The sequence below is a fragment of the Triticum aestivum genome, chromosome 6A (assembly GCF_018294505.1).
Source record: "Triticum aestivum cultivar Chinese Spring chromosome 6A, IWGSC CS RefSeq v2.1, whole genome shotgun sequence".
Lineage (NCBI taxonomy): Eukaryota > Viridiplantae > Streptophyta > Magnoliopsida > Poales > Poaceae > Triticum > Triticum aestivum.
This window is the reverse complement of record NC_057809.1, coordinates 605923163-605993937: the sequence shown is the minus strand read 5'-3', so window position 1 is coordinate 605993937 and position 70775 is coordinate 605923163. Positions and strand designations below refer to the sequence as shown.

The window sequence follows — 70775 nt, the reverse complement described above, 5'->3', positions numbered from 1 at the left end:
AAGAGTTGATAATGATAGTGCAACTTATTTGTGGCACTGCGGTTTAGGTCATATCGGTGTAAAGCGCATGAAGAAACTCCATACTGATGGACTTTTGGAACCACTTGATTATGAATCACTTGGTACTTGCGAACCGTGCCTCATGGGCAAGATGACTAAAACACCATTCTCCGGTACTATGGAGAGAGCAACAGATTTGTTAGAAATCATACATACAGATGTATGTGGTCCGATGAATGTTGAGGCTCGCGGCGGATATCGTTATTTTCTCACCTTCACAGATGGTTTAAGCAGATGTGGATACATCTACTTAATGAAACATAAGTCTGAAACATTTGAAAAGTTCAAAGAATTTCAGAGTGAAGCTGAAAATCATCGTAACAAGAAAATAAAGTTTCTACGATCAGATCGTGGAGGAGAATATTTGAGTTACGAGTTTGGTCTACATTTGAAACAATGCGGAATAGTTTCGCAACTCACGCCACCCGGAACACCACAGCGTAATGGTGTGTTCGAACGTCGTAATCGTACTTTACTAGATATAGTGCGATCTATGATGTCTCTTACTGATTTACCGCTATCATTTTGGGGTTATGCTTTAGAGACAGCTGCATTCACGTTAAATAGGGCACCATCGAAATCCGTTGAGACGACGCCTTAGGAACTGTGGTTTGGCAAGAAACCAAAGTTGTCGTTTCTTAAAGTTTGGGGCTGCAATGCTTATGTGAAAAAGTTTCAGCCTGATAAGCTCGAATCCAAATTGGAGAAATGTGTCTTCATAGGATACGCAAAGGAGACTATTGGGTACACCTTCTATCACAGATCCGAAGGCAAGACATTCATTGCTAAGAATGGATCCTTTCTAGAGAAGGAGTTTCTCTCGAAAGAAGTGAGTGGGAGGAAAGTAGAACTTGATGAGATAACTGTACCTGCTCCCTTATTGGAAAGTAGTTCATCACAGAAACCGGTTCCTGTGACACCTACACCAATTAGTGAGGAAGTTAATGATGATGATCATGAAACTTCATATCAAGTTGTTACTGAACCTCGTAGGTCAACCAGAGTAAGATCCGCACCAGAGTGGTACGATAATCCTGTTCTAGAGGTTATGTTACTAGACCATGACGAACCTACGAACTATGAAGAAGCGATGGTGAGCCCAGATTTCGCAAAATGGCTTGAGGCCATGAAATCTGAGATGGGATCCATGTATGAGAACAAAGTGTGGACTTTGGTTGACTGGCCCGTTAATCGGCAAGCCATTGAGAATAAATGGATCTTCAAGAAGAAGACTGACGCTGACGGTAATATTACTGTCTATAAAGCTCGACTTGTTGCAAAAGGTTTTCGACAAGTTCAAGGGATTGACTACGATGAGACTTTCTCACCCGTAGCGATGCTTAAATCTGTCTGAATCATGTTGGAAATTGCCGCATTTTATGATTATGAAATTTGGCAAATGGATGTCAAAACTGCACTCCTGAATGGATTTCTGGAAGAAGAGTTGTATATGATGCAACCGGAAGGTTTTGTCGATCCAAAGGGAGCTAACAAAGTGTGCAAGCTCCAGCGATCCATTTGTGGACTGGTGCAAGCCTCTCGGAGTTGGAATAAACACTTTGATAGTGTGATCAAAGCATTTGGTTTTGTACAGACTTTTGGAGAAGCCTGTATTTACAAGAAAGTGAGTGGGAGCTCTGTAGCATTTCTGATATTATATGTGGATGACATATTGTTGATTGGAAATGATATAGAATTTCTGGATAGCATAAAGGGATACTTGAATAAGAGTTTTTCAATGAAAGACCTCGGTGAAGCTGCTTATATATTGGGCATCAAGATTTATAGAGATAGATCAAGACGCTTAATTGGACTTTCACAAAGCACATACCTTGACAAAGTTTTGAAGAAGTTCAAAATGGATCAAGCAAAGAAAGGGTTCTTGCCTGTGTTACAAGGTGTGAAGTTGAGTAAGACTCAAAGCCCGACCACTGCAGAAGATAGAGAGAAGATGAAAGATGTTCCCTATGCTTCAGCAATAGGCTCTATCATGTATGCAATGTTGTACCAGACCTGATGTGTACCTTGCTATAAGTTTAGCAGGGAGGTACCAAAGTAATCCAGGAGTGGATCACTAGACAACGGTCAAGAACATCCTGAAATACCTGAAAAGGACTAAGGATATGTTTCTCGTTTATGGAGGTGACAAAGAGCTAGTCGTAAATGGTTACGTCAATGCAAGCTTTGACACTGATCCGGACGATTCTAAATTGCAAACCGGATACGTGTTTACATTGAATGGTGGAGCTGTCAGTTGGTGCAGTTCTAAACAAAGCGTCATGGCGGGATTTACGTGTGAAGCGGAGTACATAGCTGCTTCAGAAGCAGCAAATGAAGGAGTCTGGATGAAGGAGTTCATATCTGATCTAGGTGTCATACCTAGTGCATCGGGTCCAATGAAAATCTTTTGTGTCAATACTGGTGCAATTGCCTTGGCGAAGGAATCCAAATTTCACAAGAGAACCAAGCACATCAAGAGACGCTTCAATTCCATCCAGGACCTAGTCCAGGTGGGAGACATACAAATTTGCAAGATACATACAGATCTGAATGCTGGAGACCCGTTGACTAAGCCTCTTCCACGAGCAAAACATGATCAGCACCAAGGCTCCATGGGTGTTAGAATCATTACTGTGTAATCTAGATTATTGACTCTAGTGCAAGTGGGAGACTGAAGGAAATATGCCCTAGAGGCAATAATAAAGTTATTATTTATTTCCTTATATCATGATAAATGTTTATTATTCATGCTAGAATTGTATTAACCGGAAACATAATACTTGTGTGAATACATAGACAAACAGAGTGTCACTAGTATGCCTCTACTTGACTAGCTCGTTGATCAAAGATGGTTATGTTTCCTAGCCATTGACATGAGTTGTCATTTGATTAACGGGATCACATCATTAGGAGAATGATGTGATTGACTTGACTCATTCCGTTAGCTTAGCACTCGATCATTTAGTATGTTGCTATTGCTTTCTTCATGACTTATACATGTTCCTATGACTATGAGATTATGCAACTCCCGTTTACCGGAGGAACACTTTGTGTGCTACCAAATGTCACAACGTAACTGCGTGATTATAAAGATACGCTACAGGTGTCCCCGAAGGTACTTGTTGGGTTGGCGTATTTCGAGATTAGGATTTGTCACTCCGATTGTCGGAGAGGTATCTCTGGGCCCATTCGGTAATGCACATCACTTAAGCCTTGCAAGCATTGCAACTAATGAGTTAGTTGCAGGATGATGTATTACGGAACGAGTAAAGAGACTTGCTGGTAACGAGATTGAACTAGGTGTTGAGATACCGACGATCGAATCTCGGGCAAGTAACATACGGATGACAAAGGGAACAACATATGTTTTCATGCGGTTTGACCGATAAAGATCTTCGTAGAATATGTGGGAGCCAATATGAGCATCCAGGTTCCGCTATTGGTTATTGACCGGAGACGTGTCTCGGTCATGTCTACATAGTTCTCGAACCCGTAGGGTCCGCACGCTTAACGTTTTGATGACATTTATATTATGAGTTTATATGTTTTGATGTACCAAAGGTTTTTTGGAGTCCCGGATGTGATCACGGACATGACGAGGAGTCTTGAAATGATCGAGACATGAAGATTGATATATTGGAAGCCTATGTTTGGATATCGGAAGTGTTCCGGGTGAAATCGGGATTTTACCAGAGTACCGAGGGGTTACTGGAACCCCCCGGGGGGATAATGGGCCATAGTGGGCCTTAGTGGAGAAGAGGAGAGGCGGCCAGGGCAAGGGTCGCGCGCCCCTCCCCCCTAGTCCGAATAGGATAAGGAGAGGGGGGCGGCGCCCCCCCCCCCCCCCCGCCCCCTTTCCTTCTTCTCCTCCACCTCTTTCCCCTCTTCTCCTAATCCAACAAGGAAAAGGGAGGGAGTCCTACTCCCGGTGGGAGTAGGACTCCTCCTGGCCGGCCGCACCTCCCCCCTTGCTCCTTTATATACGGGGGCAGGGGGCACCCTAGAGACAACAATTGATCGTTTGATCTTTTAGCCGTGTGCGGTGCCCCCCTCCACCATAGTCCACCTCGATAATACTGTAGCGGTGCTTAGGCAAAGCCCTGTGTCGGTAGAACATCATCATCATCACCACGCCATCGTGTTGACGAAACTCTCCCTCAACACTCGGCTGGATCGGAGTTCGAGGGACGTCATCGGGCTGAACGTGTGCTGAACTCGGAGGTGCCGTGTGTTCGTTACTTGATCGGTCGGATCGCGAAGACGTACGACTACATCAACTGCGTTGTGCTAACGCTTCCGCTTTCGGTCTATGAGGGTACGTGGACAATACTCTCCCCTCTCGTTGCTATGCATCACCATGATCTTGCGTGTGCGTAGGATTTTTTTTGAAATTACTACGTTCCCCAACAATTTTGTGACATGATATACAAATATCATGTCCATGTAGTAAATTATTTTCATATGGTTTGATAAAGATTTATGTTTTCAATCTCGTTCATGATGTTTGAAAGGACCGTAGTTCAAGCTTTTTCAGAAGTACGGTACAAATAGATGCTCGCATACATGTATGTTCACTTATTCTTATGTTCTTGGCAGCACACCCTATCCCTATGAGCACATTCGAAAAATTGAGCCGGTCAATCTTTAGACAGCTTGTAGTTGTGGCGACCATACAACCAAACAATATGGCTGAAAAGCCTCGAATAAATTCAGGATATTCGAGCACTAGTCCAAGTCGATGACTTAAATGCCAGCTGACTGAACTTGGAAAATATATTTAGCCATGGAAGACCAAGTAAACAAGAAGGGCAACAATTGAAAGACAAACCACCCATGGATATTTTTCATATTCTATATTTATTTAGCAAATCGATATTTATGTTCTTCTTAAGCTTGCACACACAGAATAGACAAGCATGCATTCTAGCACCACACTCAACTTCTTAGTTCTCTGTTTTGATATTTAGGGAAACTATAATAGACATGAATGCCCACATATATTTGCAATTTTATCAAAGCAACCTAATATTCTATGAGTATTTATGCTTTCTTTTTTCATTTTTCTCTTATCCATAAGTATTTGGTTAGGTCACAAAAATAATAAGATTTCATGCCCCAAAATGGAACAACTATGTCACAAGTATATAATATACTTAAAATTTAGTGAAATTGTAAATTTCGCAGGCGATGTTAAAATTGTATAGTAACAACATTTCATCTTAATATTTAGTTGTTTCATTATGTACTTGACAATTATAACAAAAACATGTTGAAGGATAATTTCCATCTGTAATGAAATATAAAAGTTTAGTCTAAATAAATAATATATACCCTCTCCGTTCCTAAATATAGGTCACTCGGATTCTTGTTCCGACTAAGTGAAAACCTGCCAAATGACCAGGTTACCCTCGCTAATTTTGAATTCCTCGTCAGATCTGGTCTTCTTCCACCTACGCCCCTAGGTCCGGCCTCCACCTCTGCCCCCAGGTCTGCCCTCCACCTCCGCCCCTCCTCCTCCCACCTAGTCCGCCTCTCCCCTCAAGCCCGCAGTAGGCAGCAGCTCGACCCAGAGCCAGGAGCAGGTTGTCTCGCCCTCCAGTTCCGGTCTCCAATGCCCTCAATCTCCACGCTCCTCCTCCACCCTCCATCTCTAGGCAGCAGCTCGACCCAAGGCAGCAACAGCTCGACCCCAGCAGCAGCACCATCCCAGGCATGGCACGACACCCTACAAGAGGAAGACAAATCATAGTCAAGATGGAATTTGACCTGAATTGTACTCCACCCGAATATGATGATATCGGTCAAGATGATATCAACATGGAAGACATATTTGGGGGCATCGATCCCGGTCGAGATGATACCGATTAGCACGATCTTCCCTATCAAGATGGCACTGTGAATTCAAATACTCTATGTGATCATTTGTACTCCTGTGTATGAACAATTAGCATGATCACGTCTGGTGCTATAATCTTTTGGTCAACTGCTATCAAACTTTGACACTTGTATATATCCAAGATTTGCATAATAGATATCCAAGATTGATACTATAATAGTATGGAACAATAAAAAACTATAAATACATTGGAGACGTATCAGACCTACATTTCAATACAGAGAGAGTTTTTTTAGCATCAGTGTCTACTAATTTAGTAGAGTGGCGTTGCATCGATTAGTGTCACCCTCACTTTTAAGATGCCATGAGGCTAGAGCAACCGCAGCTGTTAGAGCTGCATTGATACCATCAACCGTTATGAGGTTCATGTCAATACGCAACTTTTATGTGACGTCAGTCTATGCGGCGGCATACATGAGATTTAAACGGCGGTGGTGCAAGTCATGTACAAAGATGACAGTGACCTACAACAAGTGGAGCAGGGACGATTGCGAGTTGATTACGTACCCGCCGTCCGCCGACGTCTGGCAGAACTGGGATGAAATATAATCAATGTATACATGATTAAAAATCATTTATAAACTACTCATGCCGTAAAATTCAAGATTCATAGTTGACCAATTGGAGAAACAAAAAGTCCAATAATTGTATGAATCCCCTCAGCCTCTAAGGGCATATCTAACGGCAACCAGCAAAAAACCTCCCACATCCGTCCGCAGATAGGGGGGCCGGTTCACGGACACAGATGCGAGAGGCAGCCATCCAACGCTAGCCGCATATATTTCAAACCGCATTTTAACTAACAGACGAAATTCATTCAAACTGGCCGATATTCATCAAAGTTCGGATAGAAAATAGCACAAATCATCCACACATAGCATGCAAATTAACTCTAGCACAACAAGGTCTCAAATTCGACTAGATCCCGAATGTCCAACAAGTTTTTCAGGAACGGATCATGTCCTCCCACACATACTTCCCCTTCATCTTCATCCAGAAGTGTGTGCATGTAAATGACCATCCCGCTGACCTGTGGTACAACATGGCGGTGCGTGCGGGCTACATATAATGTGTAGACCAACATTGAGTGAATGAATCAATCAACGGGTTTAGAAAGAGGAACTAAAACTTACCATCTCCTCCATGCCCGCGTGCAATTGCCACCTTGACTCGAGCTGACTGACCAAGTTGCAGTACTTGATGACGTCGACCTTGATAGTGTGCCAGCGATACGACAGCGACCTCACGTTGTGTGGTTTCATTCATACTATAAAAATGACATATCATTTGAAAATAAGCTCAATGACACCATGGAGGTCGTGGTATCCGCCATGGAGTTCGTCGACAGGGGGCGGAGTGTACCTGGGTACAAACGGCTTCGGGGCTGAAAGCTCCTTTGGAACGGCGAGCGGGCGCATCGGTGCTGGTTGCGGAGGTCCGGCAATGCCTCTGTGGCGGCCAGAGATGAACAACAATGGCGGCGGAGGTGGAGGGTGCAGATGCAAAGCAAGGAGGAGAAGGGGCGGAGTGGAAGGAAATGGGACCGTGAGGGAGGATTGGGTGGGCTGGGGTGTTAGAGCCCTACATTTCGGGTGTCCGGACTCCCGCAAACCTCCCACACTTTGTCTCCAATTTGCGGGAGAAATTGAATCCGAGCCGCCCCGCGGACCGATACAGGTCGGCGTTGGATGGCTTTCACGGTCTAGACATCGCAATCCGGACGGTTGCGGGAGGTTTACGGGTCCGCCTTGGAGATGCCCTAAGCACCCTATTTTCTAGGGAGCTGAGTGCTCTAGTGTTTTTCCTGGTGTGTCATGTCGGTCCGCCGGTGAGAAGCACTGCTTTGACATGGGTTGTTTGGTTGGGCTTTCGCTAGGTTTGTGTCATTGTGCGGCTGCACAAAGGCAAAAGGAGATCTAGGGAGAGACATTGACATATGGTGGCCATTTCGTGTGGGGTGTCGAGCATGATTTTTTGCAGCTTCCCCATGTCTGAAGGAGGTTCTGCAGAGGTGTTTTTTTGTGGTTGGCCTTCACCTGACCAACTCTGGCTCGGTGTGCCTCTTTTCGTCTTCTCTGTTTGGATGTTGTCACGGTCCTTCTTGGCGTTTGGGTCAACCAATTGAAGCGACAGGCTGGTGAGGGTTTCAGCCTTTGGTCTTCTTCATATCCATGCGTTGCTCTTGTTCCTTGAGATTCGTACTTCAAACTCAATGAGATGCGAGTCTGAGTGATGTTGATTTGGTTGTTGCTCCTAATTGGTTATAATGCCAAAGCTCTGGCCTCCAGGGCCGGTCAAGAAACATGGTAAGCTGACAAGTGTGGAGATTTGATTGTCGAAGTGCCCTATGATTTGATAGATGATTTTTTTCACAATGCCACGGAAGAGCTTATTGAACTTGCCAGGGTAAACCCATAATCATTTTTTTCACTTCTATATTACTATACTAATAAATTGGGAAGCGTCTAAAAAGTCATTGGGATGTCACCTAATTGAGATGTCAAACAAGTTTGGAAGACTGCAACGTTCAGAATTCTTCGTAAAGAAAAGTAAGTTTTTTGTGGGTTCATTTGATTCCTCGAGATGGGTGAAAGAAACTATGATTGAGCTATGCATAATATGCATGGACACGCCCCGCGTAAAATTGATGATTGCTGGAAATTAGATACGTACTCCCTTGTTCCCAAATATAATTATACTAGTTAGGTGCCCGTGCGTTGCCACGAAACCCCCCAAAAAGTCTAGAGGTAGCACTATTCTCGAGAGATGAAGCACAAGTGGTTATGAATATGGTATTTATGTTTGAAGTCGTGTTCTTTGATGGTTCCAGTTATTTGAGTGTTCAGTGACCAACTATGTAATCACATGGTGCTAATTCTTGTGTTGTACATTGACAATGTATGCAATATGTATGTTAGAAGTGTAGCAAATTTCAGTTTATATTGTCCTATTCAAAATACTTCATTGTAGCAAATTATGTACTTGTGAAATGCAAAAAAAAGGCATGTCCTTCGCCGAAATATTGTTAGGATGACATGAATTGGAATATAGCATAATAAGGAAATGGATGCTCATTGATAAATTGAAATCATCAAGACCATGCATAAAACTGCATCTCACAGGGTTAAAGTTAACTTGTATAATGATTGACGCCCTCAAAAATTCTGTGTAGAGTTAAAACTGCATCTCACTGGGTTACTAAAACTCATGGCCTAATCCTTGATTTCAAGTCATTGCCATCACTCAAAGGATTATCAAATGTAACCTAACCCCATAATATATAGAGCATGACTCTGGTTTGATTCAACACTAACTAAATAAATTCTTCTTAATGGAAAATGATTCTCGAATTACAACCTGACAAAGTATTTTAAATTGGCATCTAAAAAGTCACATGACTTCAGAAGAACATGAGGCGACGGTGCAGCTTGAGGTCTGCAAGGCTGGTACCTCGGGATATCTACACACAACATCATCAGTTTACCAATCAGCAAATAGAACACCGTTGCCTAATTTTCAATGAAAAACCTTGCATGCAAAAATTGGGAAAATGAATAACTAAGGACCTAGATCGGTGACAGTACGGAGGGGAAACCTTGACGGTGTGGCTGGGGATCTTCTCATAGATCTGGGGGTGGTCGTGGATGAACTTCTTGGTCAGTATCCATGTACTCAATGATGTAGAGTATGGTCTGGCCCTCTCCTGGGCCTGGCCCTGCTTGAGATCGGGAAAACGCATGAAATGAAGGCCCTACAACAGCATCGGCAACAGAGAGACCTCTCTGAGCTCTATGGGAGGGGGCACACTCCCATCGTCATCCGGAGGAAAATATCACGAACACTAAAGCAAGTATCAAAGTTGTACAACCCTGTACATTGTAATACTAAGGTGCAACAAATTTTTACAAATTTTTGTGCTGTGATCCAAGCTACCTGCTTCCTACTTCCTACCCCAGCAAAAGAAACATCACCCATTTAGTTCTACCTCGATACTCCCAACATAAGTGTGGAACTCAATATTTGACCGACTTATGTTCTAGCTTTTCAGAAGAAGTTTTATTTTCACTTGTGTAGAAAGTAGAAACATTACATGTTACTCAAAATGCCTTGCAACAATACAGAATAATTTTCGGTACAACTATGCTAATACTACCTCATAGTCGAAAAAAGGAACATTTTTTTCCTGAAAAGTAGGCTAATCCCCGGCCTCTGCACCATTGTGATTCATACAACAAAAAAATAGTTGATGCCATGAACCCTGGTTTGACTATTTATGTACCACCTAACAAGTAGGGAATCAAATGGTGTATTGTTGGATTAAGATTACACCAGGAATAAATAATGTTGTAATTTTCATTGCCATGTGATGCCAACATATTTCAGAGACAACTCTAGGTCATATGCAATAGAGGTCCTAGATAACATACAACTATGCAATTTGGCACTGTTTGGCACCACCCAAATAGACAAGAATTCTGTACAAAAACAGTAGTGGCAAAATGACATAATTTTTCGCTAAATTTCAGAAACGATCAGTTTAGTCAGATCATTGAAAATTGGCACAACGCTTACAAATATACTGCCACTTCTAGACCAGCCTTCAGTGTAGACCGTTCCATTACTAAATTCTCTGCAAATTGACATATTTTGAGAGAAATTAGTGTCAGTTCTCTAAAAAAAAACTACATAAAAATAGACATATTATCCACCTTTCTCGTCATGACCCTGCTGCGAAGTGCCCTTCTATCTGAAATCCACAAGAATAATCAAAATCAGAATCAGAGACAAGGGCGGGATTATATCGTGAAATACGCAGCTAATCGAACATGAAGAAAACTGAAAAAATAATCTAGCGCACAAACACTGCTCGTCATGTATTGGTAGTTCGGCATCGGCACCTCCAGAAACGAGTAGCTCTCCTCCGGCCGAAAACCTCTGCGCTTGAAACGCAAGCATACTCATGGCGTTCCTGCTACTGGATAGAAAGCAAACTATTATAATTTTATAAAAAAATACCCATATTTCTCTTCACATTTATAGATAAGGACTTTTCTCGTTTATCTTTATCCCCCACAACCTGAATGTTGAGCAATTAAAAAAGGAAACCTCTGGAACAATCTGGCATGATGACCGCTGCCAGCATCGTCCATTCTCATGCCTCCACTCAATCCGACCATTAATCACCACCACGCCCCACTCCTCACCTTATCTCTTATCTTTCTCGAGATATCATTAGTTTGAACACATGAGATTACTCCCGCATGGGCCAATTACAACAGGTGATATCATTAGTTTTTACACATGAAATTACTCCCGCATAGATCAATCACAACAGATGTTTTGTAAAAAAATGCATCTTGGTGCACGGGCATCTTGCTAGTGTCTTTGCAGAAGTGTGAGTGGCTTGAGGACAATCCATCTTAGCCTTACGTTACAAATATGCAGATGACGTGAAGGTAGACATACCATTGTCACCAACTCACATTTTTATAGGAGAATTGGACGGTCAGATGACGTGAAGGTAGGCACACCATCGTCACCAACTCACATTTTTATAGGAGTAGAAATTTTGGAATGGAGGGAGTACAACCCAAGCGAGGCGGTATAGCGACCTATTTTGACTGTTGAGTCTGTTGACTTTTTTCAAGGCATGATTCATATTTGGGTTTGATATTTTCCGAGATGTAATACAAATGTGTACGTCATAAATAATTTATTTTCCAATATTTTGGATCTCTGCACCAAAATAAAGTGTGAGCCAAGTTAAAAAGAACAGTTTAGCTCTTCAAACAAAGAATGCTAAAAATCTAACATTGTACTCCCTCAGTCACAATTTTTTCGTCTTAGTTAAGACACTGCACTCTAACATAGCAACAAAATACATGACAGTGATCTACTCAAGATACTTAACAAAAGATGAACACTGAGCTACGGCTAAATCACACAATAGCAGGTTCAAAGAAGCATGGCAAAATAATTTTTTTGTCTTAGTTAAGACAAGAATTTTACAACGGAGGGAGTACGAGTTTTGAGTTAGAAAACAAAGCTGGGAAACTCAAAATGACCTTCCATACAATCTCTCTGTTCTGTGTACAAGACAATGTTGGAACTCAAAATGCGAAGAGAGAAATGAACCATTGAGCTATTCACATTGGAAGTTGCATTTTTATGTTCTTGCTGGACCTGCACAGCGTAAATATGAACAGACAAACACTATGTGAGTGACCATGTCATGGTCTATTACATGCATAAAAACTTGACCAAAGATCTCATATTGAAACAACAAAAAACAGACTCGTCACAAATAGCACATTGAACAATAGATGCAGCATCTAACACAGGACATCGACACAATTCAACATTCAAAACTGAAGGATTAACGTCCACGACAATTGTGCAAATAACATAACCAGGCATCATATAGTCTGCCTCTCAACATAGAAACATAAGAGTTCCAGTAGAAAACAACAAAAAAGCTAAGTTTGATGATCAGGGCTTCGCTTAGGGCAACAAATGGAGACTGTCACGCCTAGTTGCCGCTGGAAGAGGCTCCCTTGCTCCTTGGTGCGGCCTCAGTTCCTGCAGAACACATTCACAGGATTGCAGTTTAGCAAAACAGAGCTCACAATGGGTGGATATGCTGGCACATTTTATTAACAAGACTAAAGAGAGAAGAGAAGTATACCCTCTCTGAAGTTGCTCTTGAACCTCCTGGGCACATGGCGCATGTACCTCATCCTCCCGGTGCCGGTGGTCTTCCTCCTGATGGCCTTCACACTCCAGTTGTCTGTTTTTCAAGACAGAATCTTATCAGATGCAGAAGAAACATAACACTTACTAAATGAGAGATGTGCTTTAACTTATAAGAAGACAGTGAGAGCAATATGACAATCAATCTTAACTGCCCTGCACTAACTAAAACTTCATCACTAAAGGCTGGCTACAAATGTGTACTGCTTAGAACAGGATGAACATCTTAAATTTTAAGATCGATGATACATGTGAACAAACAGCCAAGTCATCCACCTTATTAATAGCTCTAGTTGCTGAACATCTATCAGAGGTGTAACAGAGCTAGGTAAGATACTTATATGACAATTCATAACTAGAGTTGGGTCTTGCAGGAATTCCTTTTTACAGTCATTCCCAGCATCTTCAAACTATCATGCTTATGATCAAAGGCTAACACATCGTATCAAACAAGAACTACTCATCACAAATTAGAACCAGATAAAAACTACGGCACATCAAGCCACAGGCGTACCACGTCGAGCCACAGAGCTAGCATGCATGCGATTCTAGGCAACAGCGACGGGGCTACCCCAACAGCACCGAAAACCTAAGCAATCACGGCCTCGCGCAGGCAGCACATACGAGAACCAAGCAACACATCTACCTAAACCAGCTAGGTCGACGGACCGGAATCGCGTGCTAAGATAGGGGAAGGGGATCTGGCCGCGGGACTTACACTTGCGGATGCGGGCGGCGGGGTAGCCGCACGAGGAGCAGGTGCTCTTCTGCAGGTGGAAGCTGCGGCGGCCGCAGCGGATGCACAGCGTGTGGGTCTTGTTCCGGCGCTTGCCGAAGCTGCCCGTTCCCTTCGTCTGCGCAAGAACAACAGCAAAGGAACAGTCAGAACTCGAGATCCATCTATCTAGACGAGAAGGAGCGCCGCGGAGGGAGGAGGCCTCCGCCGGAGCCGCGGCGATCCGCTCACCATTTCGCCTTCGCCTGTCGCCTCCGCGCCGCCTGCGCCGCCGCCGAGGGAGGAGGAGAGGAGGAAGAAGAGAGCACCAAAACCTAGCGGCTCGAGGAGGCGGCTTTATAGAGCCGCGCGGGGCTGCCCAAGGCCACATGGGCCCGGCCCGTTTGATAGGCTGCATCTCTCCGTGGACCTGTTTGTTATTATTCTAGCGGGGCCCCTGGGCATGACCACGGCGGCCCAACAAGGCCCATATCGCGATGCCCACCCACACGGGCACGCAGAGTCCAGCATTCTAAAAAAAAGCCTCCTACTTGGGAATCTTGCTCCAGCGCACGCCGGCCGGATTGCCGGCCTCCCGCCGACGGCGCACCGCAGGAAGAGAGAACCGCAGCGAGAGATCAGCTCGGCTCGGCTGAGGATTTGCAGAGGGCGGCCATGGAGGAGGCGGAAGCTCCTCTCCCCTTCCCCACGGAGAAGCTCTCCATGGATCCAAATCGGTAAGCAGAAAGAAGAGAATCTGCTCTCGGATTTTCTTGGGTTGCTTGATGCGTATAGCTGGACTGATCCCCCGTTCGTTTCTTGATGACGGCAGGGATGGGGGAAGCCGAGGCGGCGTTGTGCTGGTGGCCACCGGCAGCTTCAATCCCCCCACCTACATGCACCTGCGCATGTTCGGTAAGCCTCAATCAACACTTGCTAATCTGCTGCACCTATCAGTGATTCAGTGTGGTACTGTGTTTAGTACTAGTAAGTCTCAAGAACAGCCTAAGAATGGGATCAGCAAAGTGAGAAGAGTACCTCTTACCCCATCTTTTGATGTGTTTCGTTCATATAGAGTTGGCGAAGGATGAGTTGCAGCAGCGAGGGTACTGTGTTTTGGGTGGGTACATGTCCCCGGTGAACGATGCGTATAAGAAGAAGGTACTATGAACTGGAAATGTGTATCGATTTGTGTTCACGGTTGACGCCGTTCTCGTGACTGAATTCGCAATTTGGGGCTGGTTAGGACCTCTTGCCCGCTGCTCACCGGGTTCGCCTCTGCGAATTGGCGTGTGGAAGCTCATCTTTTGTGATGGTTGATCCGTGGGAGGTAACCTCATTTTTCATTTTGCGCTGTCACATAATGTATTTTCAGTTTGGATGATGTGGGTATTTGATGCACACATTCTTGTGTCTTGATACAGGCAATGCAGAAAGGTTATCAGCGCACCTTGACCGTTCTCTCGAGGGTTGCGAATTCTCTGTGCAAGGACAGCTTAGCTGATCAAGGTATATGGCAAGATTTTTTGTTGCAATACAGTAATACCTTCTCTCACACTGTTCAGTGATCATTCAAATGTGTCGGTGCATTTGCCCTGTATATAAATCCGTCCTTTACAACATGCATTTTCTCTCAGGTGATGTCAGGGTAATGCTGTTATGTGGTTCTGACCTTCTGGAGTCATTCAGCACGCCAGGGGTTTGGATTCCAGATCAGGTATAAAACTTGAACATTTTTTGGTATCCACAATTCGACATACAAAATTTGTGCACCCCTTATTTATAAATCACAGTGTCCTATTTAATTGTTGTTTGAATTGCCCTTATCGAAGAAGTAACTTTGATGCACAACCTTTTCTGTTTCCAGGTCAGGGCCATATGTAAAGACTTTGGTGTTGTTTGTATACGTAGGGAAGGAAAAGATGTTCAAAAGCTAATATCCAGCAGCGAGACACTGCAAGAATGCAGGGTGAGAAACTTCTAGCTTGAGGAGCTTACTTACCCGACTGACTGATGATTTTTACTCACATGTGTGTTTCCCCATGTATGTTTTTCAGGATAACATCATTTCGGTTGATGAGATTGTGCCAAATCAGATCAGTTCATCTAGAGTAAGGTGACATTTTTATCTATGTTGCTTCCTGTATAATTAGATGCTATTACTACCTTCAGTTTTTCATTTATTTGATGTATCATTGTTGATTCCTGTATTCATTTATCAAATTGCAGAGAATGTATAAGAAAACATCTCTCAATAAAGTATCTTACTTGCGATGAAGTAATCGAGTACATTAGAGAGCACAAACTTTACATGGAAACAGAAGAGGGTGATACCAAATCATGACAATGGTAATATTTACCTCTACCCAGCAGTCTTTCCGTACTTTCTATTTTCCAGATGCATGTTTTTATATACAATGTCCTCAGTGAGAATCCTTGGTTCTAAAACTTACATTTTATCGCTTCGCAGTTGCAAGCCTTTTGAAACGACCATGTAGCAAGGACTGACACCTTGGGCATCGATGTTATGATACAATCTGAACTATCAGCGACGAGCTACGATTATCTGAAGTAAAAGGGCCTGACTGCCTTATTATTATTAGCATCATGACTGGATGTAAATGTATGGAGACCAGTATGCCATACACAATATTTACTAGTAGAAGGTTCTTGAATCTTCCTCACATTGTTGTCAATGTATCAGTCTTTCGACCAACAGAATATATTGCTAATAAAGCATTTATATGACATGAAACTCTCGGTCACAGTAATAGTCTGCCATTTTGTTTCATCCTCTATATGTACCAAGGTATTATTCAGTAAGTAATTTGATGTGCTACACAATTCAGCTACACTCTGTAATCCTAGCCAACAACACTAGCAGCCGCTCCTAGCTGCCTACCATCAGCAGCAGCAGCAGCAACAGAAGGCATTGCCTCTCTGCCATGAGGCTTCATGAGGGCCTCCCGGCTGCAGCTCGCCGGCACGACGGGCAGGATCCCGCCGGGGTTGAGCGGGAAGAGCGTCCCAAAGTACCCGTCGGCGATGGCGGCCATGTCGCAGGTCTCGGCGGCGCCGGGCAACTGGTAGATCTCCCGCATGTAGGCGTGGAGGCTGGGGTACTCAACCAGCTTCCTCCGGCTGCACCGGAACAGTGGGTTGTACACCAGGTCGAACCTTATGAGCGTGGTGAAGAGGCACACGTCGGCCAGCGTCACGCCGGCGCCGGCGCACAGGTACCGGGACCCGGAGAGGTGGTCCTCGAGCATGTCCAGCGCGTCGAACAGCTCGCCCGCCGCCGCGTCGTAGGCCGCCTGGCTCTGCGCGAACCCGCACCGGTACACGCCGTTGTTGACGCTCGGGTAGATGACGCCGTACCAGCGGTCGATCTCCTCGCGGTGCTCCGGCGGCCAGAGGTCGAGGCCTCCGGCGCCGTCGTCCACGAGCGTGCAGAGGAACTTGGCGATCTCGATGCTCTCGTTGCAGACCACCTCGCGGCGGTCGGCGTCCCAGAGCATGGGCACGGACGCCCGGCCCTCGTACCCGCCGCGCCGGGCGGCGTACACGTCCCGGAGCCTGCGGGAGCCGTAGAGCGCGTCGGGGCTCTCCGGCGTGAAGGACCACGCGCCGTCGTCGCCCGGGACGGCCACGGAGACGGGGAGGCGGGGCCCCAGGCCGAGGAGGGCCCGGACGAGGAGCGCGCGGTGGGCCCAGGGGCAGGGAAGGCCGACGTAGAGGTGGAGGCGCGCGCCGGGGACGGGCGCGGGCTGCGCGACGGCCGGGAAGCGGGACGGGGTGCGGGTGAAGGCGCCCGTGGCCGGGTCGGAGGGCGCGAGCTGGCGCATGAGGAGCCGCCACGCCGAGGTCCAGCCGTGGCGCACGGCGAGCACGAGCTGCGACGGCGGCAGCGCGCGGCCCCACAGCACGCGGGTCAGCGCGGTCAGCGGGTCCTCCTGCGATGCGGCGATGCGGCTGAGGCGGCGCGAGGAGTGAAGGGGCGTCCCCGCCGGTCGCCGGAGCTGGAGGCGGGGCGGCGGAGGCTGCGGGGACCACATGGCCGGAGAGGCTCGGTGCGCCGCGATAGGCGACATCGAGGAGAGAGTGTGGACGAGGACGGAGGGAGAGAGGTGGGTGGGACCGTGGGAGTGGGACGAGGGATAAGGAAGGCCCAACCATCTCACGTTGGGCTTACGCACACACATTCAGCCCGTTTTGCTTGTTGGGTCCCATCTTACCCGAGCAAACAGCCCAAGAACTAGGGTTTCTAATTTCTAAATTTCAAATTTCAAAACAGTTTCTAAACAACATATATTAACTGGTCACGATTCGTCCACAGTTTTTCTTCATGTAAGCTGCGCCAAAAATGCAAAAAGAAAAGCCTGTGGCAAATTAAGCATGTCACACTGAAAGCACCGAAGGTTCTCGAGATTATTATTTTTTGTTTCATGGCATTTTTCGTCTTTGCTCGTCGTTTTCTCATGACGAAAAATGAGCTGCAGGTCAGCCTCTCCGCAACGGGTAGAAACCTTTGCATATGGTAGGTGATTATGAGCCAGATAGTGGAAAGCCAAAAAAGGGTAATATTAAATGTGGCATTCAACATATACTATACCTGTACCCCTGCGAAATCTTATAATAAATTGCACATGTCATGGTTTATAGTATGCGTTGCACTGTCACTATAAATAAAATGGTGTTTATTGTATGCATTAGTGTATTTCCTTTTTCAAATTTATTGAATGTAATTAATATCATCCTTCGATAGCCCCTGGTCGATGGCTATATATACTGCCTAGCACATGTCCTACCTTAGAAACACAGAGCAAGTCCACAACACTATACTCTCAAAGATCAAGTCGATGTCGAAAATGGCGCCATCTGGAGATGCCACATCAAGAAGCCCGCCTGCAGCTAATGCAGACGGACAAGGCCAGCCCGGGGCTCCTGGATTTGATAACCAGGAGATCGGGCCTAAAGAAAATGTCGAGGTGGTTAACTCCCCGGCTCCATCAACTCAAGAGCTCCAAGCACCGCCGCCGCTGCCGCCAGTCGTTGTCCCGACCTTACGCCATGGGCCACTAGTCAATACAGTCATTGGAGATGACATGCCCTTGCAATTGTCTGGCCCCAACACATCGGGCAATGTGGTCCTGACCCAGCAGCCTCCTGGCGAGATGTCAATCAATGGTTCAGAAGTCGCGCCCGTATTGGGGCGTTGGGAAGTCCAGAAATCGAGGGTCAACCATTACCTGAATGAGGCCCAGCGAGATGCGATGAAGTACCTGAATGACAAGGCCCACGAGATGCAGCTCGGCGTTATACGGATGACGGGCGCCTTTGGTCCTGGGATGGAGGTAATTTTACTTATGCATCTGATTTCTACATAGATGTATAGCCAGTAGCTCTCAAGGTGCGGCCCAGAACTAAATCCGGTCTGCACCATGAGTCATGTATCTCAACTTAGCACTTTCGTGCACGCTAGCCCCCGAGCTGGAGTCCGGTTTAACACAAATTGGGTTGTAGTTCGTCTTAATTTTGACTAAGATAAAACAATTGTGCATTAGCCCCCGAGACACAAGCGAGGCAGAATGTCCACCTTGGGAATCAAAATCAAAATCTCCTCGGGAATAGATTTTTTTAGTCAAAATCAGTGATCCAATAGCCCCCAAGACTCAGATCGGGCTGGAGGGCTGGTTTGAGGGTCGATACTCTCCTCGTAAAACTCAAACTTAGATTAAACCGATGTGCAGTAACCCTCAAGACTTAGGTTGCTTTAGCAAACCGACCTTAGGATTGAATCTTCTTAGAGTAACACGTACTAGCTACCTTTGAATTAACGCAAATCCAGTAGCCCTCAAGACTCGTGTCGGGCTGCAAAGGTCGGCCTGGGGATCAATTTCTCTTAGTAGGAGGCCTTATCCATGTTAACCTTCCTGTAACTTGGAATTTTTTTATACAGGCTGCAGCTCGGGACAACAAGCGTTTGGAGAACGAGATAGCCCGGCTCAAGACACTACTCGCCGAAGCCGAGCATAAGAATGAAAATCTCTCCAAAACTCTTAGTGATTCCATGGGTAAGCTCGACTATTCCTACGGCAACTCCTTCCATATATAACTTGCATATTTGCAAAATTTGTGCTGACCACCTCCAAACTTGAATGCAGTAGTTGAAAGGCGTATGACCGAGTTGAGGAACCAGCTCAATTCTAGCAACCAACAGCTCCACGACATCCAAAAAGAGGCCCAAAAGACTACTGCCAAACTTGTGCAAGAACAAGAGGCGTGCCAGGCCGCCCGGGATGCATCCGACCTACTTCAGCAGGAGGTCAAGAAGAGCCAGACTGAGTGTGACCAGCTGAAGGCTGAGAAGACCAGACTGGGTGACCAAATTAAACTGCTCGAGTATAGTCTGAAGGAATCCAACCTCGTCCGTCGCAATGCTCGAGACGAAGTAGAGCAAGCCAAGCAGATTGTCGCTGGTCAACCATATCTTCTCCAATGTCGATTTGGAAGCAATAGCTATGCCGCGCTAACTCAGATTTGGCACCACGCAGAGATCTTCGCCGACCTGCCCCAGAGTGCTGCGAGCGCCCACAAGTACTATCAAGAGCTCAATGATCCTGAGCAGGAAATACTCCGGGCTTTCTGGTCGCAGTTCCAAGAAACCAGCCGGCTTGACCTTCTCCCCGATAGACTGAAGCAAATTGGCGAGCTGCTCAATCTGATCAAGCCAACAATGGAAGAGATATTTATGACATTGTGGCCAGGGGATGACGTTCCGACCAACTTCTTCGACTTAGCAATCCGACTCCAGCGCGCCTCGCCCCAGATAATGAAGTGGAAGTCTTCAAAGAACGAGAAGAGGCTCGCTAAGCATGGGCAACGCTAAAGGCCCACTATCCCTGCCTCGGTCTTGGCCCCATTTGTAGTTGCAAACCCTATGGTTGCCAATGGCGTAGATGTGATGTGACCAAAAGAGCGAATCGACGATGCCAATTATTTTTCCCAATATTCCATGGCACAGGACAATTGCAATCAGTATTTCTTCTTAATCCTCAGTAGTTCTCAATTTACAAAATCTGACCCAAGTACAGAAGATGGCAGCAGCTATTTCTTTTTTTCTTTTTCTTTCCTTTTTGACGGGAAGGCCTTACGGCTGGCAGCAGCTATTTCTTTGCTCTATTCTAGTCGCATGTACGTCCTAATAAAACACCAGCAAAGGAGCACCCACGTTGACAAGAGTAGAGTAGGGCTTTCGGCCTTAACTCCTCGACATCCATCAGGACTGCGTTTGCAACAAAGGAGCACCCATGTTTGACAACTCATCCGAACTAGCAGACAAGCGTAGAGTGGGGCGACGCAGCTTGGCCAAGACACAAGTCAAAAAAGCTCAAGACAAAAAAAAGCTTGGCAAAACAACTAAGGAAGAACACTTAGAGCATCCAATAGATGATGTAGAGGCAAAAATAACTAACTTTTGCACCCCTGAGACCTAAAAACCCACCTCCAACATATGATCTAGATGCAAAAAAAACATCTCTGCCTCCCGGAGATGTAAAATACAACACCTCGAGATGCAAATTTGCATCTCCACCTACATGAGATGTAAAATCGGCGGTCACTCGCCAATTGCCCAACTGCCTTCATCCGGCTTCCGCCCGTTCGAGCCCCCACTGTTCACGGTTTTTTCTAAATCTTGAATTTTTTTAAAAAATATAAATTAAAAATCATCATTCCTTCAAAAATTTAAAGATTACAAAAAATGTTATAATTTTGAAATAAAGTTAGCAAATTGAAAAATATCCACATGCTTAAAAATATTCATGAACTTCATGAATGACCCCCCCCCCCCTAACAAATTAAACGGGGTCCATTTGGAGAGAGAAAACATCCAAGCTCTTCCAAGGCTTCAATTCTTGAGAGCTTAGTAATTTAGTAGATGCTAGTACCCCTTCGTTCCTGCTCTCTTGTGAACTCACATCTAGGGTTTCCCTGTCTCTCGCGCCACCGTCGGTCCTCCTCATCTCCTATGGTCCTTGGACCATGAAGGCGCAGTGGATCCCGACCCTTGCCAGTGGGAGGGCTCCGTTTTTAGGTGCTCTTCTGAGTTTTGTTAGGGTATTTGCCGTGCTTAAGAAGACGAGGAGTCGGCGGCTTCTTCAAGATGGAATAAGGTCCTCCCCGCCTAGCCCCCGTCCCAGTGATGTTTCAAGCGTCGTTGGAAGGCGTGTGGAGGTTTATCTTCGACGAATCTCATGGGATCTGGTCGGCGTTTGTCTTCGGTGGACTTGACTGGTTCTGCTCCGTTCGTCTACGTTTGTGTGTCTACAGGTTGGATCCTTCTGTTCTACACCTCTCTTCATTGGCGGTGGTTGTTGTTCTAGTGCGCTGGTCTTATGGGGCCTTAACACGAAGACTTCCCAACTGTCTATTACAACAATGTTTGCCTGACTCCAAAGAGGGAGGGGCGATGACGATGGCACGCCTTCAACTTGCTCCATTGTTTGTATTCGTCACTAGCTGGTCTACGGACCTATATGTAAAATTTACTTTTAGTGTTATTTGTACTACCTTGACAGTGTAGGAGGGGTAGCTTTGATTTAGGTTATTCTTCCACCGATGAACAGATCGGCAATTGAGGGTCTCTCGGAGCCGCCGCTGGATATTTGTTGATTAGCTATATTGAGGCTTTGTGAATTTGATTCTAGATTGATTTTGCAGTTTAAATTTCTACAGATCTATTGAAGATCATTCATGTGCTTCTTTTTGTTGGATGTGCGTGTTGTTTTTGTGGTGACTGCATCTAAAAGATCATGAGTGCCATGTCACCTCAGGTCAAACAATTGACATCATTGTGTGACATTGTACCATGAGAGATTGGGAAGATATTTGCGTTGTCAAAAGACGGGAGTGGCGGGACATATATACCTTCACGATCATGAATATTCACTCTTCTCTTCCAAGTCTGCACAAAAGTTGACCATGCCGGATATATGCCATCAGCAAGGGAGTAGCCCATGTTGTATTGACGCTCATTGATTTCAAAATTCACGGGAGGTGGCTCTCCAACTGAAAGCCTTGAAAATAGATGAGATCTTTGCAGAACATTCTGATAATTGTCAGATCCTAGGAATCCAAAATATGATTGCCAAAGCCACATGTCATTTGATGCCACACCTTTTAGAATTGTAGTTGATTTTTACCCTTTCATTTGAATTGTCCATGCAGCGCAAAGCTTCCACTTCTAATGCATGCAATCGATACTTTCAAGCATTCTTGGAAAGCCTTTCGATGCACCCATCTAAAAAGTCTTGCAGTGTCCTCTTCATTTGGTGCTCGGATGCAGACTACGGCTTAGCATAGTGGTGAAAGGAGGTTGATGCCCTCCCACCCACCTTGGTTCAAGGCATGATACTTACAATTTGGATTTGTTGCACCAATTATATTGTAGGGGTTTCCTTACAGTCTTTTTGTCAAAAAAAAAGTTGGAGCTATTCTTCTCTGAATATCCCAACGACGGACTTTACAAAAAAAAAATCAAACTATCAATGCAAGTACTCTATGCCATTCCAACCCAATCATCAATATATCAGCTCGACAACCATATGCAAGCATTCACACAACCATTTTTTTTTCAAACTACTGTGACCTTGTTGACCAGCTGCATTTCTTCTTTGTTGAAAGAACAGATAGTGATCTTCGATAACACAAGCAATGCGCAAGAAGAAAACCCATTAACATTCAGAATATTCTTCTAAAAGTCTAATCATATACCGGATTCTCACCAACGTAGTTATCTAGTAGCTTGTCATGACCGGCTTGCTTGTTCTGAAGAAGCACAAGCTGACAAGGCACTGACCGTACCCACTTCGGCTTCTTAGTTTGCCATCGTGTCTCCATACAAAGCGATCACAAGTTCGATTTCTTCATCCTCATCGGAGGATGAGTCCTTGAAAAAAGATTGTACAACAATGTTCATCTACGGAAAAAATATGAGCAAAGATGTTGTCATACATTTTTTGGAACATAGAAAATGTGGGTCCAGAATATCTCCGAATGCCTTAGCTGCATGCGTAGGGTTAGGAGCAGGGCAAGGAAGGACGCTAGAGCGGGGAGGAGGCGACGCGCGTCAGGGAGGACACCAGAGCGGGGAGGAGGTGATGCGCGACACCGGCGAGGTGGCCTCGTAGTGGTGGTGTGGCAGCACGGCTTTGGTGCAGGCGAGGAGCTGAAGTTTTGGCACGCCAAAAGTTTAGTGAAAGATCATCTTCCCATAAACACACGACGTGTTTGAGGATAGTTTAGAGGATCCCATAAAATTATTCCGGGTTCAAGGGAGTTGTTGAAAAGCTTTTTTGGCCTCAACTTCCCCTGACTGGCAATTTTGAGATACGAAAGTTGTTGGAGTTGCTCTTACTCTGAGAGCACTTATTTTTCAATACATGGGATGTTTTTTGGGATACAGGAACTGATCGAGTTGCTCTAAGTTGGAGTTAATAGTGTTTTTTTCTCAGACACATGAGCTAAGTTCTTTTAAGGATAGTTGCTCTTAGTCGAGCGTTTTTCTTTAGTGATACGGAAACTGTTGGAGTTGTTCTTAGCCGAGAGGACACGAAAACTGTTGGAGTAGCTCTTAGCCCTTTTGGTTTTAAGGGAAGGGGGGGGGGGGGGGGCTAGGTTTTATTGATCAAGTTGAAACCAAACATGGCACCCCTTATTCAGAGAATTCAAAAACTTAGATAAACTATTAGAAGTGCATGGATGAATCCGAATACATATGAACCCATTTTAAAAAACAAATTTCAAAATGCCCAAAAAGTTTCGGCCGGTCGCGTGTAGGTCGTCCGATTCGATTATTTTAATCCGTCTGATCGTCTACGCACATCGTTCCTTTCTTCTTCCTTTTTTGTACGCTGGTGGCCCACCAGCATCGCCCGGACGTCGCTTGTCCCATGCGCCATGGATGTTGCATGCTGTCACGTGGGTGGAGCCCATCAAAATGATGATTGTGACTTGTCTCTGCTATGTGCACACAATAGTTTCAATAAAAAATGTACGCAGAAGATCTGCGCCTATTGTTAAACTGTATTTGTATGTAGCATTGCAGCAAAAAGTGCATAACAAAAGCCTAAAAAACACAAATTAAAAAAAATCATATGTTTGTAACATAATTTCAGTACTTTTACAACGAAAAAAGAACGTATGTAGCATTGTGCAAAAAAAAGCTCACAACAAAAAAAAACTATGGAAGCAAAATTGTTATATGTTTTCTACATATTTTCTAGTATAAATTTACAACTAAAAAAGCACTCATGTAGCAGTTTGCTGGGCCATTGCAGCTTTCATGGAAGCGCGAGCCTCCAAGAAGCTTTTCCTATCGCCGGTTGAAGCCTTTTTCATATACAATTGAAGCATTTTTTTGTCAATGGTCGTAGCTTTTTCCATTGCAGTGTCCTGGTTGAATATTTTGCATCTACCGTTGAAGCTTTTTCTATCAACGGTTGAAGCTTTTTTTCGTTGCACGGTATCCTTGTTGAACCTTTTTCTGTCAACGTTTCCGGCCTTTTCTTTTTTCAGTGCCTGGTTGAAGCTTTTTTTATCTATGGTTGAAGCCTTTTCTGTCAATGGTTGCAGCACTGACTGACCCCCTAGATTCCGCCATCTCCGATTGAAACTTATTCATGATTGGTTGTGGTTGTAGCTTTGCGGGTTGCACAAAACTGGCTGTAGCACTCATGCAGCAAAAAGATAATGCTGATTCCAGCGAAAGATACTAGATATTTGTGGTTGTTGCGTCAGTGGGAGAGTAATTTTAGATGTGTGGGGACTGAGGTGAGATGAAGAAGCGATAAGGCCAGAGAAAAAGTAAGGAGAGAAAAAAATGCATAGGAAGAGATCAGAAAATCGCTTGAGGGTGGGAAACGTTTCCCAAAATTCTAGGAAAAGGTGCATGCGGATATGTCCATATTCTAAAGTTTCACAGAAAAGCAACATTTTTTGGGCTGTGCAAGAAAGACAAAACATTGTGTCATCGAATACTATTTAGAAATAAAATTTATCTTTTTTACAGTGATGAAATAAAAAGAATTTTTTCATAGAACTTTGTGCAGCGGACATTTTTTTGCAAACATGTATGCGCGGAATTTTGTTCTATTTTTTTTGATATTTTAAATAATTTTTTAAAAAGTGAGTTTAGATGTACCTGGTTCAAGACGTGCCAACTCGCTAAACTATCTGCTTCTTTGCTTCTTTATTTGCCGTTCATCCTTAGATAAACTTGAAGTCAAAATGGGCTGCTCGCTGCTTATTCTCTTTTACAATGCTCTCATGGTTGCTGTTTGTGCCTTCATGCATCTCATAGATTTTTTGGGATACAGAGCACGAATCGGTCCATGTTCTTGGGCTCCCAACTTGGCCTAGAAAAGCAAAGCACCGTTTTCCAATTTTTTTTAGTTTCTGCATTTCGAACAGTTGTCAAGGCGGCACACCTTGTCACATTCACCAACTAACTTGTTTCCTCATGCCACGGTAAAATAACAAATATCGTCAAATTATTCGACCAAGCATTCTCCAGAACTGCAAGTTTTTTGTTCATGGCAACTGCATATTTGCAGCTCAGTTTGGCCTCTCAGCAATGCTTAGAAAAAAAATGGCAAACACGCACCAGTTCATCACAAGCTCACACTTAGCAACAGACTAATTAACATTCAAGCCAGACTTCTCAGGTGAATACTTGACACAACAGAGATAAATCCGATCAAAAGCTCTTTCAGGTTCAAACTGAACAAATCTTAGCAGCCAAACCACAGTGCAAAATCTTAAACCTAACAGACAATAATCCAGCAGCATTACATAATCCAGGAAACTCATCCTCAAGGGCCACAAGTAAACTAGAAGAAAAGAGGGACATGCTATCAAAAGCTTTGATCATCTAGCTGCTCCGGCGATCAGATCAGACGATGGCATTCGCGGCGCTGGCAATCCTGGGCCACAGGTCGGCGCACTCCTTCCCGATCGGTCCAGTGATGGCAGAACCTGCACAACCAATGGATGCTTGAATCAGTCAGGCTGTTCATCCAGCTATGATATAGTCAGAAGTTGCATGGAAATAACTACTGAAGCTAAATTTATTGATCTGCTTTAATCAGCTAGAAGCATTGCATCACATACAGCATGTATAATACAGATTCAATGATTGTAACTTCCAATTGCCTGTAATTGATGCAACATGCAGAGCAAAATTGAATCTACCAAGAACTGATTTATACCTTTCATCTCTCCCTTTGGGTTCACAATGACTCCAGCATTGTCTGCAAATATGACATAGAAACATTAGATTTGAATTTTGACAAAATCAGTCACTGTGATCCAACAACACTTGAATGGCCAAAGCATCAGAATGCAATATACGGAAAGCCTCAGACAGCTTCAGGACTAAACAATTCTCACATGAAAGGGGAAAAAGGCAGTGGTTTAAAGCATTCTCACATGGACGAAGAAAAGATGTCAACAGTTTATCAGCTGAGATGCTTATAACATGTGCCAAGGGGTAATTACATAATTCAACAGAAGATTGTACTATGTTCTTCTGGCCAATTTGCATGTGCTTCATTGTGACAAATGACCACAGTGAAGAGGTGTTCACTCTTCATGTGATAATAATGAAACAATGACATAGAATATGTACATGATGAATTAAATTTGCTTCCAGCAAGTAACAACAGGCAAGTGTAATTTCACAGAAATTCCATACAACATGTAAAGCAAGTGGTTTCAAAAAATTAAACAGTGGCAACTACCAGCTTAATAGACAGCAAACTCACTAGGCAGATTAAATAACTACAGTACACTAGCACAGAATGACCCATTCACAATAAGAACTCAGCCATACCTTCAAAGTACATGAAGACACCGTCCTTTCGGCGCCACGGCTTGCGCTGCCTGACGATGACAGCCGGCATGACCTTCTTCCTGAGGTCAGGCTTTCCCTTCTTGACAGTGGCCATAACCATGTCACCAACGCAGGCAGAAGGAAGCCTGTTGAGGCGCCCCTTGATTCCCTTCACGGAGATGATGTACAGGTTCTTGGCACCAGTGTTGTCAGCACAGTTGACAGTGGCTGCCACCGGCAGACCCAGCGACATCCGGAACTTGTTACCAGCAGAACCTCCGCGCCCTGCAGTTCAAGAACAAGCACACACAAGGAGATAGTTAGACAAAAGGATCACATATATCTACAGTGCACTAAACCAATAATCTAGAGATGCATGACAGCCACACACACGTTATGATTACACAGTATCATGATCGTTTCTTCAAAGTTAAACAAGGACCATATCTACTTACCGAGCCAAGATGAACACAAGCATCTGATAAAATTTACAACCATCTGTCCACTTGGGCAGAGACATGCAACTGTCCAAGGGTTCATCCAGCATCTAATACAATAACTCCCCAGCCGAGGAAAAATGGGAGGAAATCACCTTGCATAACAGCTCCTATACACTGAATAGAACATTTAACAGACTCATATTTCAAACAAAGAACTAATTTACCCCATGCGAGCTAACAAACATCTATCTAGCAACAAGCGTGCACACCATTTTTTGACCAGGAAAAGCTAGTCACAGGCAACTTACAAGGATTAGAGCGTCGCAGATATGTTCACTTCCAACCCCCTCTAAGGCCCTAAAGTGGATTTGAACAAGGGCAAGGCAACGATCCATCCCACATCAGTACAGCAAGCAACTACACGGGCCCAGCAGGTAGCAACCTCGCACCAACAATCAGCTGAGTAGATCCATTCCTAAACATCCTCTACAGCATATACACAACCACCGACGGATCTAAACCACCACCAAATTCGCACCAAGAACAGGAACAAATCGCGACTACTAGTAGCAAGAAAACAACACGCGTTCGGCCTCCAAATCGAGGCACACAACGCCGCGCGATCCATCCAGAACTACGCTACGAGACTGCCACGAGGAGGCCAAGCAAGATCATGCTGGGAAGAAATGGAGGAAGGGGGGAATTTTTCGCCGTACCTCGCTTCGACATCTTGGAAGAGGGGGTGGTACCCGGCGGCGGCGGAGGGGGAGGATGGGAGGCGATCCTCCCGCTTATATAGCGGCCGCGCCTAGGGCTTCGCGGCCGTTATGCACCCACACCCCTGTATCTCATCCCTAACTTCACCCGCGTCCTCGGGCAGGGGCTTTGTAAGCCATGACACGCAAATGTAGGATAGAACGGGGTGGTTTACGAAAAGGAGGGCGCGGAAGAAATTAGGGCTTTGGGTTTGGGGGCTGGTTTCTTGCCGATCCGTCCCTGAGGAAGCCGGAATTGCGAGGAAGGGGTCTGAGACTGAGGAGGAAATGGCGGCCATGGACGAGGTGCTCGCCCTGGTGCCGGGGTTCGTCGACATCCTCGTCCTCGCCGGCGGCCGCGCCTCCTCCGGTGCCGCCGCCACCTGGCGCCCCGGCGACGTCCAGAAGGCCCTCCGCTGGGCGCACTTCTTCGAGGAGGTAATACCACGCCCCGCGATCCCCCTCCCCCGCTCGACCGCGCTAGGTTTCGCCTCTTCCTGCCCCTCCACGCCATGGCGCTGGTTACCGTCTTCGATGTGCCGCACACGCAGTCCCAGCCCGTACTTGCCACCCGCAGGATTTGTGTGTTGCAGAATGCTGTATGTGAGGTGCCATGGCATGACCAATTTGTTCCTGCATTGTTGCGTTCAGGTCTTCAGGAACCTGCGTGAGTCCGGACAGTACGAGGATTCCGCCAGAGAGTTCGACGCGGCGCTCGCCGAGCTCGCCTCAAGCCCGGGTTTCCCCAAGGTGCTTCCCATGGACCGTTTCATGTATGAAATGTTTGTTATGATTATGTGGGTGCTGATGTTCTGCTTCGTGCCGTGCAGGGCCTTGCCGACATGCGATCGGAGACGCTCTCGGCGGCCACCGAGCTGGTCATAAAGCATTTTCTGAAAGCCGAAACAACGAGCGTGGAGAACATCCGTGCTCTTCTCGAAGCGGTCGTGGGGATGGATATCGATGTCATTGGTGCTGGTGGTGGGCGTGATGCGTGCCAGCAGTATGTGAAGTCGATCCTGAATATGTATCTGTCTGGTTTGACGCGGACCAAGAGTGGCGGCGATGTCGGAGTTCCCACCACTAGTTCTGATAGACTGTATGCAGAATCCTTGGTTGTGGGTCATTCGCAGATTCTGGTTAACCAGCTTCTGGAGCGGTTGGATTCAGCATCGTGTATTTCTCTGGCTGAGAGAGGACTGCGCACACTTCTGGACAGCGTGAAGAAGAACAGCTTCAGTGATCCAGGCAGCCCAGTGATCCCTAGGTACATAAGCCCTTAAACACACTCAGCTTCGGTATTGTGTTGTTTGTTTTCCATGGTAGCATGCTACAGTTTGAACTCACACGAAACTTCACGATGCAGAAAATCACAAACCATCGAGAATTTTCTTCGGTGGAAACAGTGGAGAGGGCGGTGTTTGTCATACTTACTTGATGAACGCACCGTTAGGATTGTGTCTGGATCTAGTTTTATCTTTAGTGCTCCCAAGGAGCAGTGGATGAAGGTGTTTGAACCATTAACAGTTTCTGCAGATTCTTGTCAGAGTGGCCTCGTTGAAGTCATGGTACATATTCTTGGCTTATCCTTTAATCACCTGCACTATTATGTACTCATTCTCTGCTAGAATATCAACAATATATGCATTTGTCTTTACAGGAGATATGCTTGCTGGGTTTGGTTTCAAGGCGATGGGACACATTGATAGAGAGCTTTGTGTCGCATATTTTTAGTTCCCTTCCTATATCCAAGCAGTATGCTGATCTGCACCAGTTGCTTCAGGGAACTTATCGGGGTGAATGCCCAGACAAGATTCGTAATTTGAAGGTTCTTTGTGTCTTTTATCTTATGTCTTGTTTGCAGCTCGCTTTTGCCCAGCATTTCTTGCAAACATCAGTTTTGGTGACAGCATTTTAAAATGAAGGAATCCTATCCCTGTAAACCAAGTGGGCAGCTATGCAAATTTAGGAAGAACCTCAAAAACAGTTACACCTCAATGACAAGTACTGTTAAGCACCATTGTGTCAACTATCTAGTGTCTCTAATAACCAGATGAAAGGAACACTAATAACCAGATGAAATCAAATCCGCAATACAGTTACTGAACCGTGCTTTGGCAGCTGACAAGAACTTGACATCGACCATTCATTGAAGAGAGCTGCCAAATTTCCAAAAAAGCGTCCTCAAAATTGAGTAATAGGCTACTGGCTGCCTGCTGCCTTTATTGGTTATGATTTATAAGGAGCATGCCTTTCAGGGCTTTCTCAGGAAGTAAAATATGTGATGTGGACATAATATATGTGAAATCTAGTATTTTTCTCTGCTGTCGATTTGTTGTTACCATCTTCCCTTTTGCACTGAAACCTCACAGTTTCTTGAAGCTGTTAGTATAACCATCTTGAAAGTTTCTTTAACCAAACCTTCCAACTCCAACAGGAAAATGACATTCTTGAGTATGCAAGGCAATCATTGGAAAGTGAACCGCACATATTATGGCTTCTGCCTCCAGTTCTTACTGCTGCAGCAATTCCGCCACGGTGAGCTTTTTGCTCTTTACCCTAAAGTGTGTCCCTGCTGATCTGTGTGATCATGTAAAAAGTTTAATATATGCATTGTATCTTGTAGGTCGAGCTTGTTTGAAATATACCTTGCTGAAATAGATAAGCAATTTGATGAAGCTGTTTTCACAGAACGGTATTACCAATAGCCAAGTATTTACTATAAGCTATGTTAAATTTCCAAGTTTTCGTACCAGTTCTCATCGTGAAAGTTTATTGCTTCAATTGCAGGAAATGTAATTGCAGAAGAGATGGAATAGAGCAACATGATAGCTGTAAGTAGTTTCATAGTTGTAACTACTCCGTTTCTCAAATTTCAAATCGAAAAACCACCCAGTGCTGCGAACTCTCTAAAAATACCTATTCTTTGTTTTAGGTGAGGTTGCCGAAAGGATTCAATGTCTCTACGCTTTCCATGTTCAGCAACCTCATCCAATGGTTTAGTAGCGGCGGTAGTTCAATACAATACAGGAAATTTGCAATGTGCGCTTCCACTCGAAGTAATTTATTTTCCAGGCTGGCTGCAGTAAATTACTTTGCATGTGTGATGATGGTGATATGATGAACGTTAAACAGCAGGAAATCAATACACTTTCTGCATGATAAAAAGTTGAAAACTGTTACTGATCAAAAGTCACTGCATATAAACTGGTCTAATACGAAGATTGAATAGGTTCTTTTTCCTCCTTTTCCGCCTTCCAAGTTGACAATCTATGATGAAATGCAACTATCTTCTTGTCCAACACATGTTCAATTTAGGTGATTAATTTGCATCGTATTTTTTCTTATCTTTTGTTCTCTTTTTTCTGGCCAATGAGACATGAGTCTTCTAGGGTGTTTGTTGGACAATCGTAGTTTGACTGATGTCTGCTAAATGATTTTTATATTTATTTTGAAGATACAAACCAGTCTCTTTAATCTAGCCTGGTCGGCTGGTAGTATCATGGCAGACAAATCCCATTAGGAAAAAAAGAAGACCAACCAAAGCACTCCTTATCTTGATCTACATAAGGTGTCCACTCTTTAAAAGGTTGAACTTTGACCATAAACTTGTTGTACAATACAGTCTTCATAGTTACAAATTCACAACGATAGGAAAATCTTTTAAAGTACGAATGACATGTCAATTTTGTATGACATGATCCACATATTGTAGATCTAATTGCGGTCAAAGTGTAAATCATGGAATTAAATCAACAGCGGGACTGCATTTTTTTCCTCTGATGAAGTTACTGAAGAAAATTATTTTCCAATTTGCATCTAACCAATACGCAGCTAACATTTTCTTCCCTATTATTTTGCCTGTTAGTGCTTCTAGACTCCACCTGCACCAGGTCAGAACTCTAAAGCATGATTAATAAATTATTTACGAAGTGCTGTATTCCAGCTGTTCCTATTCATACAAAATGAGAAGATGCATATTTTTGGATAAGGTAATTTAGAAAGAGACGTTGTCATGCCAGCTTCTAAACAACCTTCTGTTACATGCCAAATTGGGTTTGTCAACTCCAAAGCACCTAGTTGCCAAAAAGATACTCCATGATTGCAAGCTTATTGTTTTATGGAATATTGCTTCATCCACATGGTTTAGAGCCAAGCATGAGGCCTGGGCAAGATAGCTCTACCATGTCCCGAAACTGCTTTTATGTAACCGTGTCAGTTCTTTTTTACAAGCTCCTAACTGATCGGTGTAATAGGTTAATTCACAACTTCTGTATTTCGGTCAGACCAAACTGGCAGCTGTATATCTGTTGCCATAGTTCCCCTTGCAGTGTATATCTATGTTCTGCCTTGTAAAGCTTTAATTTTTTCTAATCAATCTACCTCTGGGTGGTTGATGCATACAACAAGTCAATAGCTGGCAGGTTTTAAAAATATCCATTACACAGGAAGTAACTCCATGTGGTCCCCATTCTTAAAATAAAATGGAGTCAGTTTAAAATATTGGTGGACTATCTGCTTGATGGTTATAGAACTTTAGATACATTTAGCAGATTCAGGGTCCCCCTCTAGAGCCATAGCCCCACCTACCCTCCCCTATGCACACAACGAATTGAACTCCTTTCCATTCTTAGCCCCTGAATTGATCCTAGTAACACATCTTTGCTTAAAACTTTAATCCCTGTTCTTCTATGATCCCGTTCTCCAAAGAAACAAGTAAGTATCAACATCGATTCAAGTAATTCTGTAACAGCAACGCAGAATCTGCATTAAGTTGCTCTTTTTTTGCAACTCTTTTGTCTGATTTCTCTCTCAGATTAGTTATTTGTTTCCCCTTCAAAGAAAAAGATGATTTAGTTCTTGGTTCTTCTATTACATCAATTATGTTCCTTCTGGAAACTGCTGCAATAGTCGGGGCTTGTTCTATTCAGTTCTTGGATACTTCTTTGCTTTTTATATTTTATGTTTAAGAAGGGATTGAATCTGCAAATCATATTGCACATGTGTCTCAATCCTTTGCAGTTTGTTCCTGTTACTTCTTGATTACACAATCTTTAGTTTACTCGCAGTCTCTAGAAGTATAACTGGCAATTACCAATGTGCGATTCACATCATAATTCCGGTGTTCAACTATGATTTTCTTTACTAAGAGGCATAATCTGCTTGATATTCACAATTTTAAGAACCTCACTGATTTGCTATTTGGGGGTTTATAGTAATAATTTTCTATTGTCTTGCATATATGTAGAAGACAAATTCTCGCTAGTCAGTGACCTGGGAAAATAAGACGCTCCAATTATCTCAACGATTGAACAAGGCCAGAAAAATATTTCTTCACTGTTTTCCTTTCCAAGTTAGAATCCGATTGGCCCTTACACTTCTCCAATGATATGACAGAAGATCTATTTTAATGGGCTGAGGTGGATCATCCAAGGGGTAATGCACACAGCCATACATCAATAATGAGTCAGTTTCACAATGGAGAAGTTCCTCGGTTTCTTTCATCAGATATTAATCTAGTACCAGTACTCTCTGAAGTCACAGTCCCTAGTTTTTCAGAGTATAGGACATCTTACATTGAAAGGGATATGAGCTGTAGTTCTATCACCTCATTCGATACCCTATGCCAGCCATATATGTCAGCTTCCAATTTCACTTCAGATCTTCGTATCAACAATGGACCACCTAAAGGGAAACTGTCTTTTGGATCACATGTTATTGCAATATCTGGTTGTGATACTTCACTGCCATCAGCACATTCATCATACATGGCTAATCCAAATTATTTAAGGATGGTCTATCCCAAAGTATCTGAGGGAATAAACTTGGGTCAAGAACCACTCCCAGGAGTATTTGGATATCCAGCAACCATTGATATTTCTGATCAACGAAATGTGATTGTCAGCCAACAAAGCCAAGACATCATTACAATTGATCATATTACCCACCTTGCAAAGCAAAAAGAGTGGTACTCATCTGGGAGTTCAGAGCATTTTCTGGGAAGTTCAGGTTCTGGTGGATCTGTGCTTAAGGTATCCATCTCATTTGACTCTTTTTCTGCTCGTGATTTGCTCTAATTATTCTAGGAGTTTTCAGTGTCTTCTCTTTTCCATTTGGGAGAACACTCCACCTTCTTGCAGCTCCAGATGCAACCTTTTTCAGATAATATTGTTGAAGTTTGTCCCACATGCTTAATGAAGTTACCACCTCATTTGCAGGCAGCTGATGCAAGTACAACACCTTCAAATTATGCATATTTTCATGGGCAGAAAAACGGTTCGAGTTCTTTCAACGTGGATGAACTTTGCAGTGACAATTTACCTTCTTCAGACACTACTCCAACCAAGTCAAGGATGCGCTGGACGCCTGAGCTCCATGAGAAGTTTGTTGACGCTGTTGACAAGCTTGGTGGAAGTGAAAGTATGATCACTGATGCTTTCTTACGCTTTTTTAAATGGAGTTTTTCTTACGCTTTATTTTCTGCTAATCGTGCTTTGCTCACTGATGAAATTGTATGGGGCAATGTATGCTTTTAAACCGGAAATATTAACATGTTTCTGACTGTACAGTCATGTCGGTATTTGTTGTACTCCCTCTGTTCATTTTTGTAAGACGTTTCAGACATTTAAGACAACACCCAAAACAGTTTAATTTCAGCTGTCTAAAATGTCTTACAAAAATGAACAGAGGGAGTAGCTTTTTTGCTAAACATTTTCCATGTATCTAAGCCCTCTTTCTGCAGAAGCAACTCCAAAAGCAGTCCAGAAAGTTATGAAGGTTGAAGGGCTAACTATATACCATGTAAAAAGCCATCTACAGGTCTACATTTGTTCATTCTGAGTTTTCAGTGAGTTTTTTTTATTTCTTCTGTATTTTCCTGATGGCCGCGGGTTACTCTTTTGCAGAAGTATCGTACAGTTCGCCATCAATCTGAATCGTCTGATGGTTTGTGTGTTTCTCTATGTCGCACCGCTGGTTTAATGTCACCATTGCAAAACATACAAGGACTATTATATTGTAGTGAATTACTCCCTCTGTCCCATAATATAAGAACGTTTTTGACACTACACTAGTGTCAAAAACGTTCTTATATTTTGGGACGGAGGGAGTAGGATACTTCAGTAGACTTGTTACTTTAACGTTATCATTGTTCTTGCTTTTTTACATTATGTTATTTATGTGCAGCCTGTAGTCAAATTTAAAGAAAATTGTTGAATGTAGGATTTTATGCTTACTTTTATTTTCTGTACTTTAGCAGGCACTTCAGCAGAGAGAAGCAACCACATGGATGAAGTTTGCTCCCAGAACATGAAGTGAGATAATCATTACCTGATATACCCTTGCTTTTATTACTATTGTAAAGACTGTCTTGACGTAAATTTATATCTTTGCTTTTATTACTCTTGTAAAGACTGTCTTGACGTAAATTTATGTTGTATATATGTACCACCTGTGCACCAACCTGGAAGATATGTATGCCATCAGTAACCTATTTTAGGTTCAGACGTACAGTATTTCAAAGGCATCCATAAAATGGCTCAGTGCCCAGTCCACAGTAAAGTTGTGTCTGTGCGAGTTCCAGAGTTCTAATTATTCACTTTACACTTGGTGCAGACACATGGAGGCCAGTGAAGGGCTAAGAACTCAGATTGGCTTGCAGAAGCAACTTCATGCACAGCTTGAGGTATGCATATTCTCCTTGTAACTGGCAAGAACAGACGTGTGAACTTCCATCTATTTTAGTAATTTGGGTTCTCTTTTATTTTTCCCCCCTCTTCACAGCTCCAAAGAAAGATGCAGCTGCAAGTAGAAGAACACAGCAAGTACCTGGAGATGGTGATCGCGAGGCAGGGCGAGAGCCTAAAACAGCTCGGCGCGCTACCGAGGTTCCAGCATTCAAACACGCAGTCTGTGGATCACAAGGAAGCATACAGAGAACAAACAGCAGACGCTGATTCAGCGGAAGAGAACCATCCGGAAAAGGAATGAATGCACATCATTTACTCGGAATCGCAAACAAAATGAGCTGATTAGATCGAAAGAGTAGCTCAGAAAGTCAGGATCATAGCCTAATCTAATTGCTGTCTCAGGTGATCTTTTTCAGGCACTGTAATTATTGTGGGCTGACTTTGGTACACAGATTTTTGATTTGGAGCGCCGAACATTTATTTCTTCATACCAAACTATGGTCACATTTTAGTTTACATATGTTTCGTCGATGGCAGCACCGCCATACATGGCGGGCCTGTTTTTCACCTTTGATTTGATGGTGCTCACTGGTTAGGAAGCTTTGTTGTATTTACCTCTCTACAGCTCCTAACATCTCCCTGTACTGCAAACCTGTCATGGATGATATTGCCATTATTGTCACAGCTTAGCATCTAGGCTGCTGCTCACGGGGTGCCTGTCTGGAACGCATGAATTTAACATGGAACGGCTGCACAGGAGTGCTTTATTTCGATGCTACTTGATCCAGCACAAGGTGCAGTGTGATGTGATTTATACATATGTTACAGACACATATTGGACACAGAGATGAGGCAAGCTTGGGCATAGCAGGTCGTGTCGCTGGAGATGGGTCCATCCCATCAAGCCGCCTGGAAGGCCTGGGCAAACTGCAGCCACACGGGGCTCTTCTTCAGCTCCTGGCACGCGCCGGCGAGCATCGCCCTAACTGGCTCCGCCGTCCCGGTGGAGTAGAGGTTGCCCCGCAGCCCGCCCTGGATCTGCTCAAAGATGAAACATACAGCGTGAAACACAGTTGTAGATCACACCTTGTTAGCAGTTGCAGAAGCAGAGATGGCAGCGAGCGAGCGTTTGAGCTTACTCTTGTGACGACGGTGGCGAGGTCCGGCGTCTGCGCGGCGGCGCCGCCATGGAGCGTCGTCGTCGTCATCCCGGCCGGCCGCGCCTCCTCCGCGACGAGGATCTCGGCCGTCATGGCTCCCGCGTCCTGGCCCGGCACCGCGGCGCCCCGGAGGCCGGCGTAGGGGAGCGCGGAGTGGCACGCCGCGCAGTCGCTCTGCATGAACACCTTGGCCCCGCGCTGCGCCCTGCGAGTCCATCACAACCAGCAACCATCAACCCCCACGAGATGTTCAGAAGAAGAGTTCAGTGAGTGCTGGTGGCTGGTGTGACGTGCTTACGCGTCGCTCGGCCACGGGTAGACCGGGCACGCGACCCCCGTCGGCGAGGCCGCCATTGGAACACCTCACCTGAGCTCCGGCGAAAGTGTGTCTGTGTGTGGCCACCGGCGTGGTTGGAGGTGGATATGTCTGTGATTATGCGCTGCTGCTGCGCGGCTCACTCTCTGCAGATAAATGTGGTGTGGTGAGTGGGTCGTGGGGACGGTGGGAGTGTGGCGGAGCTCGTTGGGCTCTGGATTGGGATGACGTGGAAGCACACTGAAGAAGCCGCCTTTCTGCCGGGGCAATGGAGCCCGTTTCCCTCTTGCCAAGGCGGGCTTAGAGCATCTCCAGCCACGTCTCCAACAGGTTCTTTCTAGACGTTTTTGTTGCGCCGGCGCCGAAAAAACGGCCCAGTCGCGTCCCTAGACGCCGAAAAACGCCGGCTCGGGCCTTTTTTCCGCCCGGCGATCACAGGCCGAACCCGGCGCATTAGGGACAGTTGGGGGCTCCGACGCAAGGGAAAAGCGCGGCTGACCCACGCTATCAGGGGAAAAGTCAAGGTTTTCTTCCCTGATTCGCCTCCCACCCCCGCGCCCTCGGCCGCCAGTAGCTATATCCCGGCGCCGCCCGCCGCCTTTCACCACTAGATAGCCATTCCACGCCAGAAAAATAGCAAAGCTTCGCCGCAGCAGCCCCTCCAACAGCAGCTGGGCGTTTCCGGCCACGGAGGGGTAGTTTAGCGGCGGGGACACGCCCACCGGGCGCAAGGTGTTCGGCGATTTGCCTGACTCGGCGATGGACTCGGATGACGAGGAAGCGCTCGCCGCGCTGCTGGAGGAGGAAGCCGAGGCCGACATCCAGGAAGAAGAGCATCTCATGGTGTTCGCCGTCCTCGCCCAGCTGCTAGCGAGCAATGAAAAGCCGCGGCGAGGTGGCTCGGCGCCGGGGCGGGTGAAAGCAAAGAACCGGCATCGTCTCGAAGGCTACTTCATGCTCTACTCCGACTACTTCGCCGATGCTCCACTTCACGGCGAGAAAACATTTCGGCGCCGTTATCGGATGAGCCGAAAGCTCTTTCTCAGGATTGTGAATTTCATCCGGGAGTTCGACAACTACTTCAAGTGCAAGATGGATTGCATCGGCGCCCTTGGATTCACCTCCATCCAGAAGTGCACGACAGCGATGAGGATGCTTGCATACGGAGCTCCCGGTGATTCACTCGACGACTATGGGCGCATGGCCGAGTCCACCAGCATAGAGTGTTTCTACAAGTTCTGTCGGGCAGTGGTGACAGTGTTTGGACCTCAATACTTGAGAACACCCAATGCGGAAGACACTGCTCGGATCCTAGCACAGAATGCAGCAAGAGGATTTCCCGGGATGCTTGGAAGCATCGACTGCATGCATTGGAAATAGAAGAATTACCCATTTGCTTGGCAGGGGATGTACAAAGGCGCCAAAGGCGGTTGCAGTGTGGTACTTGAGGCGGTGGCCACACAGGACCTCTGGATTTGGCACTCCTTCTTTGGTATGCCAGGAACTCACAATGACATCAACGTGTTGCAGTGCTCTCCTGTCTTTGCCAAGCTTGTTGAAGGTCATTCTCCTCCGGTGAACTTCGAGATCAATGGGCGGCACTACAACAAGGGGTACTATCTAGCTGATGGCATCTATCCAAGATGGTCGACATTTGTGAAGACGATCTCAAACCCTGTGCCAGGAGGCAAGAACGTCTGGTTTGCGAAGGTTCAGGAGGCTTGCAGGAAGGATGTCGAGCGGGCATTTGGTGTGCTCCAATCTCGATTTCTTGTTGTCCGGTACCCCGCTCAGACCTGGTCGAAAGATCAGATGTGGGAGATTATGACTTGCTGTGTCATCTTGCACAACATGATCATCAAGAGCGAGCAAGAAGACCCAGTGTTTGACACTGAACCATACTATAGGCAGGGTCCTCTAGCCGAAGTTGATCACCAGCTACCGGCAACCTGGACTGCCTATCTCAGTATGCGTCAGGAGATCCGAGACCCACAGGTGCATCATCAACCGCAGCAAGATCTGATAGAGCATCTATGGAGACTTAAGGGCGACGCCGGGCGCGATGTGTGATAAAATATGAGTTTTTATTTGTTGAACTATATAATTTGTATTGAACTATTTGTTATTGTACTATTTTGTTGAAGTATTTGATATTTCTGTGATGAAATATGTGATAAAAAAATTTATGTGCATAATTGAACGCCGAACAACGGCGAACCACGCCGAATATGGGCCTATTGTCGCCCATATGGGCCCTTTATTCGCCGAAATGGGGCTGAAAAGTGGGCCAATTTCGGCGCCTGGGGGCGAGCTGGGGGCGACGACTGGGCGCGAAACCGCCCCTAGCGTCGATTGTATCGCCGGCTCGCCCCCAGGGGCGATTTTTATGCGTCCTGGGGGGCGAACGGCTGGAGATGCTCTTACCAAACGCTATATCATGGCTTCTCTGTCTTTGGTGGAAGAAATTAACGCTGCCGTCATTGATGTACACGCCCATAGGCGGCGGGGGGGGGGGGGGGGTGAATATCTGGCGCTACGGGAGTACCTCACGTTAGGTGCTCCCAATTTTGAAAATGCACATTTAAATGTTTCACAAAAATTCGAAAAAAATGTGGATGTTAGCATCACATGAATGTACAATTCCTAAAAATTTCAAATCAAAATTCGAAATACACTTTGGTTCACATCACGTGATGTTGTCCTTTCGATCTCAAATCGACGGCCAAGGTCACGCGGGAGCACCTAATGTGAGGTGCTCCCGTAGCACCAGATATTCTCCCCTGTCCGGTCCATGCTATCTGGCCAGTGACACCTGCTAGAGAATACTCTAGCATCTTTCACAGCCGCCTCCTTTGAAAAAGGCATAGAGGCTACCTGCTGCCTCTGGAATAGAGGCTCTAGAATCGGCAGCAGCACGTCCACGCTGGAAGGTGCAGGAGTAGGAGCCTGGGGCGGTGTGGCAGACACCGTGACCGTCTCAGCGGCAGGGCAATAGTTAGCGCTGCATGGTGTGCGACAAGCGTCGGTGATGAAGGGCGGAGTCTGTGTAGCGGAGCTCATCACGGGAGAGGCCTCAAATCCTAAAGGGCGTGATGTAGATGAAGACGGTGAGGGGAGCACATGCCTAGTCGGAGAGCTTCACTCGTAGTAGAATCAACCACCAACACGGTCGACGGGGTGTTTGCTTGGGCGGGGAAGCATCACGAGATATCTTCACTATATGGTCGGCAACAACATTGTCAACAAACTAACAGACGACCCTGATTGTTGGGTTTCGTAGTAATTTCAAAAAATTTCCTACGCACACGCAAGATCATGGTGATGCATAGCAACGAGAGGGGAGAGTGTTGTCTACGTGCCCTCGTAGACCGAAGCGGAAGCGTTGACACAACATAGAGGAAGTAGTCGTACGTCTTCCCGATCCAACCGATCCAAGCACCGTTACTCCGGCGCCTCCGAGTTCTTAGCACACGTACAGCTCGATGACGTTCCCCGGGCTCCGATCCAGCAAAGCTTCGGGGATGAATTCCGTCAGCACAACTGCGTGGTGACGATGATGATGTTCTACCGACGCAGGGCTTCGCCTAAGCACTACAACGATATGACCGAGGTGGAATATGGTGGAAGGGGGCACCGCACACGGCTAAGGAATGATCACGAAGATCAACTTGTGTGTCTAGAGGTGCCCCCTTGCCCCCGTATATAAAGGATCCAAGGGGGGGGGGGTGCGGCCGGCCCTATGGAGGCGCGCAGGAGGAGTCCTACTCCTACTGGGAGTAGGACTCCCCTCCCGTTCCTTGTCCAACTAGGAGAGGTGGAGGGAGAATAGGAAAGGGGGGGCGCCGCCCCTCCCTCCTTGTCCAATTCGGACTAGGGGGAGAGGGGGCACGCGGCCTGCCCTGGCAGCCCCTTCCTCTTCTCCACATTAGGCCCATAAGGCCCATTAACCCCCCGGGGGGTTCCGGTAACCCCCCGGTGCTCCAGTTTTATCCGAAACTTCTCCGGAACCCTTCTGGTGTCCGAATATAGTCGTCCAATATATCAATCTTTATGTATTGACCATTTCGAGACTCCTCGTCATGTCCGTGATCACATCCGGGACTCCGAACTAACTTCGGTACATCAAAATGTATAAACTCATAATAACTGTCATCGTAACGTTAAGCGTGCGGACCCTACGGTTCGAGAATAATGTAGACATGACTGAGACATATCTCCGGTCAATAACCAATAGCGGGACCTAGATGCCCATATTGGCTCCTACATATTCTACAAAGATCTTTATCGGTCAGACCGCATAACAACATACGTTGTTCCCTTTGTCATCGGTATGTTACTTGCCCGAGATTCGATCGTCGGTATCCAATACCTAGTTCAATCTCGTTACCGGCAAGTCTCTTTACTCGTTCTGTAATACATCATCTCGCAACTAACTCATTAGTTACAATGCTTGCAAGGCTTATGTGATGTGCATTACCGAGAGGGCCCAGAGATACCTCTCCGACAATCGGAGTGAAAAATCCTAATACATTGTGACGTTTGGTAGCACACAAAGTGTTCCTCCGGCAAACGGGAGTTGCATAATCTCATAGTCATAGGAACATGTATAAGTCATGAAGAAAGCAATAGCAACATACTAAATGATCGGGTGCTAAGCTAATGGAATGGGTCATGTCAGTCAGATCATTAACCTAATGATGTGATCCCGTTAATCAAATAACAACTCTTTGTTCATGGTTAGGAAACATAACCATCTTTGATTAACGAGCTAGTCAAGTAGAGGCATACTAGTGACACTAAGTTTGTCTATGTATTCACACATGTATTATGTTTCCGGTTAATACAATTCTAGCATGAATAATAAACATTTATCATGGTGTAAGGAAATAAATAATAACTTTATTATTGCCTCTAGGGCATATTTCCTTCAGTCTCCCACTTGCACTAGAGTCAATAATCTAGTTCACATTGCCGTGTGATTTAACACCCATAGTTCACATCGATATGTGATCAACACCCAAAGGGTTTACTAGAGTCAGTAATCTAGTTCACATCGCTATGTGATTAACACCCAAAGAGTACTAAGGTGTGATCATGTTTTGCTTGTGAGATAATTTTAGTCAACGGGTCTGTCATATTCAGATCCGTAAGTATTTTGCGAATTTCTATGTCAACAATGCTCTGCACGGAGCTACTCTAGCTTATTGCTCCCACTTTCAATATGTATCTAGATCGAGACTTAGAGTCATCCAGATCTGTGTCAAAACTTGCATCGACGTAACTTTTTACGATGAACCTTTTTGTCACCTCCATAATTGAGAAATATTTCCTTATTCCACTAAGGATAATTTTGACCGCTGTCCAGTGATCTACTCTTAGATCACTATTGTACTCCCTTGCTTAACACAGTGTAGGGTATACAATAGATCTGGTACACAGCATGGCATACTTTATAGAACCTATGGCCAAGGCATAGGGAATGACTTTCATTCTCTTTCTATCTTCTGCCGTGGTCGGGCTTTGAGTCTTACTCAACTTCACACCTTGTAATACAGGCAATAATTCTTTCTTTGACTGTTCCATTTTGAACTACTTCAAAATATTGTCAAGGTATGTACTCATTGAAAAAAAAACTTATCAAGCGTCTTGATCTATCTCTATAGATCTTGATGCTCAATATGTAAGCAGCTTCACCGAGGTTTTCTTTGAAAAAATCCTTTCAAACACTCCTTTATGCTTTGCAGAATAATTCTACATTATTTCCGATCAACAATATGTCATACACATATACTTATCAGAAATGTTGTAGTGCTCCCACTCACTTTCTTGTAAATATAGGCTTCACCGCAAGTCTGTATAAAACTATATGCTTTGATCAACTTATGAAAGCGTATATTCCAACTCCGAGATGCTTGCACCAGTCCATGGATGGATCGCTGGAGCTTGCATATTTTGTTAGCACCTTTAGGATTGACAAAACCTTCTGGTTGTATCATATACAACTCTTCTTTAAATCCATTAAGGAATGTAGTTTTGTTTATTCATTTGCCAGATTTCATAAAATTGCGGCAATTGCTAACATGATTTGGACAGACTTAAGCATCGCTACGAGTGAGAAAATTTCATCGTAGTCAACACCTTGAACTTTGTCAAAAACATTTTTCGACAAGTCTAGCTTTGTAGATAGTAACACTACTATCAGCGTCCGTCTTCCTCTTGAAGATCCATTTATTTTCTATGGCTTGCCGATCATCGGGCAAATCCATCAAAGTCCATACTTTGTTCTCATACATGGATCATATTTCAGATTTTATGGCCTCAAACCATTTCGTGGAATCTGGGCTCATCATCGCTTTATCATAGTTCACAAGTTCATCATGGTCTAGTAACATGACTTCCAGAACAGGATTACCGTACCACTCTGGCGCGGATCTCACTCTGGTTTACCTACGAGATTCGGTAGTAACTTGATCTGAAGTTTCATGATCATCATCATTAGCTTCCTCACTAATTGGTGTAGGTGTCACAGAAACCGGTTTCTGTGATGTACTACTTTCCAATAAGGGAGGAGGTACAGTTACCTCATCAAGTTCTACTTTCCTCCCACTCACTTCTTTCGAGAGAAACTCCTTCTCTAGAAAGGATCCATTCTTAGCAACGAATGTCTTGCCTTCGGATCTGTGATAGAAGTGTTGGGGAACGCAGTAATTTCAAAAAATTTCCTACGCACACGCAAGATCATGGTGATGCATAGCAACGAGAGGGGAGAGTGTTGTCTACGTACCAACGCAGACCGATTGCGGAAGCGATCACACAACGTAGAGGAAGTAGTCGTACGTCTTCCTGATCCGACCGATCCAAGCACCGTTACTCCGGCACCTCCGAGTTCTTAGCACACTTACAGCTTGATGACGATCCCCGGGCTACGATCCAGCAAAGCTTCGGGGATGAGTTCCTTCAGCACAACGGCGTGGTGACGATCTTGATGTTCTACCGTCGCAGGGCTTCGCCTAAGCACCGCTACAATATGATCGAGGTGGAATATGGTGGCAGGGGGCACCGCACACGGCTAAGAAACGATCTCAAGGATCAACTTGTGTATCTAGAGGTGCCCCCCTGCCCCCGTATATAAAGGAGCAAGGGGGGGGGAGGCCGGCCCTAGGAGAGGCGCGCCAGGTGTGGAGTCCTACTAGGACTCCAAGTCCTAGTAGGAGTCCACCAAGAGGGGAGGAAGGGAGAAGGAAGTGGAGGAGTAGGAAAGGTGGCCGGCCCCCTTTTCCCTAGTCCAATTCGGACTAGAGGGGAGGGGGGGCGCAGCAGCCTTTTTCCTCTTCCCACTAAAGCCCATCAAGACCCATTACTTCTCCCGTAATTACCTGGTACTCCGAAAAATACCCGAATCACTCGGAACCTTTCCGATGTCCGAATATAGTCATCCAATATATCGATCTTTACGTCTCGACCATTTCGAGACTCCTCGTCATGTCCCCGATCTCATCCGGGACTCCGAACTCCTTCGGTACATCAAAACTCATAAACTCATAATATAACTGTCATCGAAACGTTAAGCGTGCGGACCCTACGGTTCGAGAACAATGTAGACATGACCGAGACACGTCTCCGGTCAATAACCAATAGCGGGACCTGGATGCCCATATTGGCTCCTACATATTCTATGAAGATCTTTATCGGTCAGACCGCATAACAACATACGTTGTTCCCTTTGTCATCGGTATGTTACTTGCCCGAGATTCGATCGTCGGTATCCAATACCTAGTTCAATCTCGTTACCGGCAAGTCTCTTTACTCGTTCCGTAATACATCATCTCACAACTAACATATTAGTTGTAATGCTTGCAAGGCTTATGTGATGTGTATTACCGAGAGGGCCCAGAGATACCTCTCTGACAATCGGAGTGACAAATCCTAATCTCGAAACACGCCAACCCAACATCTACCTTTGGAGACACCTGTAATGCTCCTTTATAATCACCCAGTTACGTTGTGACGTTTGGTAGCACCCAAAGTGTTCCTCTGGCAAACGGGAGTTGCATAATCTCATAGTCATAGGAACATGTATAAGTCATGAAGAAAGCAATAGCAACATACTAAACGATCGGGTGCTAAGCTAATGGAATGGGTCATGTCAATCAGATCATTCAACTAATGATGTGACCTCGTTAATCAAATAACAACTCTTTGTTCATGGTTTGGAAACATAACCATCTTTGATTAACGAGCTAGTCTAGTAGAGGCATACTAGTGACACTCTGTTTGTCTATGTATTCACACATGTATCATGTTTCCGGTTAATACAATTCTAGCATGAATAATAAACATTTATCATGAAATAAGGAAATAAATAATAACTTTATTATTGCCTCCAGGGCATATTTCCTTCAGTCTCCCACTTGCACTAGAGTCAATAATCTAGATCACATCATCATGTGATTAACATCGATAGTTCACATCATCATGTGATTAACACCCATAGTTCACATCGTCATGTGACCAACACCCAAAGGGTTTACTAGATTCGGTAATCTAGTTCACATCGCTATGTGATTAACACCCAAAGAGTACTAAGGTGTGATCATGTTTTGCTTGTGAGAGAATCTTAGTCAACGGTCTTTCACATTCAGATCCGTTATGTATTTTGCAATTTTCTATGTCTACAATGCTCTGCACAGAGCTACTCTAGCTAATTGCTCCCACTTTCAATATGTATCTAGATCGAGACTTAGAGTCATCCAGATCAGTGTCAAAACTTGCATCGACGTAACCTTTTACGACGAACCTTTTTGTCACGTCCATAATCGAGAAACATATCCTTATTTCACTAAGGATAATTCTGACCGCTGTCCAGTGATCTACTCCTAGATCACTATTGTACTCCCTTGCCAAATCAGTGAAGGGTATACAATAGATCTGGTATACAGCATGACATACTTTATAGAACCTTTGGCCAAGGCATAGGGAATGACTTTCATTCTCTTTCTATCTTCTGCCGTGGTCGGGCTTTGAGTCTTACTCAACTTCACACCTTGTAATACAGGCAAGAACTCTTTCTTTGACTGCTCCATTTTGAACTACTTCAAAATCTTGTCAAGGTATGTACTCATTGGAAAAAAACTTATCAAGCGTCTTGATCTATCTCTATAGATCTTGAAGCTCAATATATAAGCAGCTTTACCGAAGTCTTTCTTTGAAAAACTCCTTTCAAACACTCCTTTATGCTTTATAGAATAATTCTACATTATTTTCGATCAACAATATGTCATTCACATATACTTATCAGAAATGTTGTAGTGCTCCCACTCACTTTCTTGTAAATACAGGCTTCACTGCAAGTCTGCATAAAACTATATGCTTTGATCAACTTATCAAAACGTATATTCCAACTCCGAGATTCTTGCACCAGTCCATAGATGGATCGCTGGAGCTTGCATATTTTGTTAGCACCTTTAGGATTGACAAAACCTTCTGGTTGTATCATATACAACTCTTCTTTAATAAATCTATTAAGGAATGCAGTTTTGTTTATCCATATGCCAGATTTCATAAAATGCGACAATTGCTAACATGATTCGGACAGACTTAAGCATAGATACGAGTGAGAAAGTCTCATCGTAGTCAACATCTTGAACTTGTCGAAAACCTTTTGCGACAATTCTAGCTTTGTAGATAGTAACACTACTATCAACGTCCGTCTTCCTCTTGAAGATCCATTTATTCTCAATTGCTTGCCGATCTTCGGGCAAGTCAACCAAAGTCCAAACTTTGTTCTCATACATGGATCATATCTCAGATTTCATGGCCTCAAACCATTTCGCGGAATCTGGGCTCATCATCGCTTCCTCATAGTTCGCAAGTTCGTCATGGTCTAGTAACATGACTTCCAGAACAGGATTACCGTACCATGCTGGTGCGGATCTCACTCTGGTTTACCTACGAGATTCGGTAGTAACTTGATCTGAAGTTACATGATCATCATCATTATCTTCCTCACTAATTGGTGTAGTAGTCACAAGAACAGATTTTTGTGACGAACTACTTTCCAATAAGGGAGAAGGTACAATTACCTTATCAAGTTTTCTACTTTCCTTCCACTCACTTCTTTCGAGAGAATCTCCTTCTCTAGAAAGTATCCATTCTCAGCAACGAATGTCTTGCCTTTGGATTTGTGATAGAAGGTGTACCCAACTGTTTCCTTTGGGTATCCTATGAAGACGCACTTCTCCGATTTGGGTTTTGAGCTTATCAGGTTGAAACTTTTTCACATAAGCATTGCAACCTCAAACTTTTAAGAAATGACAACTTTGGTTTCTTGCCAAACCACAGTTCATAAGGCGTCGTCTCAACGGATTTAGATGGTGCCCTATTTAATGTGAATGCAACTGTCTCTAATGCATAACCCCAAAACAATAGTGGTAGATCGGTAAGATACATCATAGATTGTACTATATCCAATAAAGTACGGTTATGACGTTCGGACACACCATTATGCTGTGGTGTTCCAGGTGGCATGAATTTGTGAAACCATTCCACATTGTTTTAGTTGAAGGCCAAACTCGTAACTCAAATATTTTACCTCTGCGATCATATCGTAGAAACTTTTATTTTCTTGTCACGATGATTTTCCACTTCACTCTGAAATTCTTTGAACTGTTCAAATGTTTCAGACTTATGTTTCATCAAGTAGATATCCCCATATCTGCTCAAATCATCTGTGAAGGTCAGAAAATAATGATACCTGCTGCAAGCCTTAATATTCATCGGACCACATACATCAGTATGTATGATTTCCAACAAATCTGTTGCTTGCTTCATTGTTCCGGAGAACGGCATTTTAGTCTTCTTGCCCATAAGGCATGGTTCGCAAGCATCAAGTGATTCATAATTAAGTGATTCCAAAAGCCCATCAGCATGGAGTTTCTTCATGCGCTTTACACCAATATGACTTAAACGGCAGCGCCACAAATAAGTTGCACTATCATTATTAACTTTGCATTTTTTGGTTTCAATATTATGAATATGTGTATCACTACGATCGAGATCCAACGAACTTGTTTCATTGGGTGTATGACCATCGAAGGTTTTATTCATGTAAACAGAACAACAATTATTCTCTGACTTTAATGAATAACCGTATTGCAATAAACATGATCAAATCATATTCATGCTCAACGCAAAAACCAAATAACACTTATTTAGGTTCAACACTAATCCCGAAAGTATAGGGAGTGTGCGATGATGATCATATTAATCTTGGAACTATTTCCAACACACATCGTCACTTCACCCTTAACTAGTATCTGTTCATTCTGCAACTCCCGTTTTGGGTTACTACTCTTAGCAACTGAACCAGTATCAAATACCGAGGGGTTGCTATGAACACTAGTAAAATACACATCAATAATCTGTATATCAAATATACCTTTGTTCACTTTGCCATCCTTCTTATCCGCCAAATACTTGGGGTAGTTCCGCTTCCAGTGACCAGTTCCTTTGCAGTAGAAGCACTTAGTATCAGGCTTAGGTCCAGACTTGGGCTTCTTCACTTGAGCAGCAACTTGCTTGCTTTTCTTCTTGAAGTTCCCCTTCTTCCCTCTGCCCTTTTCTTGAAACTAGTGGTCTTGTCAACCATCAACACTTGATGTTTTTCTTGATTTCTACCTTCGTTGATTTCAGCATCACGAAGAGCTTGGGAGTTGTTTCCGTTATCCCTTGCATATTATAGTTCATCACGAAGTTCTACTAACTTGGTGATGGTGACTAGAGAATTCTGTCAATCACTATCTTATCTGGAAGATTAACTCCCACTTGATTCAAGCAATTGTAGTACCCAGACAATCTGAGCACATGCTCACTAGTTGAGCGATTCTCCTCCATCTTTTAGCTATAGAACTTGTTGGAGACTTCATATCTCTCAACTCGGGTATTTGCTTGAAATATTAACTTCAACTCCTGGAACATCTCATATGCTCCATGACGTTCAAAAACGTCTTTGAAGTCCCGATTCTAAGCCATTAAGCATGGTGCACTAAACTATCAAGTATTCATCATATTGAGCTAGCCAAACGTTCATAACGTCTGCATCTGCTCCTGCAATAGGTCCGTCACCTAGCGGTGCATCAAGGACATAATTCTTCTGTGCAGCAATGAGGATAAACCTCAGATCACGGATCCAATCCGCATCATTGCTACCAACATCTTTCAACACAATTTTCTCTAGGAACATATCAAAATAAACACAGGGAAGCAACAACGTGAGCTATTGATCTACAACATAATTTGCAAAATACTACCAGGACTAAGTTCATGATAAATTTAAGTTCAATTAATCATATTACTTAAGAACTCCCACTTAGATAGACATCCATCTAATCCTCTAAGTGATCACGTGATCCAAATCAACTAAACCATGTCCGATCATCACGTGAGATGGAGTAGTTTCCTCGGTGAACATCATTATGTTGATCATATCTACTATATGATTCATGCTCGACCTTTCGGTCTCCGTGTTCCGAGGCCATATCTGTATATGCTTGGCTCGTCAAGTATAACCTGAGTATTCCGCGTGTGCAACTGTTTTACACCCGTTGTATTTGAACGTAGAGCCTATCACACCCGATCATCACGTGGTGTCTCAGCACGAAGAACTTTCGCAACGGTGCATACTCAGGGAGAACACTTCTTGATAATTAGTGAGAGATCATCTTATAATGCTACTGTAACACCCTCGATGCGACTATATCTCCCACGTGTCGAGACACGACTTAGAGGCATAATCGCATTGAAGGCATATGTCGCAAGTGAGGTAATCTTCACACAGCCCATGTAATACATAAGGGAAAGAGATACATAGTTGGCTTACAATCGCCACTTCACACAATACATGAATAAAACATTACATCAATCAGATACACTCATGGTCCGACTACGGTACCAAAATAAAAGAAGAACCCCAAACGCGACAAAGGTCCCCGATCGACCCCAACTGGGCTCCACTACAGATCAACTAGAATGAAACAACACAAAGGATAAGATCTTCAACGAGCTCCTCCTAAGCTTGGTTGCGTCATCTGCGCGGTCTCATCGGCACCTGCAAGCTGGTTTTGGAAGTATCTGTGAGCCACAGGGACTCAGCAATCTCGCACCCTCGCGATCAAGACTATTTAAGCTTATGGGAAAGGTAAAGGTATGAGGTGGAGCTGCAGCAAGCGACTAGCATATATGGTGGCTAACATACGCAATGAGAGCGAGAAGAGAAGGCAAAGCACGGTCGATAAAAGTATGATCAAGAAGTGATCCTGGACTACCTACGTCAAGCATAACTCCAACAACCATGTTCACTTCCCGGACCCCGCCGGAAAGAGACCATCACGGTTACACACGTTGTTGATTCATTTTAATTAAAGTTGACTTCAGGTTTTCTACAACCGGACGTTAACAAATTCCCATCTGCCCATAACCGCGGGCACGGCTTTCAAAAGTTCAAATCCCTGCAGGGTGTCCCAACTTAGCCCATCACAAGCTCTCACGGTCAACGAAGGAATAGACCTCCACCCGAGATGTTCCGATCAGACTCGGTATCCCGGTACAACAAGACATTTCGACAGGGTAAAACTAAACCAGCAACACCGCCCGAATGTGCCGACAAGTCCCGATAGGAGCTGCACATATCTCGTTCTCAGGGCACACTCAGATGAGACTAGCTACGAGTAAAACCAACCCTCAAGTTTCCCCGAGGTGGCCCCGCAGGCAGCTCAGTTCGGACCAACACTCAGAGGAGCACTGGCCCGGGGGAGGGGGGGGGGTTAAAATAAAGATGACCCTTGAGTCCGCGAAACCCAAGGGAAAAAGAGGCTGGGTGGCGAATGGTAAAACCAATGTTGGGCATTGCTGGAGAAGCTTTACTTAAGGCGAACTGTCAAGGGGTTCCCATTATAGCCCAACCGCGTAAGGGACGCAAAATCCGGGAACATAACACCGATATGACGGAAACTAGGGCGACAAGAGTGGAACAAAACACCAGGCAAAAGGCCGAGCCTTCCACCCTTTACCAAGTATATAGATGCATTAATTAATAAGATATATAGTGATATCCCGACAAGTAAATAAATGTTCCAACAAGGAACGGTCTCCAATCTTCACCTGCAACTAGCAACGCTATAAGAGGGGCTGAGCAAAGCGGTAACATAGCCAATCAACGGTTTGCTAGGACATGGTGGGTTAGAGGTTTGACATGATAATTTGGGAGGCTGACAAGCAAATGGTAGGCATCGTAGCATTGGCATAGCAAAAGAGCGAGCAAACTAGCATAGCAAAGATAGTAGTGATTTCGAGGGAATGATCATCTTGCCTGAGATCCCGCAAGGAAGAAGAACGAGTCCATGAAGAAGACAAATGGACGAAGTCGAACGGATCCTCACAAGCACGACGTTAACGGAACCAACCCGAAGAAGCAACACCGGAAAGAAGCAAACAACATAGTAAACAACCATCATATAAACATGGCATGATGCACAATCAAGTATGATGCATGTCCGGTTTAAAGAGGCATGGCATGGCAAAATGCACAAGCAGTCCTACAAATTAAGTGGAGCTTAATATGCAACGAGTTGCATATTGACGAAACACCACGTCAATTATTTAGTTCTCTCTCGTTTATGTACCCAACAATATTAAATGTTGATTAACATGACAAGAGGTGAAGCACAACAAAACTACCTATCTAGGCAAGTTTAAATGAGGCCGGAAGCAACGAACAACAATTCCGGAAAATCCTCATATGCATAATTTAAGGTTTGGTACTGTTCTGCTCTAAACATTATTTTAGAGTTTTTAAACATGCAATATGAGTGCACCAAGTTAAACTAGGCAAAATTCTACCCCATTTACATATAAAGTTTATTCAATTCGGAGCTACAGTTATTTAGTTATGAAATAAATCATTTAACATGGCATAGGAGCAAATTAATGCAAACAACATTTTAAACATTTTAAACATAGATGAAAGTTGGATATTATTAATCTACACAAAATTTTGAGCAAGTTTCATATATACTTTATTTAGATTCGATGCACGGTTAATTAGTTAGGATATGCATGAAGTGCAAGGGTTTTTCTATAAAACTGCCGTTCTCTGGATAATTGGAAAAAATCACAGAATCAGGAAAAAACTTATGCGGGCCGAAACTGGCAGGCTGGCCCAATAGGAGGAAGGGAAAAAACAGAGGTGGGCGCTGGGGTGTGGATCACCCATGGGCCATGGCCCGGTTCGCTGGAGAAGGCCAATAGAGGGGCGCAGCTGGGCCTCGCGCTGGCAGGCCGATCGAAGCAGGGGGGGCGCTGAGCCTGGTGCATCGCGGATCTGGCCCGACTGGGCTGGGCGCTCGCTGGATCTGGACCAAGTCAACGGGGGACGGCCTCGTTCGTGAAGCAAGGCGATGGCTACGGTCAACGGGCAGGGGCGGTTGGATCGAACGAAGAGGGAGGGGGCGCAGTCAACAACGAAGCGAGACCAGGCGCTGGGGTCGTCCTCCTCGCGTGCGATGACGAATCAGAAGGGGGCGGCGTAGGGACTTGCTCCGGGAGGCGAGGAACGGCGCGGGAATGGAGGCAGCGATGGGATCTCTGGTGGCAGAGCTCGACGCGGAGGCCCGCGGTGGCTTGACTCCGGTGGCGCGGGGCTGATGCAGGGCTCGGGCGCGAGGGCGCCATGGCAGGGAACGGTAGCAGTGCTTCGACGAGGGGAACCTTGGGAGGCGCGGGCATGGCCCAGGTTGAAGAGGCCGGTTCCCGTCTGGATCGAGCCGATGCGAGGTGGTCGGGCGGCAAGCTCCTGTTTAGAATAGAGAAAGAGAGGCAAGGAGGTAAGAGGAGGGAGGCAGATAAACAGCAGCAGGAGGAGAAGGGTAGCTGTGCTCATCTCGTGATCGCCGGCAGCAGCGCCGGTCGCCGGATGATGAGGCACGGTGGAGGAGCACGGGGGGGGGGGGGGGGCTCGTGGCTCCAAGGATACTGGCGCGGTGAGGAGCTCGGGACTCGGGCAACCCGATTGACCAAGCGCGCAAGACAAGGAAGACGGTCGGGGAGGATTTTGGATCGGGGAAGATGGAGGTCGCTGGTTGGATCGATGGGGATCCCGAGGTGGAAGCGACCAGGCGGCGGCGTGCGGAATGGATGGATGGATGGGACAAGGCTAGGGTTCCGTCTATTTATATAGCAACAAAGATTTTTGGTTAGGGGTATTTGGAGCCTCCGATCAAAATTGGACGGTCGCGAATAAAATAGCTAGGGAGTCCAAATAAGAAAACGGAGATGTTTTGTAGATGTTTGGGGATGATCCGGACACAGCGGTAACGACTGTCCGGGTCGGGTCCGGGACAGCTTTCGAGCGCGCGCGAGGAGGGTCGCGGGCTGACGAGAGAGGTTAGGTAGGGCCTGGCAGTGAGTAGTGGGCTGTGTAGACGGTCTCGAGCTGAGAGAAGAGAAGAGAGGGAGGCCCGGCGACTGTTTCCGAAGGCCGAAAACGTCCGACGTTAGACCGACCATAATGTCGCTATAGTTATCCGTTGGGGCGTCAAACAAACTCCGAATGCGACGAAACTTGGCAGGCGGTCTATCTACACTATAATAAGACCACACGTCAAATCTCATCCCATTCCGAGAACATTTTCCGGCCACTTATAAAATAATATTTCGGACATGCCGCGGGCGCGTGCAAGTGTGTCTGGGCTCAGAACGGACAACGGACGGAACGAGGAGACCAGGACGGATGCAAGTTTTGAAAACATGATGATGCAATGCATATGATGACATGATAAGATGCAACACGCAAGCAAAAGACACGGCAACGACAACGAATAACTGGAAGACACCTGGCACATCGGTCTCGGGGCGTTACAACACTCCATCACTACGAGAGGATCTCGTCCCGAGATCTAGAATGGCACCGGAGGGAAAAACGAAAGAGAAAGAGAAGAGGTAAAACTAATTGCTTCTTTGACAAACGAGTGAAACCAAAGAACCTTGCGAGGTTGAACAAATTCGAGAAAAGAATACAAGGAAGGTGAACAAGGTCGAAAACACTCCGTTAGAAAAGAGGGACAAAGAGCATTGCGAAAAACCTTGAGGTTGAAGGGCAAGATAAATATATAAAACACTCCGGTTATGGAAGGGGATCAAGGAAAAACCAAAATTCGGGCAGCACTCCGGTTGAAAAGAAAATAATTGAATAGGAACTTGATAAGGGGATAGAACTTGAAAAGAGGGCACGACACTCCGGTTAAATGGGCAATCATGAAAAGAACATGATCTTAGACAAACGAGATGATGGGTTGAGAGAGCAACATCAATAGACCTCCGGGGAAAGAATAGGATAAGGATAATTGAGACAAAATAATGTAGAAGAAAAATCCAACTTCTGCTACAAAAGAGCTTGAAAAGGCATCTTAAGGAGAAGGGTCGAACGGAGTTCTTGGAAACCAACAACGAAAGGAGTAGCTTGATATGGGCTTAAGGAATACATCTCAAAATATGAGGTGAAATTCTGCCACTGACTGAGGCACTAGATTGGATTGATAAGAACAAAGAGACGAGAAACTTATATCACCGGGAGGATAAATGAAGAACTTGGGTCCTTTATAAGCACCATAATTAGCAACAATCCTTAGGGAAAGCTTTAGGTGAAATATAACCCAAGATAATTCCAATGACGAGATTGATGGATTTAAAATATCTCATTCATGAAAACATGTGAATCATGAAACATGAATTCAAAATATCAAGAATGACATAATACCACCTCCAATAATACGGTAGAAAGAAAATGCACTCCGGAAAGGAAGATGAAGAAAACTTGAATTCCTTTGAAAAGAATCTTGATGAACCACTTCGAGAAGGAATATAAATCCTTGATGAACCATCATGTAGAACTTCCATGAAGAATTCCGTTAAACAAAAGAATAAAAAGAAAGAGAAATTGAAAATAGAAGGTGAACCCTTGCAATGATTTAGATGGATCTTCGTGATACTTATAGCTTGGAACTCCGGGAAAGAAAGATGAGCACTTGAACCAAGAAAACTATGATGAGCCACTCCGGAAAACAGGAATTGAATAAACTTGATGAAACAAGAATAAGAATTACATTATGTTTATCCTTCACCAATTAAATTGATGAAAACCAACGGATTCGACATATTACTTATTCTCGTAGAAAAGATTAAGAGAGATATAACATAAACTTAGGAAGGTATTGAACGAACCACCGGAAGAATTGAAATAAAGTATAAATTGATATGATAAGAAAGAAGAAGAAATCTTGAATGAACCACCGTAAGAATTACAAATGAACAAAGAAAAGATAAGGAAGACACCGGGAAGAATTAGCAAATGAAAGAAGATGCTTGAGAGAATTTAGATACAAGAGAACGAAGAGATCATGAGCTGATTATAGATCACTTGAACAATGCACCGGTAAGATTTAGAGTATGAGAGCTGAAAGCTGGAATGAATAAATCTTCTTAAATGATGGGCTTCGGGGAAAAGAAATGGAAAACAACTCATGAAATGCTCCGGATGGGTGAAAAGAATTCTCACAATCGAAAAATAATTATGAGCGGATGGCAACAAGCTAGAATCACGAATCTTTGAGAGAACGAATAAGATTAAAGAGAAACTCTTCTTTGGTGTTCAAATGATGAGAATGACAACGAGAAACACCACCAAGAATTATTGAGACACTCCGGAATAAAGAAGAATAGAAAAGTTGAACCAATGATGAAAAGAATTTGACAGAACTTGGAGAAACCATATGACTGATGATAACTCATTCTTATGTCAAACTTTAAAAGAATTTAAGGATACCTCCGGTAAGATCCTGGGAAAAGAACCTGTGGGTTAGGGCCCACTCAAAAGAAACACCGTTGAAAAAGATTTAAAGAGAGAGATTGCACCGATTGAATTAAATGACTTGTATGAGATAAACAACCTCGAAATATGTTGAACGGATGCAGAGTGGAAAACATGAATCTTCGAGATATCTTGAGCACTCCGGAATAAATGAATAGCGAAGAGTGGATGATTATGAGGTGGACCGGCATGAGAAGGTATTGAAACGAGGAAAAAGGTATATGAGATCAACACCGAAAGCTTGATTTGAATCCACCAGAGAAGAAAACGAGTGATGGGAGACGAACTTGAAGCTCCGTTAGAATCTTCATGAGAATCACCGGATAAGAATATTGATAGAAAATAATGGAGAGTTTTCACATCAATAAGATTTATACTCGATTAAGAAATTTGAGTCCTTGAAGAAAAACAAGGGAGGGAGGGCGGGAAAAACAAAGGCAACTTGGAGATGGATGACACAAACAACGTTGAGAAGAACTGAGATTTAATCTTGCGGATGTTGAAGTGATCGGATCCACTTGACGAGAGACACACCAATTGAAAGGGATTGACATGACAATCTCAATTATCAATAAGGATTGGTATTCACATAGGAGTATGAGAACACCATTTGGGGAAGGTATGGAATCAACATTTGACTTCGAAGCAACTCGAATACCACAATTCAAAACAAAACAAAAGGATTGACTTGCAGAATAAGCCAGAACAAACATATGATAGAGATTTCGTCCAAAGTTTTCGTGGTGGGGCCTACACAGGCTCGATCGTACAGCACCATCATGTACAAGGCAGTGCACATGACATACGAAGCGTCCCCGAGTCGGCATAGCCAAGGACTCTTTAAGACACAACGAGACCACTGTAAAACCGACCGTGAATAGGCGGACCACTAGACGTCGAACCCCAATTTCATATCATACATCTATCGGAAAGATATCCTAAGAGCTACTTGAATTCCCACCTATGAAACTCCCGAAATTTTCTGTTATGCAATCAGGTGTTGGGGATACAGGGGAAGCATAATATCTCACCCAAACTAGCAAATCCTACATCCAGCTGTATCCATCCTTCAACACATAACCAAGAAACCTTCGGAAATCATCTACCTCAACCTTCGAAAAGCATCCGTTATACAAGTTATGGCGATACTCCCGAACTCCTGCCCCAGTACTGGGTGGCGTCGAGGTTATCTCACCAACGAACTGCATAAAAGAGATTTTCGATGTCAGCGAACATATCTCAAGTATTCTAGAATTGCAACGATAAAATTATGATGACAACACCTCAGAGCTCAACTCCCCGGGACACTTCCACTAAACCCCTGACAGGAGGCACCAAGACAATGTTCTCATCATAAAACCATCGGAACGATTCCAAGATACCCGCGTGATCCTAAAAAAATTTAGTGAAATTTGAGAAGAGAAGAGTCAAAACTCTACGTCAGGATGCCTTACCAGAACGATGAGGAGACTGAGGAGTAAAAAGAATTCCTAAACTCTCCGATATATAATTCCTAAATGACTCAAAACATTTTTCTAGACACAACTCGGCCGCTAAAAACGATCAAGCAATGGGGGCTCCTAAGGTCGGGGAAGGCTCTGATACCAACTCGTAACACCCTCGATGCGACTATATCTCCCACGTGTCGAGGCATGACTTAGAGGCATAATTGCATTGAAGGCATATGCCGCAAGTGAGGTAATCTTCACACAACCCATGTAATACATAACGGAAAGAGATACATAGTTGGCTTACAATCGCCACTTCACACAATACATGAATAAAACATTACATCAATCAGATACACTCATGGTCCGACTACGGTACCAAAATAAAAGAAGAACCCCAAACGCGACAAAGGTCCCCGATCGACCCCAACTGGGCTCCACTACTGATCAACTAGAACGAAACAACACAAAGGATAAGATCTTCAACGAGCTCCTCCTGAGCTTGGTTGCGTCATCTGCGTGGTCTCATCGGCACCTGCAAGCTGGTTTTGGAAGTATCTGTGAGCCACAGGGACTCAATAATCTCGCACCCTCGCGATCAAGACTATTTAAGCTTATGGGAAAGGTAAAGGTATGAGGTGGAGCTGCAGCAAGCGACTAGCATATATGGTGGCTAACATACGCAATGAGAGCGAGAAGAGAAGGCAAAGCATGGTCGATAAAAGTATGATCAAGAAGTGATCCTGGACTACCTACGTCAAGCATAACTCCAACAACCATGTTCACTTCCCGGACCCCGCCGGAAAGAGACCATCACGGTTACACACGCTGTTGATTCATTTTAATTAAAGTTGACTTCAGGTTTTCTACAACCGGACGTTAACAAATTCCCATCTGCCCATAACCGCGGGCACAGCTTTCGAAAGTTCAAATCCATGCAGGGTGTCCCAACTTAGCCCATCACAAGCTCTCACGGTCAACGAAGGAATAGACCTCCACCCAAGACGTTCCGATCAGACTCGGTATCCCGGTACAACAAGACATTTCGACAGGGTAAAACTAAACCAGCAACACCGCCCGAATGTGCCGACAAATCCCGATAGGAGCTGCACATATCTCGTTCTCAGGGCACACTCAGATGAGACTAGCTACGAGTAAAACCAACCCTCAAGTTTCACCGAGGTGGCCCCGCAGGCAGCTCAGTTCGGACCAAGACTCAGAGGAGCACTGCCCCGGGGAGGGGGGGGGGGGTTAAAATAAAGATGACCCTTGAGTCCGCGAAACCCAAGGGAAAAAGAGGCTAGGTGGTGAATGGTAAAACCAATGTTGGGCATTGCTGGAGAAGCTTTACTTAAGGCGAACTGTCAAGGGGTTCCCATTATAGCCCAACCGCGTAAGGGACGCAAAATCCGGGAACATAACACCGATATGACGAAAACTAGGGCGGCAAGAGTGGAACAAAACACCAGGCATAAGGCCGAGCCTTCCACCCTTTACCAAGTATATAGATGCATTAATTAATAAGATATATAGTGATATCCCGACAAGTAAATAAATGTTCCAACAAGGAACTGTTGGGGAACGTAGTAATTTCAAAAAATTTCCTACGCACACGCAAGATCATGGTGATGCATAACAATGAGGGGAGAGTATGATCTACGTACCCTTGTAGATCGCAACGGAAGCGTTGACACAACGTGGAGGAAGTAGTCGTACGTCTTCTTCTCGATCCGACCGATCCAAGCACCGTTACTCCGGCACCTCCGAGTTCTTAGCACACGTTCAGCTCGATGACGATCCTCGGGCTCCGATCCAGCAAAGCGTCGAGGAAGAGTTCCGTCAGCACGACGGCGTGATGACAATCTTGATGTTCTACCGATGCAGGGCTTCGCCTAAGCACTACAACGATATGACCGAGGTGGAATATGGTGGCAGGGGGCACCGCACACGGCTAAGGAACGATCACCAAGGATCAACTTGTGTGTCTAGAGGTGCCCCCTGCCCCCGTATATAAAGGATCCAAGGGGGAGGGGTGCGCCGGCCAGGGAGAGGGCGCAGGAGGAGTCCTACTCCCACCGGGAGTAGGACTCCCCCCTCCAATCCTATTCCAATTAGGACTCACAAAGGGGGAAAGAGAGAGAGGGGGGCCAGCCACCTCTCCTAGTCCTAATAGGACTAGGGAGGGGGGAGGCGCGCAGCCCTCCTTGGGCTTCCCTTTCTCCTTTCCACTAAGGCCCATGAAGGCCCATATGGCTCCCGGGGGGGTTCCGGTAACCTCACGGTAATCCGGTAAAATCCCGATTTCACCCGGAACACTTCCGATATCCAAATATAGGCTTCCAATATATCAATCTTTATGTCTCGACCATTTCGAGACTCCTTGTCATGTCCGTGATCACATCCGGGACTCCGAACAACCTTCGGTACATCAAAATGCATAAACTCATAATAATTGTCATCGTAACGTTAAGCGTGCGGACCCTACGGTTCGAGAACAATGTAGACATGACCGAGACACGTCTCCGGTCAATAACCAATAGCGGGACCTAGATGCCCATATTGGCTCCTACATATTCTACGAAGATCTTTATCGGTCAGACCGCATAACAACATACGTTGTTCCCTTTGTCATCGGTATGTTACTTGCCCGAGATTCGATCGTCGGTATCCAATACCTAGTTCAATCTCGTTACCGGCAAGGCTCTTTACTCGTTCTGTAATACATCATCCCGCAACTAACTTATTAGTTGCAATGCTTGCAAGGCTTAAGTGATGTGCATTACTGAGAGGGCCCAGAGATACCTCTCCGACAATCGGAGTGACAAATCCTAATCTCGAAATACGCCAACCCAACATCTACCATTGGATACACCTGTAGTACTCCTTTATAATCACCCAGTTACGTTGTGACATTTGGTAGCACCCAAAGTGTTCCTCCGGTAAACGGGAGTTGCATAATCTCATAGTCATAGGAACATGTATAAGTCATGAAGAAAAGCAATAGCAACATACTAAACGATCGGGTGCTAAGCTAATGGAATGGGTCATGTCAATCAGATCATTCAACTAATGATGTGACCTCGTTAATCAAGTAACAACTCTTTGTTCATGGTTAGGAAACTCAACCATCTTTGATCAACGAGCTAGTCAAGTAGAGGCATACTAGTGACACTATGTTTGTCTATGTATTCACACACATGTATTATGTTTCCGGTTAATACAATTCTAGCATGAATAATAAAAATTTATCATGATATGAGGAAATAAATAATAACTTTATTATTGCCTCTAGGGCATATTTCCTTCAGTCTCCCACTTGCACTAGAGTCAATAATCTAGATTACACAGTAATGTTTCTAACACCCATGGAGCCTTGGTGCTGATCATGTTTTGCTCGTCGAAGAGGCTTAGTCAACGGGTCTGCAACATTCAGATCCGTATGTATCTTGCAAATCTCTATGTCTCCCACCTGGACTAGATCCCGGATGGAATTGAAGCGTCTCTTGATGTGTTTGGTCCTTTTGTGAAATCTGGATTCCTTTGCCAAGGCAATTGCACCAGTATTGTCACAAAAGATTTTCATTGGACCCGATGCACTAGGTATGACACCTAGATCGGATATGAACTCCTTCATCCAGACTCCTTCGTTCGCTGCTTCCGAAGCAGCTATGTACTCCGCTTCACATGTAGATCCCGCTACGACGCTTTGTTTAGAACTGCACCAACTGACAGCTCCACCGTTTAATGTAAACACGTATCCGGTTTGCGATTTAGAATCGTCCGGATCAGTGTCAAAGCTTGCATCAACGTAACCTCTTACGGTGAGCTCTTTGTCACCTCCATATACGAGAAACATATCCTTAGTCCTTTTCAGGTATTTCAGGATGTTCTTGACCGCTGTCCAGTGATCCACTCCTGGATTACTTTGGTACCTCCCTGCTAAACTTATAGCAAGGCACACATCAGGTCTGGTACACAGCATTGCATACATGATAGAGCCTATGGCTGAAGCATAGGGAACATCTTTCATTTTCTCTCTATCTTCTGCAGTGGTCAGGCTTTGAGTCTTACTCAATCTCACACCTTGTAACACAGGCAAGAACCCTTTCTTTGCTTGATCCATTTTGAACTTCTTCAAAATTTTGTCAAGGTATGTGCTTTGTGAAAGTACAATTAAGCGTCTTGATCTATCTCTATAGATCTTTATGCCTAATATGTAAGCAGCTTCACTGAGGTCTTTCATTGAAAAACTTTTATTCAAGTATCCCTTTATGCTATCCAGAAATTCTATATCATTTCCAATCAGCAATATGTCATCCACATATAATATCAGAAATGCTACAGAGCTCCCACTCACTTTCTTGTAAATACAGGCTTCTCCGAAAGTCTGTATAAAACCAAATGCTTTGATCACACTATCAAAGCGTTTATTCCAACTCCGAGAGGCTTGCACCAGTCCATAAATGGATCGCTGGAGCTTGCACACTTTGTTAGCTCCCTTTGGATCGACAAAACCTTCCGGTTGCATCATATACAACTCTTCTTCCAGAAATCCATTCAGGAATGCAGTTTTGACATCCATCTGCCAAATTTCATAATCATAAAATGCGGCAATTGCTAACATGATTCGGACAGACTTAAGCATCGCTACGGGTGAGAAGGTCTCATCGTAGTCAATCCCTTGAACTTGTCGAAAACCTTTTGCGACAAGTCGAGCTTTGTAGACAGTAATATTACCGTCAGCGTCAGTCTTCTTCTTGAAGATCCATTTATTCTCAATTGCTTGCCGATCATCGGGCAAGTCAACCAAAGTCCATACTTTGTTCTCATACATGGATCCCATCTCAGATTTCATGGCTTCAAGCCACTTTGCGGAATCTGGGCTCACCATCGCTTCTTCATAGTTCGTAGGTTCATCATGATCTAGTAGCATGACCTCCAGAACAGGATTACCGTACCACTCTGGTGCGGATCTTACTCTGGTTGATCTACGAGGTTCAGTAGTATCTTGATCTAAAGTTTCATGATCATCATCATTAGCTTCCTCACTTATTGGTGTAGGTGTCGCAGAAACAGTTTTCTGTGATGTATTACTTTCCAATAAGGGAGCGGGTACAGTTACCTCGTTAAGTTCTACTTTCCTCCCACTCACTTCTTTCGAGAGAAACTCCTTCTCTAGAAAGTTTCCGAACATAGCAACAAAAGTCTTGCCTTCGGATCTGTGATAGAAGGTGTATCCAATAGTTTCCTTTGGATATCCTATGAAGACACATTTCTCCGATTTGGGTTCGAGCTTATCAGGTTGAAGCTTTTTCACATAAGCATCGCAGCCCCAAACTTTCAGAAACGACAACTTTGGTTTCTTGCCAAACCACAGTTCATAAGGCGTCGTCTCAACGGATTTTGATGGTGCCCTATTTAACGTGAATGCGGCCGTCTCTAGAGCGTATCCCCAAAACGATAGCGGTAAATCAGTAAGAGACATCATAGATCGCACCATATCTAGTAAAGTACGATTATGACGTTCGGACACACCATTACGTTTTCGTGTTCCGGGTGGCGTGAGTTGCGAAACTATTCCACAATTTTTCAAATGTACACCAAACTCGTAACTCAAATATTCTCCTCCACGATCAGATCGTCGAAACTTTATTTTCTTGTTACGATGATTTTCAACTTCACTCTGCAATTCTTTGAACTTTTCAAATGTTTCAGACTTGTGTTTCATTAAGTAGATATACCCATATCTGCTTAAATCATCTGTGAAGGTGAGAAAATAAAGATATCCGCCGCGAGCCTCAATATTCATCGGACCACATACATCGGTATGTATGATTTCCAATAAATCTGTTGCTCTCTCCATAGTACCGGAGAACGGTGTTTTAGTCATCTTGCCCATGAGGCACGGTTCGCAAGTACCAAGTGATTCATAATCAAGTGGTTCCAAAAGTCCATCAGTATGGAGTTTCTTCATGCGCTTTACACCGATATGACCTAAACGACAGTGCCACAAATAAGTTGCACTTTCATTATCAACTCTGCATCTTTTGGCTTCAACATTATGAATATGTGTATCACTACTATCGAGATTCATCAAAAATAGACCACTCTTCAAAGGTGCATGACCATAAAAGATATTACTCATATAAATAGAACAACCATTATTCTCTGATTTAAATGAATAACCGTCTCGCATTAAACAAGATCCAGATATAATGTTCATGCTCAACGCTGGCACCAAATAACAATTATTTAGGTCTAATATTAATCCCGAAGGTAGATGTAGAGGTAGCGTGCCGACCGCGATCACATCGACTTTGGAACCGTTTCCCACGCGCATCGTCACCTCGTCCTTTGCTAGTGTCCGCTTATTCCGTAGTCCCTGTTTCGAGTTGCAAATATTAGCAACAGAACCAGTATCAAATACCCAGGTGCTACTGCGAGCTCTAGTAAGGTACACATCAATAACATGTATATCACATATACCTTTGTTCACCTTGCCATCCTTCTTATCCGCCAAATACTTGGGGCAGTTCCGCTTCCAGTGACCAGTCTGCTTGCAGTAGAAGCACTCAGTTTCAGGCTTAGGTCCAGACTTGGGTTTCTTCTCTTGAGCAGCAACTTGCTTGCCGTTCTTCTTGAAGTTCCCCTTCTTCTTCCCTTTGCCCTTTTTCTTGAAACTAGTGGTTTTGTTAACCATCAACACTTGATGCTCCTTCTTGATTTCTACCTCCGCAGCTTTCAGCATTGCGAAGAGCTCGGGAATAGTCTTGTTCATCCCTTGCATATTATAGTTCATCACGAAGCTCTTGTAGCTTGGTGGCAGTGATTGGAGAATTCTGTCAATGACGCAATCATCTGGAAGATTAACTCCCAATTGAATCAAGTGATTATTATACCCAGACATTTTGAGTATATGCTCACTGACAGAACTGTTCTCCTCCATCTTGCAGCTATAGAACTTATTGGAGACTTCATATCTCTCAATCCGGGCATTTGCTTGAAATATTAACTTCAACTCCTGGAACATCTCATATGCTCCATGACGTTCAAAACGTCGTTGAAGTCCCGATTCTAAGCCGTAAAGCATGGCACACTGAACTATCGAGTAGTCATCAGCTTTGCTCTGCCAGACGTTCATAACATCTGGTGTTGCTCCAGCAGCAGGCCTGGCACCCAGCGGTGCTTCCAGGACGTAATTCTTCTGTGCAGCAATGAGGATAATCCTCAAGTTACGGACCCAGTCCGTGTAATTGCTACCATCATCTTTCAACTTTGCTTTCTCAAGGAACGCATTAAAATTCAACGGAACAACAGCACGAGCCATCTATCTACAATCAACATAAACAAGCAAGATACTATCAGGTACTAAGTTCATGATAAGTTTAAGTTCAGTTAATCAAATTACTTAAGAACTCCCACTTAGATAGACATCCCTCTAATCCTCTAAGTGATCACGTGATCCAAATCAACTAAACCATAACCGATCATCACGTGAGATGGAGTAGTTTTCAATGGTGAACATCGTTATGTTGATCATATCTACTATATGATTCACGCTCGACCTTTCGGTCTCCGTGTTCCGAGGCCATATCTGCATATGCTAGGCTCGTCAAGTTTAACCTGAGTATTCTGCGTGTGCAAAACTGTCTTGCACCCGTTGTAGATGGACGTAGAGCTTATCACACCCGATCATCACGTGGTGTCTGGGCACGACGAACTTTGGCAACGGTGCATACTCAGGGAGAACACTTCTTGATAATTTAGTGAGAGATCATCTTATAATGCTACCGTCAATCAAAGCAAGATAAGATGCATAAAAAAGATAAACATCACATGCAATCAATATAAGTGATATGATATGGCCATCATCATCTTGTGCTTGTGATCTCCATCTCCGAAGCACCGTCATGATCACCATCGTCACCGGCGCGACACCTTGATCTCCATCGTAGCATCATTGTCGTCTCGCCAATCTAATGCTTCCACGACTATCACTACCGCTTAGTAATAAAGTAAAGCATTACATCGCGATTGCATTGCATACAATAAAGCGACAACCATATGGCTCCTGCCAGTTGCCGATAACTCGGTTACAAAACATGATCATCTCATACAATAAAATTTAGCATCATGCCTTGACCATATCAAATCACAACATGCCCTGCAAAAACAAGTTAGACGTCCTCTACTTTGTTGTTGCAAGTTTACGTGGCTGCTACGGGCTTAAGCAAGAACTCATCTTACCTACGCATCAAAACCACAACGATAGTTTGTCAAATAGACTCCGTTTTAACCTTCTCAAGGACCGGGCGTAGCCACACTCGGTTCAACTAAAGTTGGAGAGACAGTCGCCCGCAAGCCATCTATGTGCAAAGCACGTCGAGGGAACCGGTCTCGCGTAAGCGTACGCGTAAGGTTGGTCCAGGTCGTCTCGTCCAACAATACCGCCGAACCAAAGTATGACATGCTGGTAGGCAGTATGACTTGTATCGCCCACAAGTCACTTGTGTTCTACTCGTGCAAATAACATCAAACCATAAAACCTAGGCTCGGATGCCACTGTTGGGGAACGTAGTAATTTCAAAAAATTTCCTACGCACACGCAAGATCATGGTGATGCATAGCAACGAGGGGAGAGTATGATCTACGTACCCTTGTAGATCGCAACGGAAGCGTTGACACAACGTGGAGCAAGTAGTCGTACGTCTTCTTCTCGATCCGACCGATCCAAGCACCGTTACTCCGGCACCTCCGAGTTCTTAGCACATGTTCAGCTCGATGACGATCCTCGGGCTCCGATCCAGCAAAGCGTCGAGGAAGAGTTCCGTCAGCACGAAGGCGTGATGACGATCTTGATGTTCTACCGATGCAGGGCTTCGCCTAAGCACTACAACGATATGACCGAGGTGGAATATGGTGGCAGGGGGCACCGCACACGGCTAAGGAACGATCACCAAGGATCAACTTGTGTGTCTAGAGGTGCCCCCTACCCCCGTATATAAAGGAGCCAAGGGGGAGGGGTGCGCCGGCCAGGGAGAGGGCGCAGGAGGAGTCCTACTCCCACCGGGAGTAGGACTCCCCCCTCATATCCTATTCCAATTAGGACTCACAAAGGGGGAAAGAGAGAGAGGGGGGCCGGCCACCTCTCCTAGTCCTAATAGGACTAGGGAGGGGGGGAGGCGCGCAGCCCTCCTTGGGCTTCCCTTTCTCCTTTCCACTAAGGCCCATGAAGGCCCATATGGCTCCCGAGGGGTTCCGGTAACCTCCCGGCAATCCAGTAAAATCCCGATTTCACCCGGAACACTTCCGATATCCAAATATAGGCTTCCAATATATCAATCTTTATGTATCGACCATTTCGAGACTCCTAGTCATGTCCCCGATCTCATCCGGGACTCCGAACAACCTTCGGTACATCAAAATGCATAAACTCATAATAACTGTCATCGTAACGTTAAGCGTGCGGACCCTACGGTTCGAGAACAATGTAGACATGACCGAGACACGTCTCCGGTCAATAACCAATAGCGGGACCTGGATGCCCATATTGGCTCCTACATATTCTACGAAGATCTTTAACGGTCAGACCGCATAACAACATACGTTGTTCCCTTTGTCATCGGTATGTTACTTGCCCGAGATTCAATCGTCGGTATCCAATACCTAGTTCAATCTCGTTACCAGCAAGTCTCTTTACTCGTTCTATAATACATCATCCCGCAACTAACTTATTAGTTGCAATGCTTGCAAGGCTTAAGTGATGTGCATTACCGAGAGAGCCCAGAGATACCTCTCCGACAATCGGAGTGACAAATCCTAATCTCGAAATACGCCAACCCAACATCTACCATTGGATACACATGTAGTACTCCTTTATAATCACCCAGTTACGTTGTGACGTTTGGTAGCACCCAAAGTGTTCCTCCGGTAAACGGGAGTTGCATAATCTCATAGTCATAGGAACATGTATAAGTCATGAAGAAAAGCAATAGCAACATACTAAACGATCGGGTGCTAAGCTAATGGAATGGGTCATCTCAATCAGATCATTCAACTAATGATGTGACCTCGTTAATCAAATAACAACTCTTTATTCATGGTTAGGAAACTCAACCATCTTTGATCAACGAGCTAGTCAAGTAGAGGCATACTAGTGACACTATGTTTGTCTATGTATTCACACACATGTATTATGTTTCCGGTTAATACAATTCTAGCATGAATAATAAACATTTATCATGATATGAGGAAATAAATAATAACTTTATTATTGCCTCTAGGGCATATTTCCTTCAAGAACGGTCTCCAATCTTCACCTGCAACTAGCAACGCTATAAGAGGGGCTGAGCAAAGCGGTAACATAGCCAATCAACGGTTTGCTAGAACATGGTGGGTTAGAGGTTTGACATGATAATTTGGGAGGCTGACAAGCAAATGGTAGGCATCGTAGCATTGGCATAGCAAAAGAGCGAGCAAACTAGCATAGCAAAGATAGTAGTGATTTCGAGGGAATGATCATCTTGCCTGAGATCCCGCAAGGAAGAAGAACGAGTCCATGAAGAAGACAAACGGACGAAGTCGAACTGATCCTCACAAGCACGACGTTAACGGAACCAACCCGAAGAAGCAACACCAGAAAGAAGCAAACAACATAGTAAACAACCATCACATAAACATGGCATGATGCACAATCAAGTATGATGCATGTCCGGTTTAAAGAGGCATGGCATGGCAAAATGCACAAGCAGTCCTACAAATTAAGTGGAGCTTAATATGCAACGAGTTGCATATTGACGAAACACCACGTCAATTATTTAGTTCTCTCTCGTTTATGTACCCAACAATATTAAATGTTGATTACATGACAAGAGGTGAAGCACAACAAAACTACCTATCTAGGCAAGTTTAAATGAGGCCGGAAGCAACGAACAACAATTCCGGAAAATCCTCATATGCATAATTTAAGGTTTGGTACTGTTCTGCCCTAAACATTATTTTAGAGTTGTTAAACATGCAAGATGAGTGCACCAAGTTAAACTAGGCAAAATTCTACCCCATTTACATATAAAGTTTATTCAATTCGGAGCTACGGTTATTTAGTTATGAAATAAATCATTTTAACATGGCATAGGAGCAAATTAATGCAAACAACATTTTAAACATTTTAAACATAGATGAAAGTTGGATATTATTAATCTACACAAAATTTTGAGCAAGTTTCATATATACTTTATTTAGATCCGATGCACGGTTAATTAGTTAGGATATGCATGAAGTGCAAGGGTTTTTCTGTAAAACTGCCATTCTCTGGATAATTGGAAAAATCACAGAATCAGGAAAAAACTTATGCGGGCCGAAACTGGCAGGCTGGCCCAACAGGAGGAAGGGAAAAAACAGAGGTGGGCGCTGGGGTGTGGCTCACCCATGGGCCATGGCCCGGTTCGCTGGAGAAGGCCAACAAAGGGGCGCAGCTGGGCCTCGCGCTGGCAGGCCGATCGAAGCAGGGGGGCGCTGAGCCTGGTGCATCGCGGATCTGGCCCGACTGGGCTGGGCGCTCGCTGGATGTGGACCAAGTCAACGGGGGACGGCCTCGTTCGTGAAGCAAGGCGATGGCTGCGGTCAACGGGCAGGGGCGGTTGGATCGAACGAAGAGGAAGGGGGCGCAGTCAACAACGAAGCGAGACCAGGCGCTGGGGTCGTCCTCCTCGCGTGCGATGACGAATCAGAAGGGGGCGGCGCAGGGACTTGCTCCGGGAGGCGAGGAACGGCGCGGGAATGGAGGCAGCGATGGGATCTTTGGTGGCAGAGCTCGACGCGGAGGCCCGCGGTGGCTTGACTCCGGTGGCGCGGGGCTGATGCAGGGCTCGGGCGCGAGGGCGCCATGGAAGGGAACGGAAGCAACGCTTCGACGAGGGGAACCTTGGGAGGCGCGGGCATGGCCCAGGTTGAAGAGGCCGGTTCCCGTCTGGATCGAGCCGATGCGAGGTGGTCGGGCGGCAAGCTCCTGTTTAGAACAGAGAAAGAGAGGCAGGGAGGTAAGAGGAGGGAGGCAGATAAACAGCAGCAGGAGGAGAAGGGTAGCTGTGCTCATCTCGTGATCGCCGGCAGCAGCGCCGGTCGCCGGATGACGAGGCACGGTGGAGGAGCACGGGGAGGCTCGTGGCTCCAAGGATACTGACGCGGTGAGGAGCTCGGGACTCGGGCAACCCGATTGACCAAGCGCGCAAGACAAGGAAGACGGTCGGGGAGGATTTTGGATCGGGGAAGATGGAGGTCGCTGGTTGGATCGATGGGGATCCCGAGGTGGAAGCGACCAGGCGGCGGCGTGCGGAATGGGTGGATGGATGGGACAAGGCTAGGGTTCCGTCTATTTATATAGCAACGAAGATTTTTGGTTAGGGGTATTTGGAGCCTCCGATCAAAATCGGACGGTCGCGAATAAAATAGCTAGGGAGTCCAAATAAGAAAACGGAGACGTTTTGTAGATGTTTGGGGATGATCCGGACACAGCGGTAACGACTGTCCGGGTCGGGTCCGGGACAGCTTTCGGGCGCGCGCGAGGAGGGTCGCGGGCTGACGAGAGAGGTTAGGTAGGGCCTGGCAGTGAGTAGTGGGCTGTGTAGACGGTCTCGAGCTGAGAGAAGAGAAGAGAGGGAGGCCCGGCGACTGTTTCCGAAGGTCGAAAACGTCCGACATTAGACCGACCATAATGTCGCTATAGTTATCCGTTGGGG

General features: G+C 45.0%; 6 protein-coding genes across 15 annotated transcripts; 2 read left to right on the top strand and 4 right to left on the bottom strand.

The window, feature by feature from the left end:
- Positions 1–12201: 12201 nt before the first annotated feature.
- On the bottom strand, positions 12202–13811 carry LOC123128954 (60S ribosomal protein L37-2). The gene is made up of 4 exons (XM_044549077.1): positions 13674–13811; positions 13425–13560; positions 12642–12743; positions 12202–12535 (listed from the first exon to the last, which is right to left on the bottom strand). The coding sequence occupies exons 1-4, from the start codon at positions 13674–13676 to the stop codon at positions 12486–12488; spliced, it is 291 nt and encodes a 96-aa protein (XP_044405012.1). The 5' UTR covers positions 13677–13811; the 3' UTR covers positions 12202–12485.
- Positions 13812–13929: 118 nt separating this feature from the next.
- LOC123128953 (nicotinamide/nicotinic acid mononucleotide adenylyltransferase) lies at positions 13930–16171 on the top strand. Its single transcript, XM_044549076.1, has 10 exons — positions 13930–14158; positions 14254–14336; positions 14497–14582; positions 14668–14751; positions 14846–14930; positions 15059–15138; positions 15289–15390; positions 15479–15537; positions 15651–15770; positions 15892–16171. Exons 1-9 carry the CDS (start codon positions 14097–14099, stop codon positions 15763–15765), a joined length of 756 nt encoding a protein of 251 aa, XP_044405011.1. The 5' UTR covers positions 13930–14096; the 3' UTR covers positions 15766–15770; positions 15892–16171.
- Positions 16167–17566, bottom strand: LOC123128952 (glutathionyl-hydroquinone reductase PcpF-like). Its single transcript, XM_044549075.1, has one exon. The coding sequence runs from the start codon at positions 17510–17512 to the stop codon at positions 16286–16288; it is 1227 nt and encodes a 408-aa protein (XP_044405010.1). The 5' UTR covers positions 17513–17566; the 3' UTR covers positions 16167–16285.
- Positions 17567–26169: 8603 nt separating this feature from the next.
- On the bottom strand, positions 26170–28586 carry LOC542934 (60S ribosomal protein L23). The gene is made up of 4 exons (XM_044549073.1): positions 28469–28586; positions 27313–27597; positions 26690–26731; positions 26170–26456 (listed from the first exon to the last, which is right to left on the bottom strand). The coding sequence occupies exons 1-4, from the start codon at positions 28479–28481 to the stop codon at positions 26374–26376; spliced, it is 423 nt and encodes a 140-aa protein (XP_044405008.1). The 5' UTR covers positions 28482–28586; the 3' UTR covers positions 26170–26373.
- Positions 28530–36711, top strand: LOC123128950 (protein PHOSPHATE STARVATION RESPONSE 1). Of its 10 annotated transcripts, none has more exons than XR_006463541.1 (11): positions 28531–28945; positions 29159–29257; positions 29338–29774; positions 29874–30075; positions 30168–30335; positions 30945–31045; positions 31134–31202; positions 31298–31341; positions 31443–31549; positions 33756–33824; positions 33905–34422. XR_006463541.1 is itself a non-coding variant. In XM_044549067.1 (10 exons), the coding sequence occupies exons 1-9, from the start codon at positions 28796–28798 to the stop codon at positions 31508–31510; spliced, it is 1338 nt and encodes a 445-aa protein (XP_044405002.1). In that variant the 5' UTR covers positions 28531–28795; the 3' UTR covers positions 31511–31549; positions 33756–34422. The 10 variants fall into 10 exon arrangements, 5 of the variants coding, with proteins under 5 accessions (XP_044405002.1, XP_044405003.1, XP_044405004.1 ...); XR_006463540.1 differs by having other exon boundaries at positions 28532–28945; positions 31443–31566; XR_006463543.1 differs by lacking the exon at positions 31443–31549 and having other exon boundaries at positions 28530–28945.
- Positions 36712–36929: 218 nt separating this feature from the next.
- Positions 36930–37934, bottom strand: LOC123128951 (uncharacterized). The gene is made up of 3 exons (XM_044549074.1): positions 37654–37934; positions 37335–37560; positions 36930–37233 (listed from the first exon to the last, which is right to left on the bottom strand). The coding sequence occupies exons 1-3, from the start codon at positions 37707–37709 to the stop codon at positions 37096–37098; spliced, it is 420 nt and encodes a 139-aa protein (XP_044405009.1). The 5' UTR covers positions 37710–37934; the 3' UTR covers positions 36930–37095.
- Between the last annotated feature and the right edge of the window lie 32841 nt (positions 37935–70775).

Bases quoted from the DNA above. Each gene is read 5' to 3' on its own strand.
- LOC123128953 (XM_044549076.1), top strand. From the start codon at position 14,097: ATGGAGGAGGCGGAAGCTCCTCTCCCCTTCCCCACGGAGAAGCTCTCC. The intron at 15,139-15,288 runs GTATAAAACTTG...TTCTGTTTCCAG, and splicing joins GGGTTTGGATTCCAGATCAG to GTCAGGGCCATATGTAAAGA. The intron at 15,391-15,478 runs GTGAGAAACTTC...TATGTTTTTCAG, and splicing joins AGACACTGCAAGAATGCAGG to GATAACATCATTTCGGTTGA.
- LOC123128952 (XM_044549075.1), bottom strand. From the start codon at position 17,512: ATGTCGCCTATCGCGGCGCACCGAGCCTCTCCGGCCATGTGGTCCCCG.
- LOC123128951 (XM_044549074.1), bottom strand. From the start codon at position 37,709: ATGGCGGCCTCGCCGACGGGGGTCGCGTGCCCGGTCTACCCGTGGCCG. The intron at 37,561-37,653 runs GTAAGCACGTCA...ATGGACTCGCAG, and splicing joins TACCCGTGGCCGAGCGACGC to GGCGCAGCGCGGGGCCAAGG. The intron at 37,234-37,334 runs GTAAGCTCAAAC...ATCTTTGAGCAG, and splicing joins TCGCCACCGTCGTCACAAGA to ATCCAGGGCGGGCTGCGGGG.
- LOC123128950 (XM_044549067.1), top strand. From the start codon at position 28,796: ATGGCGGCCATGGACGAGGTGCTCGCCCTGGTGCCGGGGTTCGTCGAC. The intron at 29,258-29,337 runs GTGCTTCCCATG...CGTGCCGTGCAG, and splicing joins CAAGCCCGGGTTTCCCCAAG to GGCCTTGCCGACATGCGATC. The intron at 30,076-30,167 runs GTACATATTCTT...TTGTCTTTACAG, and splicing joins GTGGCCTCGTTGAAGTCATG to GAGATATGCTTGCTGGGTTT.
- LOC542934 (XM_044549073.1), bottom strand. The intron at 26,732-27,312 runs GTATGGCTGAGT...TCATATTTGCAG, and splicing joins TGTCTTCATGTACTTTGAAG to ACAATGCTGGAGTCATTGTG. The intron at 26,457-26,689 runs GTATAAATCAGT...TTGGTTGTGCAG, and splicing joins CCCAAAGGGAGAGATGAAAG to GTTCTGCCATCACTGGACCG.
- LOC123128954 (XM_044549077.1), bottom strand. The intron at 12,744-13,424 runs GTAAGTCCCGCG...CTTGAAAAACAG, and splicing joins CGCCGCCCGCATCCGCAAGT to ACAACTGGAGTGTGAAGGCC. The intron at 12,536-12,641 runs GTATACTTCTCT...TGTGTTCTGCAG, and splicing joins CAAGAGCAACTTCAGAGAGG to GAACTGAGGCCGCACCAAGG.